Genomic DNA, 72,089 nt, shown 5'->3' with positions numbered 1-72,089 from the left:
AATCACGTTTCCAAGAGGACAGTGTGCGCTAAGCTAATCACAACACAGGAACCGCTGGCCCAATCAAAACTCGTTACGTATTTCTGAAGGAGGGACTTCATAGAACAAGGAAGTCATCAGCCCGTTTTTATGACAGTGAAAACAGCGGTATACAGATAAGTAAATTGTGTGAAAAATACTGTTTTTTTTACACGCGAAACATGAACACATGTTGTATTGCACACTGTAAACACAATCAAAGCTTAAAAAAAAAAAACACGAAAAACCTGACCTTTAAGTCTTTGGTTCTTTTAATTGTAATGATTTTGGCTCACATTTAACAAAAACCTAAAAATTCACAAATTCAACCTACATCTCAAAAAAGACTGCTGATCTGACAGTTGTCCAGAAGACAATCATTGACACCCTTCACAAGGAGGGTAAGCCACAAACATTCATTGCCATAGAAGATGGCTGTTCACAGAGTGCTGTACCCAAGCATGTTAACAGGAAGTTGAGTGGAAGGAAGAAGTGTGGAAGAAAAAGATGCACAACCAACTGAGAGAACTGCACCTTTATGAGGATTACAGTCACCTTATTAGGACCCCAGCCTCAGTCCATTCCTTGTGAAGTTCACTCAAATTCTTGAATTGATTTTGCTTGACAATCCTCATCCTTTATTTTTTGTCTTATGAAATATTCTAATTTGTTGAGATAGTGAAAAGGTGGGTTTTTGTTAAATGTGAGCCAAATTTACCACAATTAAAAAAACCAAAGACAAAATCATCACAATTAAAAAAAACAAAGACTTAAACTACTTCAGACTGTGTGCGCTGAATTCATTATATACAAATAAATCTTAAATTAAATATTTAAGTCTCACAATTTGAGTTGAATTACTGAAATAAATGAACTTTTCCATGACATTCAAATTTATTGAGATGCACCTATAACCTTCACTTCCCCCAGCATGATTCTCTCATGTCCCATGGACACATTACACCATTTGTATTTATATTTTTTATTAAAAGCCTACTTTTTGTCCTCTTCATAAAAGCCTCTCTGAGGGGTGTTACCCCAATCCCACTGAGTCTGTTTTCCCTTCTGTTCATGCTATTGTGTGTAAACCGCCTGTGGAAACAGGGCCACCGAAGCATTATTTATGTGTCTGTTGAAATATTCAATACCTCAGAGGCTGCGGTCTGTACAAACATACTGAAATCAAATAATGATTTTACATCTGAGGAACAGCAACATTAAATTCACTGCTTCTGACTGTCGTCTTACAAAGAAATCTATAAGTACAATAATCATGTCATGATTTTATAGTTATACTCGGCAAATAGTTTCTTGTTTAACCAGCTTGTATTTGCATACACAAAGCAAAAATCAACATGGGACGGCCTGCAGATTTTAGAATTGAACAATAAAACTATGATCCATGTTGTTACCTTTAAATGGTTCTTTCACGGTGTTCAATTACAATATAATATAATATAATATAATATAATATAATATAATATAATATAAATATCTATAATTTAATATATATATATATATATGTATAATGTACAGATTTATGCATTTTTTGCATTTTGTAGTCTATTTTATATTATTGTAAAATACAGTACATTTTATTCAAAAGTATTTTAATGTTTTTGTATTTCTTTTTTTGCAATTTGTTTGCTTCTCCAAGCCAATATAAGTCAAAAGATCATAAATTGTTGAAAAATGAAAAATCTAAAACAGGCGGTGGAGAGAGAAAAAGAGAGAGTAGAGTCATTCTGAGAAATCTGGCTCAGGAAGTCCAGTTTTCCCTTACAAAAAGGCAGCTGGCACATTGAGCCTGTCTACAAAAAGCAGCAGTATGTAAAGGGAGTGACCACATGTTTAAGGGAAAGTGGAAGGATATGAGCTGTGGACCATAAGGGTCAGTGTGCTTTCGTGAACCCCGTCTTCTTGGAACTTCCTGTTTGGTGAAGAACGCAGGGCTAAAGGAAAAGCCTGTTAGGATGGCTTCAGAAATACCGTGCAAGACTTTGCAAAACATTAGTTTATATAAAATATGTATGTTTACACATACACCGCATTAGGGAGGATGCGCACTCACAAGAAAAGGGTGCAGGGATCTAACGCGGAGGTCTCAAATCAACACTTTTAAATACTCATCCTGCACAAATAAGACATCTGTTGCAACTCAATCCCTGTGACTGATATATAATATCTTTTAAAATAAATAAAATGGAATGTCAAAATGGAAATTTCCAATCTAACTTCTAAAGATCTCTCCTACAGTCAGACCACTGCCATGTGATCCAGTGAATTAAAATGCAGCTACAGAATTTTCAGAAAGATTCCATGTAAAAATCATAAATGTTCTGTTAGAATGTATTCTAAGAAAATGAGAAGTCCTGTTGTGTTTGAATGCAGCTCTGCACAATCATCACTTTTGTAAACTCTCTCTCTCTCTCTCTCTCTCTCACACACACACACTTGCTCTCTAGCTTTAACTAAAACTGAAAGGAAAGGGAAAAAAAATAAAATTTACATATCATAATTAAATATATATACAGTATATATATATATATATAGAGAGAGAGAGAGAGAGAGAGAGAGAGAGCGTGAACGAGAGAGTAAAATTCTTAAATATAAAAATATAAATAATATATAATAAAAAAATTATAATATACTGGCTGCAAAACTGGTAAATATATATATATATAGCAATATGTTTAATTAATCTGTTTTATATATATATATATATTTTTTTTTTTTTTTTTTCTTCTATAATATTGATTGTACTGGATTTTGGGGAAAAAAACATTAATAAATCAATAAATAACTATATAAACATTTTCCATTAAACAACAAAAACAACCCCAAAATTTCAAACACAGATTTAAACATTATTAAAAATAGTATATTTATGAATTACAATTCAAATTTAGAACAGTCAAACAATTGCTACAGGTTTACAATAGCAGTAACATTCTATATTCATAAGAATCTACAGGAAAAGTCTTTGACTGATAACTTAAGTGCTAATCAGATGACAGATGTTCTGTGTGTAAAACTGAAATGATTTAGTGTCAGTGTGCAGCAGGACTGATCGGAAGGGGGGAACCTGGATGGAGGACAAGTGGTATGATGACAGATGCATGACAACATGTCTAGCCCCTCATCTTCCACCCCCACACACACACACATGCCCAGAAAGGTGCCAAGGTTTGCACCTCATCTCATCTCCTTTTTTTTTTCAGAGCACTTTGGCACGTCTTTGCTACAGCCTCTGATAGCGGATTGCTCGCTGTTCTCATCACTTTATTCTCACAGGAAGGTGTCAAGGTTCCCACTGACGCTTTGACAGGCTTTGCCATTAGATGGGAGTGTGATCAGGGTGAGATCCAGTCAGAGGTGGTAATTAATGTACCAGTGCAGTTATTTATACTGTAATGTGCGGAGCTGTTCCATCAGTCATTTGCAGGAGTCAGTTGACTCCAGACATGTACAAGAGGAAGAATCAGCACGCTTCAGCTTTGGAAATGGATTCAGATGGTAGAGAGAATTTTTTTGTTAATTGCCCACAGAATATATTCCGTTAGCTAGTGTGCATTAGCAAGTAGCATGCTTTAACTCAATTTGAAGTTTCATCATTATAAAGAAAAGTTCAAACAGAGAAGTCAAACTGAGAAGAGTGTCAAACTGAGAAGTCCGTAACACCTGAGAAATATCCTTTAGCTGTTATTAGCATATAGTTGTTCAATTATTGCAAGACCCCACGGAAATACACAACTGGCTTATGGCAATTTGGGCACTCAATTCTGGGCACAGTTCGTAAACCAATCATATCGGCCGTAATTTTCATGTGACTATACAAACTGGTGCATTGTGAATAACAAAAAAGATAAGATAAATATTGTTGACAAGATTATAAATTCAAAAATTGCATAATATAATATAATATAAGTAATTAAATGAAACAAATTCTAAAATTAACTGCCCAATAAATGTTGTTTCTTATGCACAAACTGTGCTTTCATCACAGTAAATGACTACTTTTAAATGACCATCAATGGAAAAAGATGCAATGTGCCCCCAAATGCTGTAATTATATCTTCTGCCAGCCAAAACCCTGAGCTGTTAAAAAACAGATAGCAAGTTATCAAGCCCTGCACCGAGGCCTCATTGCTGAAGTGCGTTCAAACGAAACAAGGTAAAACTGGAATGTGGAAATTCTCGCTTCTTTGAAATCTCACCTCGCTGGCTTCTGTGGAGTGTCTACATGACTTATCAGATGTCTCAGAGCGAGTCTTTGAGGCTGGACGCTACACAGTGCTGCTTCCCTGTCACGCTGAATTACAGTCCAAAAAAACTGTAGTAAAGCAGTTTTATAGGGCTCTTCCCTCTTAAGCATGTCAAGATTAAAGCCATATTAGCCTAAGCCTAACTTTTGGTTTAACCTCAAATGGCATCAGTAATCCACAGAGTTAATGAGGACACATCAAACAAACCAACAGCGGAACGGTGGTTTGTTATTCTCAATGCATTCAAATAAAAGATTTTACTATTTTAGTGATTTTCTTTTACTCCATTAACTGAAAGCATGTGGTCAAAAACCTCACCACAGACTTCTATTGACATATCAGGAAATTTCATAACAGTGAAATTACCCAAGTCAATATTATTTTTAGTAGACTCCCTTAAGAATAGGGTCAGATCTTAAAAAGAGTGTGGGGCAAAAAAGGCAAAAAAAAAAAAGAAAAAAAAGAAAGAAAGACAAAAATTTCCCAAATTATTTTTTTCTATTATATAATAATATAATATATAATTATATTGTAATATTAGAATCGTAAGACATTTTTATTTATATAACATTTATTTTTCAGCAAAAACTATTTCATACCATTTCATACCAGCATTTCATACAAACTATTTTCACATCAAATTAAATTATTTAACTGAATTTGTATTGACATGGATTGATGTGCTGTTTTAATTCCGTTAGAAAAAAAGCATTAAAGGTGAAAAGAAAAAAAATACTTGTAAATTCAATCCTTGGTGAACAAATATTGTCCCCTGGAGAAACAAAATGTAATTTCTCCCACTGCTTGACAAAGATTTTCCAACCATCTTTGGACTAATTCTATTACACTGTAATGTTCTCTGGGAATATTGCGATATCTATTGTGATATGCTGTTGTTTAGTAAACAGGCTGTGCTTCGCTTTTTCTCCCCAGTGATCTGCATTAACTTTAAGGCTCGTACCCTGTGCTGCCAGCCTGCCACTGATGGCATTTATTACAAGAGTAGCCAGGGGACCTGTGTGAAGCACATAAAGACTGGCAATCTGCAGAAGTAATGTGCGGCTGAAACTCCAGGCTCCAGACGTCCTGACACGCCGTCCTCCTCTCTCACAGTCATCATCGCTGCTGGATTCAGATGGCAGCTGAGATAGAAAGTGAAAAGTCTCTGCTAGACGTCAGACTGTATTTTCCACTATAGTTTTAATGTCTTCTTGCTGAAAATGAGCTTGGTTTTAATTGCTCCTGAAATAATTTGGGGCTCTGCAGTTAGGCTAAATCAATCCAGGCAGCAGAAGGGGGAAACACATGATGGATTTGTTGTGTCTCCAGCATTTCCTCCAAGCTCCTCTCTGATGTGTCTCGTTTTTCTAGATGATTCACTCTCAATGAATCATATGAGTTGATCTCAAGAGATACATGGTGTGAAGTGTGTCAGGAACATTCAGAAAACAATTTGTTATCAACTCATAGTCATTAAATGATTGAGGTGTAAAGAATTAGTTCACCCAAAAATTAAAATTCGGTCATCATTAAGTTGTTCCAAACTTGTATGACTTTATTCTGTGGACCATGATATGATATATGATATAAAACCAGAATATTATTTAAAATAATGTTGAGGAAAAGAAAAATTTTTTATCTTATTTTTAGTTTTATCATGATATTGATTTCATAATGGAATAGAATTGAATAGGATAGATATGCATACGATGTAAGTAACTTTGGATAACATTTCATTTTTTAAAAACAATATAAATAACAAATAATTAGACATATTAAAAAAAAAAAAAAAAAATCTCTTTTGACAAAAGTGCCTGACAAATGTATACATGGTGTCCTTTGTGTTCTATAGAACAGAGTAAATCAACCAGGTTTGAAATGACATGAGAGTATAGTCATATTTTTCATTTTTGGGTGAACTATCCCTTTAAAAACCTGTTCATAAATGAACTGAGGCTGACAGCATCTGGAAAGCTGGTACTGCTGATGGATCCTTCACATGGCTGAGGTAATCCATGAAAACCTGTTCGCTGTAATTGGCAGTATAGTGAGCCTCTCTCAGAGTTGATCTGTGGGCCCCGGGTTTATTTATCTTCGTGCGATTATTTTTATGATCCTGAGCTATTCTGAGACAAGTGGCTCATCCAACATTAAGTACAGTGTGAGTCACCAGAGCGTACTAATTTAAAACACAAGCTCAAGTCTCTCAAACGACCTGAGCATGCAGGTGACATCCTCTGAACTTTTATAAGGTGAGGTCATGAAGAGGTCGGAGCATCTTTACTGTTTACGCCCTGTAGGTCTGTGTCATGCATAGTTAGTCATACTTTAGTTGAAGTCTAACACATCCTTTCCCCAAAAAATGGCCCAGTGCTCTCATTCCTTATGATGAAAACCATCTGCCTTTTGTGGTTTGATGGGGTCACGATGGTTTTGTGTGCTAATAGTGCTGACTTATTTGGCAATAAGCATTTATGGTGGGGTGGGGAGTGTGTCTTCTGTAAGAACATGTCCTTATTTGGAAATGCAGGCAATTCCTCTTCCTGCTGCCCGGTCTGGGTCTGAGATTACACTGTGTGATCTGAGCTCGACTCACACGCTCCAAGCTCTAGATCAGAATACACTCAGGATCATTAAAATGAACTTCATTAAAAGTGTGACTTCATCTCTCACATGACGGTGGACCACAGGATGGGTCTCTAAAGCTCACTCGTAGGACTTATTTTGAATGCCAGCACACAAATGTGTGCAATGCCTGTGAAAGAAACCCTACTTTTGTCTCTCACTTTTTTACAAATACATAATTAAATAGATAAATAATCACATTATTACACATAATATATAATATAATAAATACACACTCATAAGTTATTTTTTTTTTTATAAAATATATAATATATCCTTTATGAAGCTGTAAAGTATCTTCATTCATTGTAGCTGGTAGAAAAGATCAACCAGCATATTAAATATGTTCATATAAAAATAGAAATATCATATAACTATTGTACAGAAATGTATACTTTCCACATTTCTTTTTAAATGTAAAAAAATAATTGTCATTCTTTTTGTGACAATATTGCATGTTCAGACATAATAAAGAAAGGGCATATTATGAAAGTTACAAATCCGACCAAACTAGGGGAAAAGCTCCAGAGTGAGCTCATATCAATGTTAAAGCAGACTCACCTGCATGACACTGTGACTTTCCACTTCATGATGGATGGCATAAGAGCACACAGGCTTGGAAACTCCCTTCGTAAGACAAAGACAGAAAGAGAGAGTGAGAGACAGTGTTGTTGCCCTGCTTTGGACACCAATTAGGGGCTAAAATAATTAGGAGGAGACTGTCTGTCGACTGGTTCCTCGCCACCAGCAATCTGTGTTTGAAGCACAGATGAGCCTTTCTGCAAGCTCTCACAAAGACCCATTGTTTGGGAGATTCTGGACAAATGTGCCCTGGCTAATTTGAAACATACTCTTTTAGGAATAAAAAGCACTGGCTTTGAGTCTACAACAATAGAATCTGACCACAAGAAATCACTTCGGTGTCAGAGATGATGTTTGTTATCAACACCGATACATTCTGACAGATTCATTTAGGAGTCTAATTTCCTCAAAGCCTGAGGATGGCTGATGGTTTGTAAGGTCATGCAGAGCGGGTTCACTCTCACAATAACTCATCTCACAGAAGGGGACATGCATACCATTAACAGTGGATGTGTTTTCTAGAATAAGCTAAATTATATATCATCTTGGCTCTGTTACATTCGACAAGAGGACTGCAATCTCTGCAGGCAGGACAGGAGCATCCCTGTCTGTCATCGATGTAAAGAGGATGCCTCCGAACCTAGGAGGGCGCTAGGTGAATTGAATCATAAAGCCTGAGTCAAATCATCCATAGAGGCAGAGGAGAAATTCTTAACAGACTCCCAGAAATGTAAAAGGTAACAAAAAATACCAAAATCTTGTTTTAGCCTTTTTTTAAACGTTTAATTATTAAAATTATTAAATTCTTTGAAATCACATCTTATAAAACGTGTTGTAATTTTTATGTAAAACATCATTGTGTTTTTTGTGTTTATCCAACAGCGAACAGAAAAAAGTATAATGACAAAGGGAATGAAGTGATTTACTGTTACGAAAAAAGGAAAATAAATAAAATAAAATAGGTTGTGTTTATTTTATGCAAATTATATATATATATATATATATATATATATATATATATATATATATATATATATATATAATGTATTTATTATTATTATTTTGAATTTGGGGCAAAACATGACTAAAAGCAAGTACAAAAATTTAATGAAAAATGGGAATTAAGTGATTTACTGTTACAAAAAAAAAAAAATCCTAAAAATAGGTTGTTTATTTTTTGCTAATTATTTAATTTTATAATTGATATAATTGATCTGCAACAGCTAGTACAACAATATAATAAATAAAATGATTTACTGTTATGTTATTCACTGTTATTTATTTTATGCAAATTATTATTATCATTATTATTAATTTATTTATTTTGAATGGGGGGCCCAAATGTGACCTGAACACATTCTTGATGGATTTTGTAAGATGCACCCATTTTCTTTTTGCTAGAATAAAAGTGTCAGAAATAGACATTTTTATTTTAGTCGAGACCTTCAGTGATGGTATGGACAGCAGGGAACATTTTGTCAAGAATCTGAAGAAGCGTTTCTAATAGTTGCGCTGATGGTTTTCTCCTGGCATGTTTCCTGCAGATAGAGAAAGGGGATCGCAGGCACTTCTTAAAGTCGACAGGTTAACAGTGCAGTAATCCCAGCAGCAGCTGCGATCTGTGGAAGCATCTAGTGTTGGTGTGTGACTGCTAAAACTGCCATTACAATAACCTCCCAGAGGAGCTACTTAGCGAGCTATCCCAGCATCATCATGAAGACAAAGGCTCTCCAATTTGTGGGCCAGAAGCCTCATGCATGTGGAATCAGTGCCATCTGTTGGCTATGACAGCTTTACACTTGAAGCTCACACTATCACCCAGGGGAAGATGGAACAAACGCATTAGGAGACTTAAGACTCATAGCACTTCTTTTTTTTAAGATATAAGGAATTTGGTAAAGAGGTCTAGATTTCCAGTCCAAAATATGTTTTATATAGTTGCACCATAAAGACAAACCCAGAAATATGTACACATGTACCAAGCAATCTTCATGTGAACATAATCATGATTTAAATATTTATATAACTACACAATTACCCTAACCCAAACTCTTAATAATAATTTTCTTTTTAGGATGTCCTCAGGAGGAGGTTTACTCAGATTCTAGCTACATTTTAAACAATTTTAATAAAAAAAACACCAACCATCCCTCAGCCTCTTTGCGATTAGCTGTCTCAAAACACACGGCTGGTCTAAATATTATGATTCTGGAACATACTGGTTCGAGTGGGAGAGTTTCACACCTCTCAGTGCCTAAAATCAGAAGACTTGTTAATGAAAGAATGTGATGAGATCTAATTGGGGTCTACAGGGATTGTATTTCATCTCAAACTGCTTGAAATGCTTCTGTCTTGTATAAAAATTAAGTGAAGAGTGTAACTGATGGAATGCAAAACTTTTAATTTGTTAATGCAAATTAAAATAAATAAATAAATAAATAAAACGCACTGTACTGACTTGTGTACAATAACACACACACACACACACACACACACACACACACACACACACAGAGAGAGAGAGAGAGAGAGAGAGAGAGAGAGAGAGAGAGAGAGAGAGAGAGAGCGAGAGAGAGAGAGAGAGAGAGAGAGAGAGAGAGAGAGAGAGAAGAACTAAGAACTAGCTTTGTTGAACTATGCATATTAAAAATATATAGTTCACCAAAAACCTTTTATAACTCACTATTGGGAATGTTGTCAGATTATATTGAGTAACTGCCACTTGATTTATTTATTTATTTATTTATGTTTTAACGCCATGACAGCAGCAGTGTCTATATTCATGTAAAGAGGAAACATTTCAATTTCACAATTCAGTCATACATACATACATACATACATACATATATATATATATATATATATATATATATATATATATATATATATATATATATATATATATTTATTTATTTATATAATTTTCAAACAAAATTGTTATATAATTGTTTTGACATATATATATGTATGTATACATACATATATAAAATTATATGTATACATATATATACATATGTATACATATAATTTTGTTTGAAAATTATATAAATAAATAAATATGTGACTGCCACTTTAAAAACTTACAAATTTATATAACAAAATGTTAAAAACAAAGGTTTTCAACACTTATAATAATAACAGTTTTTAATAATCAGCATATTAGAATGATTTCTGAAGGATCATGTCATCTGGAGTAACAGCTGGCAAAAATTCAGCATTCCATCACAGGAATAAATTACATTTTAAAATATATTCAATATTGCTATTTCTTTTAATCAAATAAATGCAGCCTTGGAGAGCATAAAAGATTTATTTAAAAAGCATTAAAAACTTACAGACTCTGAACTTTTGAGTTTATGTTTGAAACATCATAACACAGACAAATGAAAAACACTATTTGACTTTTGGCTCAAACGTTGCATTTGTGTTAGGAAAAATGACATTTAATATCACTAGCACTCTGAGCTTCTCCCCCCATTTGTTTAATGAAAAATCAACAAACCAAACCTGATTAACACGCACTCGCATACAGCCTAATATTGTCACACTTACAGCACTCAAGACCTGTCTGCTATACAAACTCTGTGTGGTTTGGAGGAGGCAAACACGCAGCTCCTTGAAAAACAAAAGAGGAGGCTGGGTCGTCTCAGCTGGCGGGACCCCGTCAGAGGGCCTCTATTGTCAGCCAGGATGAGGGCATTTAGCAGCACCCATACTAATCCACAGCTCACTTCATCTCAATTAAACCTTTGTGTTCTCTTCTTGTAACGGCACTATCACCGCGGCTGGTGTTCACAGGCCTACAACACACTTGAACTCACTGCCTGAACGCTTCCACCCCTTCCTTTGTCTCACAACACGGCCAAAGAGGGGTTAATAGGCAGAACACTGCTTATGAGACGGTAATGATAGCTTAAGAAAATCAGCTTAAAGGATGTTAACCCTAGCCTACTTATAAAAACCGCTTCTGCTCTGATTCTGATAGGACAAGCCATATCATAAAACGCATATGCGACTGAACATTAATATATTAAGGCGCTATGTAGCTTGTAACAAACTATGTTAGTGAAAGAGCTGATTACTGCTTATAGTAAAAATATATATCTTTAATAATAAACAAAAAGAAATAAAATAATAATAATAATACAACTTGGTTAACTAATATTAGTCAGGAATAAATTAATTATAAATAATAAACTATAAATAAATTATTGTTTTACATATTTCAGTAAAATTATATTTGTTAATGCATTAAAAATTAACTTAAATTAGCATTACATTTTTTTTCCATTAATTTATTAATCTTTGTTTATGTTTTTACATTTTGTGTGTTTACATTTTTAAAAGCTACATAGTTTGTTCAGCTATGAACTATATTGGTGGAAGAGCTGCTTATTGTGATGATGATTTATTAATAACAATAATAAACTAATTCAAATAATATAGTTCATTAATTATAATAATAATATAGTAACAATAAACAATTATTTAAAATATTATTATTTATGATTATTATACTAATGCTGTAAAAAGTTGTTCATTGTTCATTTATGATAACAAATGCATTAATGTTAGGGTTGCCAATGAATGTTAAGGTTTTTTCTTTTGTTTTTCTTGCGGTTTCTGTTGGTATATAAACTCACTATGCCACTGGTGAATGTCTGTTACAGTGATTTTAACAAGACAGTTTTGTGAGGGTTATTGCTTTAGTAAACTTGATTAAACTCCAGGATATACATCTGAGCACCAGGAGCAGAAAATAGATCTATGTGCAAAGCATCCCACATAACATCAATAATTCCACACAGAAACAGTCATGTAAGAAAACGCACTTAAGGAAAGCCTCATCCATAAGACCTCAAAGCCAGTGGGTGTCTAAAGTGAGGTGAATGCGAGATCTCATTTTTACTCCTCATGATGAAGGGTCTGTCTTTTCATTGACTGAATTTGATTCTCTTTATGACACTGGGCAGTGGGCACTTCATCAGTATTTCACCCCTCTCCTCACTCATGAACTTTCCTTACGTCGTGATTTCTCATTTGACCTGCCTCAGCTCATTTAATGAGACGGCTTCCTGGTGGGATCAATGAAGGGAATAAACAATCAAAGGCACATTTCTCAACAAAGCAGGCAGTGAGAGGACGGGATGTTATGGTTTGTCTCCCTCGTGTGGCCATGAGATGAAGTTCGTCTCCAACAGGTCTTTAAAACATTTTGCTTTAACAACTGGAATTTGTCAAAAGCCTGGACACACCTACTCATTGTTAGAATTTTTCATTTTTAGAAACAATTGTGAAGTCATCAAAACTATTATCCAATCCAATCTCATATATTAATAAAAATAAGAATGAAATGTACATAAAGAAAAAAAAAAAGAAATGAAAAAAAAAACAATAATAAACCGTAAATAACAATAAATTTAAACAGAATTTTTAATTTTTCCATATATGGCTTATATTTGCCTACACATCTAATTTCAAAAGTTTTAGATTAAAAGGTATCACAAAAATGCAGTGTAAATGCAAATGTTTGACTGGTGGTGGACATATGTTGCTAAGTGTGCTGATAAAGCTATGTTTATAAGCTAAGTATGTGTGTGTGTGTGTGCATATATATGTGTGTATATAAATATATATACACATATATACATACACACACACACACTCATTAATGTTGAAAACATTTGTGCTGAATAATTACTGACATAATATTAATACTTTGTCGAAAATAATATTTTACAATACAATTGGAACATGAACTCAAAATGAGCAATATATGTTCTACAGCAGTTATTAAACTTTGACAGTGTTAGTTAAAAAAATGTGCTAATTCACATGCATTAACTAATGTTAACAAATATAACTTGATTTTAATAATGCATTAGTATGTCGAGAATAACATTTAAATAATAATAAATAAGATTAAAAAATACTTTAGAAGTATTTTCCAATGTTAGTTCATATTAACTAATGTAGTTAACTAATGCCAGCACTTTACTGCAAGGATTCACTGGTATTCCTAATATTAATATTTTAAAATAGTAATATGTGGAAACCATGATTTATTTTTCCCCTGGAACCTTGTTGAACAGAAAGTTTTAAAAAGCAGTGATGTTAAAAAAAATACATATGCATTTTTATTAAATAGACTAAAATAATGATAAATCATATGCATAAACTTTTTTTAGATATCAGTGGGAAAAGAAAAACATCACATCATAAAATGGATGAGCAACTGACAATAAATCAATAAAATAATCAACCCTACACAACACCGGCTTGATCTCCATCATCCTCCCGTCTAAGTGTGATTAAGAAAGGTGCCACCAGGGGGCTGCAAAGATTCAAGTTGGGTCAGACAGCAGTTCACATACTCCTGGCCTCATGGGTGTAAATCTGACACTATCAACACAGGTCAGAATGAATCTCACTTCAACTACAGCGAGTCCAGACCACTGACCGATGCTCTTTTGGGAGTGACCCTAAAAAAATCCAGTCTCACTCTGACAATAGAAACATCCTGAAGGTTGAGCCAATGTGCCAAAATGTAACAGGAATAGGAATTTTAATATTGACCCTTGAGGTACAACAACAAAAGACAAAGGTGTATAAGCTCAATTTATTTCAATCTTTCAATACATAAAACACATACTATATAGATATATACACACTAGGAAGAGAGATTAATAACGTCTACATACGTGTTCCATGATGACGCTAGAGATCACAGATGATTAAGTACAAATGAGCATATTAAGCAAGTAGCACTAATGCTATAAAAACCAGTGGTAAAAATATGGCGCCCTCTAGGGGGAAGTGAAGTCCCAAGGTCACAGTTGCTGGTAAACACACCCTTAATAATTCTACACTCTTGTACAAATCACATCACACACACACACACACACACACACACACACACACACACACACACACGCATAATCACTTTCATGAAAACAAGGGTTAAATAACCATAATGTGACAAAAAAATACACAGCATCTCACAGCAAACTGCTGCCACGTAAAAAAACGCTGTTTACGCGAGACATACCCTTTCAACATATTCACTGTTCAGGAAAGTATAGCGAGCAGCCAGACCTTATAACCTAACCATTGTCTGCCTAATAAAACCCCCCATTTCTATAAAAGAATGAATTAACAGCCCAGCAACCACTCACAGCCAGTCCACAGTTCAAAATCACAGTACAAGGGAATCGCCGCCGTCTCTGTCTCATCGTTACTTAAGACGATGCAGGGCATCTCGCGCCTCCCGTCGACAGCGTTCCTCCACGGATGGTAACCGTGGAAACTCCACCCGGAACTGCGAGGAGGGGAAAGTGGATCAGTCAACTCTTCACAACAATATCGCGGGGTAAAGCCCACTGGTTCGTAAAACAGTCGCAAAACTACTTCCCTTTAATACGAGGAATAGAGTGCGTTGGGATGATTCTTTCGCCGTCTTCACTGCATCCACGCAGATCGTGGTCAGCTCGCGGCTATCTGGGGAATCAGAGGCGGAGTAATACTGGCATTTCCGCTCTCGTGGGTTGCGGTGCGTGAAGTCGTGTCAGACAGGCAGCAGCTAGTGAGGCTGGGAAAATACACATCCAGCACCCGAACAATCAGCACCGGAGCTCCCCAGGGCTATGTTCTCTCCCCACTGCTCTTCTCCCTGTACATCAACCATTGCACATCTAAGGACCCTTCTGTCAAGCTCCTGAAGTTTGCAGATGACACCACACTCATCGGCCTCATTCAGGACGGTGACGAGGCAGCTTACAGACAGGAGGTTAAAGAGCTGGCTGTCTGGTGCACTCTCAACAACCTGGAGCTTAACACGCTCAAAACAGTGGAGATGATCGTGGACTTCAGGAGAAACCCCCCTGCACTCCCCCCACACACCATCATGAACAGCACTGCGACTGCAGTGGAGTCATTCAGGTTCCTGGGCACCACTATCTCTCAGGACCTGAAGTGGGACATTCGCATTGACTCCATTGTGAAAAAGGCCCAGCAGAGGTTGTACTTCATTCACCAGCTGAGGAAGTTTAACCTGCCACAGGAGCTGCGGAAACAGTTCTACTCCACCATCATCGAATCCATCCTCTGCACTTCAGTAACTGTCTGGTTCAGCTCAGCTTCTAAATCTGACCTCAGAAGACTACAGAGGGTAGTCCGGACTGCTGAGAGAATCATCGGTACAACCCTCCCTTCTATTCAAGAACTGTACTTATCCAGAGTGAGCAAAAGGGCTGGCAAAATCACTCTGGACCCCTCACATCCAGCACACTCCCTCTTTCAACTGTTGCCATCTGGTCGACGCTACAGAGCACTGAGCACCAGAAAGACCAGACACAGGAACAGTTTCTTCCCTCAGGCAATCCATCTAATGAACAATTGATAATAACTGTGGAACACACTACACTTGATATTTATATACACATACACTTATTTATCTAACACCATACTTAGCGTGCACATAATATACCTGTACATACATAATGCTCATTGTAATATACCTGCCATACATTGTCAATTTGTATATTTTCGTTCCTTACCTACCTATTTGTATTTTTTAATTTTTTTATTCCATTTTGTGTTTTTGTTCTGTCACTGTCATTATATTGCACTGCGGAGCTTCTGTCACGAAAACAAATTCCTTGTATGTGTGAACATACCTGGCAATAAAGCTCATTCTGATTCTGATTCTGAATGTGAGATGTACACAAGAGACCAAGTGACCTCTCATGGATGCCAAAAATGACATAACAGTGCTAATGAATGTAATACCCTTGTGTTTTGTGGAGTTAGTGAGTCCAAAATGACCCTAATCAATAGGAAGTATTCTTTAACAGGCAGATTTTGATGGACAGCTGCTCGTATCGGTCAATCATGTTACTTTTGGCTAGATCATTATGCTTCTAAGCCTTTTCTCCTTTGTTGGCCATTTAAAAAGAGCTGCATATCCTGATAAAAATGTTTTGCAAGCAACATGCAAGTATTTCATTATGTTACAGTAGATATTTTGCCAGTGCCATGATTTTTTTTTAAGTTTTTTTTTAAAGTTTTTTAAATATTGTTTGTATTATTATTTTTATTATTATTATTATTTAAGCATGACCACAAATGAGAGCCCAACATACTTCCAGGCCATAGCCATATGTTATAAATAAATCTTCCATATTTTAGAAAAATAATGAAGTCATTAAAAATACAAAACTTAAAGATACAACTAATAATAAATAATTATAATAAAATAAATGTAAGCAGAAGATCTTATTTCTTCATATATAGCTTCTATTTTTCTACAAAACCACAAGTTAAGAGTAAATGTGCAATGTTCCTGTAGGAGAATCAACATCTTAACAGTTAATTTGTGCTTTACATATACATATACATATACATATACATATACATATACATATACATATACATATACATATACATATACATTTATACAGTACAGACCAAAAGTTTGGACACACCTTCTCATTCAAAGAGTTTTCTTTATTTTCATGACTATGAAAATTGTAGAGTCACACTGAAGGCATCAAGGGCTATTTGACCAAGGAGGAGAATGTCAAGAGTGTGCAAAGCAGTAATCAAAGCAAAAGGTGGCTACTTTGAAGAACCTAGAATATGACATATTTTCAGTTGTTTCACACTTTTTTGTTATGTATATAATTCCATATATAATTCCACATGTTTTAATTCATAGTTTTGATGCCTTCAGTGTGAATCTACAATTTTCATAGTCACGAAAATAAAGAAAACTCTTTGAATGAGAAGGTGTGTCCAAACTTTTGGTCTGTACTGTATATATATGTATATATATATATGTATATATATATATATATATATATATATATATATATATATATATATATATATATATATATATATATATATATAAATAATCACATTAATATTTTAATAAATATTAATAATATTAATATCATTTATAATTTATAGTGATTGAATTGTCATTAAAAAAATAGTTTTTGTTTTTAATTGTGATGACTGTGGAATAACAAGGACATATAATTACAGAAAACAATGTTTTTTGTTAAATGGAAATATTTTTTTATAATGCTATTACTTAAAAAAAGCCAGATTAATAAATTATCAAAATAATCATTAGTTGCCAGCCAAACAACCAGGCTCAAAAATTAACCCCGAAAATTTCACTGAACACAATAGAAAATACCTTATATTTATCACAAAAAAAAAAAAAAAAAAAACACTGGTTATTTAATGTAACCCTTGCAAAAATCAAGCATATGTAGCTGTGGTTTTCAAAAGGGGTTAAAATAAATAATAAAAAAATAAGAACCTAAAATTAATTAATAAATATTAGGGGGAGAAAAGTAAAAAGAGTGAAAATAAAGCTCTTTAAAAACATATTTAAAATAAAATAATTAACATCTCTCAAGATAATAAAAGCCTGCTTACACTAACATTCAGAGGTTTGGGGTCTGTAAGAGTTTAGTATTTTTTTTTATAAATTACTTATTACCAGTGTTGAAAACAGTTGCAGTTTATTTTGTAGAAAACCATGATCATTTTTTTTTCAAGATTCTTTGATGAACACAAAGTTCATGAGAACTCTTCTTTAAAATCAAAATCTTTTGTAGCATTTTAAAAGTCTTTACTGTCACCTTTGACTCATTTATTGCATCCGTTCCTTGCTGAATAAAATGTTATTTTTTTAGCACAGTCCATCATCTGTGAGCTGATTGGATCTTAATGTAGGTGTAAAGAGTGCAGCAGACATGAGAAACAGCACACAGCAACACCTGACCCGGTGGACAGTTTTCTTTTTTTATTGTGTTCGTGGGGATGTTACAGTGGTCGCTCATTTCAGCCGAGCTACAAAACTTTCAATGAGATCGCTTTTAATTACAAACTGACAAAGGTATAACAGATTCACAACAGCATGTACCACAGAACTGGAAATGAGTGTGGGTCTCATATAAATGACATTTCTAATAATCTACAGCTTGTTTTTTTTTTATCTTTTTTCGTCGTTTTCTTTGACTTCATACGGATAATGAATTAGGCTAAAATGCACCATAATATTTGGTTGACTTTAGGAACATTTTCCTTATTACATCACAAAATACATTTTTTTTTTTTTTATATCCCAAAGAAGCAAGACTTGCAAGTAGGCTTTTAAACAGAACTAAATCTACAGCTACAAAATTCTACTCCGGCAGCCTTTACACCTTGGCGGGTCCTGTCTGCGCTCCCAGTCCGTATCGGGTAAAAACACGGGGTAGAATCAGTATGACATATACACAGAAGTCCGTATTGTAAAGGCTATAAAGATTTGTTGCACGTTGTAAAGTTGCCTCTCCTGGATCTTTACACTCCTGCGGGTGATGGGAACTGGGGCGGCGCTGGAGAAGAGTGCAGGAAGGACGGGTGGACAAAGGGAAGCTGGGAAGAAAGGGGGCGGTGGATGGGAGGGTGAGCGAGTGAGCGGGCGCCGTCTATGTGGCGTATCTCTTGGTCCACTGTCGAGCTATCCTGTCATGCTCTGCTCTGTTGGTCAGGTACTGAGTAGCTATGCTTCCCACCAGAGGATCCGCTGAGAGACGAGGGGGAGAAAAAGAAGAACGGAAAGGAAAAAAGTGAGACATTCTTATACCCAGGAGTCAGCGAGAACACAGTCTTCTGAAAGACGCAGACAGGCGCTGGGAAGGACACAGAGAGAGAGAGAGAGGGCAGTGGGAAGCGAGACACCGTGGAGAGTAAATGAAAGAGCTGTGTGGGATTCAACAGACACATCTGTCATGTGCTGACTCAGCTGACACAACAATGTCAGAGATGTTTTGGAGACAAACACCGTGATGGCTTTACAGGATTCCAAACTGTAGGCTTCCTCCGATAGGTCTGCTTTTGCTTGCTCATGACAAATCCTTCACAACAATGAAGACCTAATGTGAACCTGACTAGAAATCTGCAACATGAAGGCTCAAGTTCAGTCATCAGCTTCAACATCAATCAATCTTTCTGTATTCAGTGAATTCATTTTAGAAAATGTATCGGCTGTGTTATTTTAGCATTTACTCGTATTTTGATTTAGCCATTATTTTTTTGATTTTCAGCTTCGACTTTAATTCATTCAAGTTTTAATTTAATGTTTGTTTGTTTTATGTAGCTTTATTTCATTTTTGTTGTAGTTTTAGTCATTTTGGTCCTTCAGTTTATACTTATTGTAATTAAGTTAGCTGCCATTGCATCATCTAAATTTCATTCTTTTGGAGTATTTTGATGAAAGCTTTCATCTAATATTTATATTTTATTTCATTTTTTTCTATTAATGAAAATTATTTTAATAGTTTCAGTTAAAATTAACAAGGCTGAATATAGTACATGTTTTTGGGATGATTTCCCATGTTTTTGATTCATTAAATCAAAATTATTTTCCTTTAATTTTAGGGTTAGGCAACAGTAAACTCTGCTGGCATAACAGGTATCAAATTAAATCTATTTTTAAGTTTGTATTTATATATATACTTCTATTTCCCCATTCATTTTCTATAACTTTATTGTTCTGGTTTTGCCCATTTGAGGCTTATAATGCCACGCCAGCTTCCTTGGCTATTTCCATAGTGAGTAACAGACTGAAATAGTATTAAAAAGTGATTTAAAAACCTTTATCAGGTTTTTAAACTTTGCATTAGATAAAAACTTGAAAATGGAAGCTGTTTGCGGAGCAATATAATTTCATAAAACAGCACAACTTAAAATACTGTACGTAAAAAGAGATTCGTTCTTTAAAAGCATATCAGTGGACCTTCTTTTAATATTAAGACCTGTTGTGTGATCCTGAAATGTCCCATTTATTATTTGACCCAACTGAATACTGCTAAAAGTTCTATGAAATCTGAAATTATTTTTCTTTGTTTTCTCAGTCTGAGTTTCATGAGTGTCCAAATCCGCTCCTGGAGGCCCACCTTCCTGCGGACTTGAACCCTACCCATAATCCAACACACCTGAACTGGCTAATCAAGATCTTTGGAAATATCCAGGTAGGTGTGTTGGAGCTGAACTCTGGGTGTCTCTCCAGCAGCAGGATTGGACACCCATGCCTTAGGGCCTTCAGTCAAATAAATAAAGTGGTCATCATCTAACCAAATCAATTTATTTTTATCTGGTGGGTGTAGTCTTTCAGATGTGTCATGGCTGAGACCTTCTAGTGAACCTGAGTTATGCAATCAAGCATTAGGTGCGGTACAGAATTAGATAGTGAACATTATAGAAGTTCTGTGATTATCGAATTGTAGATAAACAAGAAAAATTATTATTATTACTTTCAAGTTTGCTAATTCCTTACTATGTCAGCAGCTTCTTTGGTACTACAAGTTGGCTGTGACATAAAGAATATAGTCTACAATGTTCATAGGTTGTCCTATTCTGCATTGAAGAACCAGACTTCACCCCAGGGATAGTTCACCCAAAATGACAATTATGTCATCATTCCCTCATACTCATGATATTCCAAACCTGTCTGGAATCTGTGGAGCCTAAAAGATTATGTTTTTAAAGTCATTTGGTTCCAAACAACAATGGAGCCATTTTTTTCTCCATTGTATTAAAAAAAAAACATTGGATTGTATTTGTAAACACAGGAGAAATTTGGGGCAAAAATTCAACCTAATTCATCCGTGTACATAGACGAATTTCACTAACAAATCATTTTTCACCTTTAACTTTTGTACTAAAATGCATGCTAAATTAACGAATAAATGTAAGGACTAATGTATGGAAGTCAACTTTCACTAAGTGAATGAGGTCCACTGAGTTTAACAGAAGAAAGTTCATTTTTGGAATGACATTAGGGTGAGTACATGGTGATACAATTCTCATTTTTGGATGAACCATCACTTTAAAATGCACATCGAATTAATTTCTTCTGATTTTACTAATAAAGCTAGTCTTAGGACTTGGGCCTGAGTTGCTGTACTCACCTGGATTGCAGTCTGTCAGCAGAGAACAGATGGAAAGCAGGACTTTCGAGATGGTCAGAGCTGGGCTCCAGTTATCCTTCAGGATGTCCAGGCAGATCACACCCTGACTGTTGATGTTGCAGTGATAGATCCTCGTACGGAACGTGACCTGCACAAGAGGAGGAAAGCAAAAGCATCACAAAACAAGTCTATCTAAAACGGGATAATGTTATCTCATCAATCCAGAACCAGCCTTTAATACTCTGGATGTGTTATAACGGGGCTTTTATTATAGACAGGGCTTTTGAGAGCTGGATCACTCTCATTAACAGCAGGGCTGAACTCTGAAAGCTATCGATCCAGTGAGAAGAGAAAGTCAAGCAAGCTTAACTTGACCCAGCTTCCCAACTGACGACTTATGGCCCCGGCTTACAGGACTGGCGGGACACTGCTGACTGCAGTATTGTGGGAGGGCCGAATCTGCCAGATAAGGGTCAAGGGACAGTCTGGGTCATGCATTAGTCTGCTCCCTTAGCACATAAAGAGCACTTCTTATTTGTTGACTACGTCTCACTCTGCCCCCTGCAGAAGCTACTAAGACATCCGTCACATGATGCAGCGTAAACAGAGAGACCAAAATAACCCTGCCTGCCTGGCACAATCCGGGTATTGTATGAACACGGTGGTCTTGGAGTTCAGAAACACAGCCAGCATGACACGGGCAACCTGTATGAGGCCTTACGGCCAACAATGGGAAACAAATCAAGAAAGAGGTCATGAAATATGCCCCATGGAGAGAAAGTGAGAGGAAAAACCTATTGAGCTGCCTATATAGCATTTTAAGGCATCATAATGACACTAGCCATGCAAAGACTGTTCCTAAAGTTGGGAAGTTGTTCTTTAAGATGGCTTTTTTTAGTCAAATGTAGGCAAACAATAAACAGAAATACATTGCACATCTGAAAATTAAAATAATGATAGGATTTTTTTTTTTATCCTAAATTAATATAATAAACAGGCACTTAAAAAAAAATCTCACACACTACCATAGCTCCCACACACTATAAAATATAATATTTACTGTTTTGGCCATCCCTTTCTCAAGCATTCCTGAGCCACATTTACACAGAAATATTAATCCAAGAAGAGAGCAAGTGGACAGGAATGTTGAATGTAAAAAAAATATTGAGAAATATTGAGAAATGTTCCTACTTTTATGTATCATGTTTAACATAAAATGTGTTGTAAATTTAATGGAACACAGACATACACTTAATAAACATAAAATATGTAATATAAATATATTTTAATGCATAAAATATATTTACAATAGTAAAAAATATTTATTTGGAAAATGTTATTTTATTTCTATTTTTTGCCTTAAAATTTTTTTATTTAAGATTTGTAAACAGACAACAACATATCCATAATGATCCACATTTACATGGATCTGCAAAAATGACAAAAGCATTGTTTTATGCATGACAGGCCAGTCGTTGGAGATGCCACCTTCTAAAGAAACACTACATGTAATTTGCATAAGCATGACTTCACCGTTTTGTCTTCAAAGTTGTGTTTCTGTAATTTACACAGATTATAACTGTATCGTTTTCAAAAGTTTTCAAAATCCCCAAAACACAGCTGTCGTGTATCCACAACTATGTCAGGTAAAGTAAAAACTCCCCAAGTTCAGAGATAAATTACTGCAAATTAACTTGTTGATAGTTGAACCTATTTGAATGTTAATCAAAACATAATCAGATCTTTATTAAATGATCATCATTTTATTAGGGAATGGCATTATTAGCTTAGCAACACTGAAGGCAGCCAGGTAGGCTTTTAGAGTTTCTAAACAGATAGAGACATACAAAAAAAACAGACACAAGAGAAAAAATAAAACACAAATAGCTCTTTTAAAGGCAGATAATGACCCAACCAAACTGCTCTGTAAACAAGCCAATGCTTTAGAGCCTTTTACAGCTCGAGTTAATCAATACCCTTATTTCTAGATATACTTTTAGGATGAAATGCAAGTCGCTCTCTTTGCTCCCAAACACAGACAGACTTACTCACAAAAGCACAGATTAGCGGACCACAAACCAAGCTGCACCGCTTAGTGAGCAAGAGCGGGCAACAACTTCACAGAGCACCAACCCAAACAAATGTAGGCGAGATCGGCACCCAAGTTTCCTTGCGTTTCATCTGGTGACAAAAGAATGAGGGGGTGCGGGCCACCAGCTCTGCCCGCCATCCACCGCAGAGGATGGATCCTGTTTATAATTAGTGGATTACAGCTTTACAGTGGCTTGATCTGAACAAAGAGCCCCCTCCAGCCCATGAGCTTTATATAAACTTGTTGTTTACAGATGCCACTGACAGTCGAGATGAGGGCCAGACTGAGGCGGAGAGCCACTCAGAGCGGGGCAAATTCCCAAACATGCTAAGGAAGGAGATTTGGATGCTAATTAATCCGAAATGCTGTGGCTGACTCTTTCACCTTTATAACTGGAGCTGTAGTAAACCAGCTTCCCTAAACCACATCCCTGCCTGTCGGTATCTCGCTTATTGCTTTGCACTGGAAATAGCCGGTGCTCGGAAGGAGTACGTTTAGTCATCCAGCACACTAATGAGAAAAACATAATCGTTCAGCTTCACATTATCCTTGAGATATTTTCCAGAGGTCAATACCTGTTCTGAATGATCTGTTACAGAGTGTCCTTGGTAGAGCTAATACATCTTAATTAAAGGCCACTGCTCTATACACTAATAATAGCAAACTACACATCCACAGACGCGTTCAAGAGTCCACTTGTGAAAATGCTTCTATTGTGTATTTTATTATAACAGCTTATTAGCTTTTTCCATTACAAATCATATAAGCAGCAATGATTCCAGTGAAAAGCCGAATTGAAACACTCGTTCTCCACCTTGAACTTTAATGGAATAATAATTATAAAAGACTAGTAAGATTAGTGAACAAGAAACAGTGCAGAATCTTAAATATTTTACCTCAAAACATTTTTTACATTGTTAAAAATGAGAACTTTTAAACCCACTGTGAGATGTATTGTAGTACTATGAATATTTGTCTCTTAAATACTTATTATAATCTTATTTTTAATTAAGCTATTTACAACACATGATCGTGCAATGTAAATTAAACAGATTAATGGAGTATGTTTTAATGAAAATAGTATTTCAGTCTGTCTGCTTTAAAATTTCAGTGTGTTATGTGTAATTATTTGTGAAATCTAATAGCAGTGTTTCAAAGCCAGCCTTGTTTTTTTCAGTGCAGTTGGGAAAACCTTTTACCATCATGATATGATGATATGTCATGTCATATCATCATGATATGACATGATATTTACCACCATATGAACACACAACAATAAACCATTTAAATATTCAACAATGGCTGTAAATGTTTTCCACCATGCTGATGTGTGATAAGGCTGTAGAATTCAAAACAATGGAATACATAGTCAATAAATGTACATGAGGTACCACTTTACAATAACTTTTAAATTATATAACGCTTAAATGATCATGTACTTTCATATGGCTTAGAAATGTCATGGGACTTTGATTCATGAGCTTTGGTTCTCAAGAACAGCATCAAATAGCTGATACAGCTGTTTTAAGTTCTGCCCCACATTCAAGAACAGCTTTAATGTATTCAGTCTGAAATGCGTCCAAATACATTCCAGTGCATTTGAGTTTGCATTTAGATTGAGATCCTGTTGTGAAACATAATGAGCTGCCAATGCAGATTCTAAAAGCATGATGATGCTGCCTTCTGAGACACCTGCTTCTGACCAAGTTCTAAGGCATTCGTAAGCATTTCATGTATCATTCACTTATAAAGTGCTATGTCAGTCAGGCAGCAGCCTATATAAGCAGTAGATAGCATGACCATCCTGGTACACTTGCCTGTAATTTTCAAGACTTTGATTAGAGTTGTAAGCAATGCATGAAGGCAGATCACCTGAAGCAGGATTAAGCATCCTCTGTTTTAATACCTCAAAAATAGTGAATAGAAAGGGAAGATGATTTTCCACACTCTATACCTTTGGTGGCTTGAAGGGGTAATCGGAAGAGAAGGTGATATCCAGAAAGAAAACGCCTCCCTCATAGACTGAACCCGGAGGGCCCAGGATGGTGGATCTCCACTCATAGATATTGTCACCTTTGGGTCCCGCACTGAAAAACACACACATAAGACAAGGTGATTGAGCGTCTTACACCCAGACTAAAATACTGGCCAATATCAGTCTATTTTCAGAATAGTGGCATTGGCCGATTAACAGAAGCATTGCAAACCAACATCCAAATATATCACAAACAATTTGTGTTTTTAAACTGTTTTCATTGAATTTAGAAAACTTTACTTTATAAATACTATACTTTAGTAAATAAATAAAATGCTTGATTTGGTTTGATTTCAGCTTACATTTCTGCACAAAATTATGATGAATAAAATAAAATAAAATCAGATTTTTATATTAATTGTTATTAATTCTGTGCATCACAATGCATATAGTATACAGGACAAACGTGTTATTAACAGACTTCTCTTCCATGCATGACACCACTACACACTTTTTAAAGCAGCCCTGAGGTGGCATGAACATATTTACACATGATCACAATCACAAGACACAATGTAACACTTTCAAGTTGACCATTATTGCTCACAGACAAGAAAACGTGACATGCACTAATTAACAATGACATAAAGGTTGACTTTGATGTGGCACTGAACAATATTAATAAAATTTAATTAAATGATATGAAATATCTATGATATGATATGAGATATATATATATATATATATATGAGATATATATATATATATATATATGAGATATATATATATATATATGAGATATATATATATATATATGAGATATATATATATATATATATGAGATATATATATATATATATGAGATATATATATATATATATATGAGATATATATATATATATATATATGATATATATATATATATATATATGAGATATATATATATATATATATATGAGATATATATATATATATATGAGATATATATATGTATGAGATATATATATATATGTATGAGATATATATATATATATATATATATATATATATATATATATATATATATATATATATGGCCTAAATAATAAAAAAAGGTTACAAAACCTTATACAATTTTTATTGACAGGTCAGAACCTACACTACTGGTCAAAAATGTGGAATAATTAAGATTTATAATATTTTTGAACTAATAACTTTTCTATATTTTCAAATGTAATCTTTTACTGTAATGCAAAGCTGAATTTTCAGCAGCCATTACTCTAGTCTTTAGTATCACATGATCCTTCAGAAATCATTCTGGTTTGCTATTTTAGACTTCAATAATATTTCACAATATTACTGTTTTACTTTTTTGATAAAATAAATGCAGCCTTTGTATATATATATATATATATATATATATATATATACTTAATAGTGAATATATACAATCATTTCAAACTTTTGACTGGTATTGTATGTTAGTAAAACAGAATCTTCACACTGAAAATGCATCTGAACTAAACTGAAATAGGATCTAATTATGTAGTACCTAAAGAGCATGCTAAATATCTGCAACACAGGTTGAGTCAGAGGACAGATTGAGATAACAGGGACAAGCACACAAACATAGCTAATGGAGGAAAATAAGGGCAACGAAGGAAATATAAAGGTCCACTCCTGTGATTCTGTGCTGCAGTAGAAGCGCGAGAGACCAGCCTCTAATGGAGGAGCCAGGTGAATGTAGCAGACGCAGCCGTAAGCAGGCACTTATCATCGACATCTATTGCTCAATTAGCATGTGATGAAACACTCGTCTCTGCCAGCAAGTCACCAGCCTACACACTGGATATCCACTCGTGCTTTACAGCAATAGAGCACAACTGTCAAGCTCAACTTGGCATAAAGTGGAGGGCCAAGAATAGGCAGAATTACAGCAAAGCGGGAAGATATTAGAAGCGGACGGCGTGAAAAGTAACAGAAGAATTCATCGCTGCCACATAGCTTACTTAATTCTTGGAGCCTGATAAATTATCCGGGACTATTGGACTGCCTCTCGCCCAGCAGAAAGGGTGAAAAAATGCTTTGAAAATAGTAGAGAGCAATAAATGGCAGATTTAGCAACAGCAACCTGCTACATAGATCATTTAATAGCACAGCAACACGCAGGGTAGTCTTTGGCCATTGCTTATCGCCATAAAATCAACACATGACATTTAGAGAGGCTTTAGCTCACGTCAAAGTAAATCAAATAACTGTAGCTTACAAGGAGAGAAATGAGAAAGAAATAGAAAAATATTTTTAATGCCTCTGAACATAATTCTGATAGGGCTTCGGTAGGGTGTTTTTAGTAAAGCGAGGTGACTTTGCCCCGGCTCTGTCAGGGGTTCTCAGCATTACAGCACAGCAACTAAACTCATACAAAAGGAAGTGTGCAACCTCATCATAAGGATGTGAAAAACTACTTCATTTCATAATCGACTAGTCAACCAAATGTCTTCGAGAGACCTTGTTTAATCAGGCTGAGTTCAAGTTCATCTAACCCCAAACAGATGCTGAAGGAATTTTTTTAGAAACTGTAATAATTTTAACATACTGTAAAATCACTCTTAAAAACACAATCATAAAAAACAAAGAAATATATAGTAATATTAATATATTAATTAGTAAATTGTATATACTATAATATTAGGGGTGGGCAATATACGCTACACGATTAACCAGATGAAATTTGTCAGCCGGGAAATATTTTGGACTATCGTCTCTATTGCTGTTACACACTCACGTGTCGTTGCTGTGCTACAAGGTCATGAATAAGTACCGTTTGCATGTGTTTTAAAGCATTGCAGTTTAAAACAAGTGATTTTAAGCCATTGAAATGCAATCAGCAGCGAAAGAGAACTCATTTTGCTATACGTGCACGCTGTCAGAGAGGCACGTGCATGTGTAGATGGTGACAGAGTGCAGAAGTATTGAACATTATTTTTGCCGCTTTATAGGCCTTGAATTGTTAAATTCCACATCAGTAGCATTCTACACCATTTTCGGGAGAACTATCCCTTCAACTGAAAGCAAACATCTGAGAAAGAAAAAGTGTAACAGAACATTGCATCCAGCAGTTCTTAAAGTGCCAGCAGTCTAATATTCCTGCTGTATTAATCATTCATATTAATCAAACAACAAAACAGAGTAAATCTTTCACTGCTCTTGAATACATCACTTTTGTAACTTTAATAGGAAGAAATATATAATTTACACAGTGAAGAATATTCTTAGAATAGTCTTCATGGAAGATGCCAGCAAGTGCAGAGTATGTATGTATGCTATTGTATGCTAGCTATTTAAGATACAGTTAGCATACTATTCGACCACTAGCAACATGAGGTCACATCTCAAAAATGTGCACCCAAATGAGCATGGCATAATGTGTGGAACTCCAGCTAAACAGTCACATCTTGACACTTAACATTACTTTGCATCGCTCGCCGCAAGCACTTTGCAACACGACAAGAGGCCATAACGGATAAAATAATTTCGTTCATTTGTAAGGACATGAGACCGATCAGTATCGCGATGGGGCACGCTTCGGGGAGTTCTGTCAAGCAATGCATCCGAGGTTTGATTATTTATCGTTTCATGGCAAGGAAAAGTTCCATGTTTACCACAGCAGAGCTCGCTCTGAGCATTCAATGTCAGTTCTATATGCTGTAAAACTTCAATTAATATTAATAATATTTGTTTCAATCACTGAATGAAGCCTGCTATATTTGGGACAACAGTCGCGACCTTAAATTGCTTGCACAAAAATTTGTTTGTTCATTTAAACCAGTCATTCCCAAAGGCGGGGTCCCCCACAAGTGGGTCGCGGGAGATTTTGTATGGGTCGCCAAGTCGAGCACTATTTTTCAGTGTGCTATGTACTCTTGATTAAAAATGTATGTGAAGTTCACCAATTAGCCGCACGAGGGAGCTCGTCGTTTTCTTCCGTTTTTTTTTTTTGAAACTTGTTCATATTATTCTGGTAGATGTGCAAAGCATTGAATGTTATATGAAAGGCATGCATTGATTCTGTCTGGTTTTATTGATGATAGGAAGAAAAATAAATGATTAACTGCCCTATTTTGCACTTTGTCTCATTAAGTATAAATTGTGTACACTGTAATGATGAGAATATGAAAACAATGAGATGCCCTGTCAACTCTTCCTTTCTCATTTCACCTCTGCATTTTACTTATTGTCAACAACAGGTTAATAAAAAATAATTGTCCTGTCAAATATCTGTATCGCTTTTAAATAGTTAAGTGGAAGCTTAACTGACCTTAAAAATGGTCATACATATTTTGTTAATGCATAAATTCTCTTTGTGATATATGAACTATATGGGCCTAATGTTTATTGGGTCACAAGGATTTATCGACTTTAAAATGTGGGTCCCCAGAAAAAAAGTTTGGGAAACACTGATTTAAACCATTATGCGCAGAGAACATGAGAGTGAGAGAGCGTGAGGTCTGCAGTCTTGGCCATTAGTTGATTTCCTTGTTTTTGTGTAGGTAATACGTTGTCATATATGTTTAAACTTAAATAGACTATCTATACAAGTAGTTATGTCTCTTTGTATTATTTTTGCCTGTTATTGACGTAATGCGTGTCATTGACAACATGCGCAACCAGATGTTCGAATATTTGTGTATTTTTTAGAGGGAATATTCGAACGTCAATTTTGAGCAATTTTGACAGCCCTATTGCATTGTCCTAATTTGTAAGTCACTTTAGACAAAGGCTTCTGCTAAATGACAATGTAAATAGTTTCTAGTTTCTGCAGCCTTGGTAACCAGAAGAGACTTCTTTAAAAAACATAAAAAAATTAAAGCTGCAAGCAGCGATGAACGGGCCCTCGCACCCAGGCTCACCGGCAGCGAGTGGCTTTAGTAAATAGGTGAACTGTGAGAAAAATGCGTTTAAACTCATAAATATAAGTAGAATATATCAATGTTTATTCCATATATGTGCCAATCTTCCTGTTGCCAGCAGGTGGCGCTATCATTATAATGGAATATTGGCCTTCAGATGTGTTCAGGGCAGGACTCTTATCGAACGTGTGAAGTTTGGGGAAGATTGAACATTTTATGCCTGAGTTACAACAACTTCTCTTGCTTTGGCGAGACATCAGATTTTGTCATGGCGTTATGGACACGCCCTTTAACAAAAACTCAAGATCTCCACAATTTAACATTACACAGGCCTTTAGATTAGACTGACGAAAATAAAATGTTGATGTCATTAAATTTCTAGGAGTAGTTTGTTACAACATAAAACATGACACTTCCTGTTGCCAGCAGGTGGCGCTATGGCTATAAGTGAATATTGGCATTTAGATCTGTTCAGGTCTTATAAACCATGTGAAGTTTGGGGCAGATTGGACATTGTATGTCTGAGTTATAGCAACTTAATTTTTCATGGCAAATCATCGAAATTCACCAGGCCGCCACGGACACGCCTTTTGATGAAAACTCAAGATCTTCGCAATTTAACATCACAAAGGCCTTTAGATCAGGCATACCAAATTTGGTGTTGATCTGAATAAATCTCTAGGAGGAGTTCGTTAAAATACAATACATGGAAATGGCAAAAATGACACAAAATTTGCTAATTATATTAAAAATAACCAACTTCCTGCTGGGATTAGAATTTTGCTCCAAGAGTCTTTTTTGTAGGTATTGATGTTTTACATGTGTGTACCGATTTTCATACATGTACGTGAAATGTAGCTCGAGGCGCACACCGCTGAACGTGTATAGGTGGTGCTGTCGAGCCATTTTGCCACGCCCACTTCTGAAACCCATATCAGACTTAAATTTCGCCTTTTAAAAAAAAAATTGTGACTTTTTGAGTATGTTTAGGCCTTCAAAAATGCGATTCATTGGGTACCGGAATAATAATAATAAACGGAGCAGATACAATACGGTCCTCGCACCTCGGTGCTCGGGCCCTAATAAAAAGACTACCAATGTTTTAAACAACATTACATTTTCTATTGTTGTTCAAATGGTGAATCAACTAAATGAAGCATTAAAACAAACTTCTTAATGCGTTATAAGGTATCAGTGTTCATTTTAAGTCACTCTACAACACAGCCTCATACACAAGTGTAAAACCCATAAATACTAATAAATTTTGCATTTGGCTAATCTGCATGCAATATGCAAATAGTCTGTCATGCATGACAAACCAAATCTTGTAAAAAGACTGCTATTGCCACATCTGTAAATTCACTTGCATGTGTTTACATCTGATCATAACCTCTTCAATATGGTTGATGAACAGATGCATCACAGTAATGAGCAGCCACTGTGAATGTGCTCTATGTATTACCATCCATGCTAAAGTGTCTGCCTGCCCTCTTGTTGCTGGACTGTGAAGATTTGAAGCAATTATGTTGACATTGAAGAGCCACTCATAAACAGATTTAGCAAACTCTTAACAAAAACATAACAGTTGCAAATGATTGAAAAAGGCCACTGTTAATAGCCGAACAAGTCCTCTAGACTAATGAATTCTTGGCAATCAAGTGGACAACTGCATTTGTTGAGACCAAGGCCGACACATGCCTCTCGGAAACACACAATCACCTCCACATGGTTTCCAGCAAATACAAGAGATTCACACAAGCACAGGATCAGATCTACTTCAGAAATAATACAGAGTAAAATAAAATCAGAGGCTAATTTCACAATTCAGTAGAATATATGGTCAGTCCTATTTTAGCTAAAATATGCTAAATATGGTTATGTTTAGTTATTATTGAGCAAGACAAATGCATTGTGAAAATTAATGGAATTGAACTTAAGTAAACCTGTGCAGCAATGAAAACATTTTTGTTTCCTGAAATAAACCAGTGTAAATGGGGGTAAAAACAAAAAATTAATAAAGCAACAAATATTGATACATACTATATATAAAAAAATATAAGATAAATAACCTGAAACAAGATTTTTAAAAAATATAAAAAGTAAACAAAGGCAATATATAAAATAAACTGAAACTAACAATGACAAAAAAATGCAAAAGCATAACTTTTTTTTGTGTGTGTGTGTGTGTTCACCACATAGAACTGCACCCAGACAAGATTTTTTTTTTTTTTTTTTTTTTAATGACCATGTCCCCTTCTGTACAATTAAAAAAAATTCCTCTGGAAATTTCCCACTTCAACAGATTTTCACTCATATTTTTGTAGTGGTTTTGGGGAAGCCTAAAGCAGGTACGGGGAGGACCGCCAACAATAACAACCACATTTATGATGCAATTACAACTGTGTCAATGTTATATAATCCGGAAAGTATGTTAGGGGTGAATTTCAGGCAGTAATCCACCTGAAAAACAGGGGTGACCTGAATAATCTAGCGGCTGGTTGGCAGCTCTGCCACTGCAGCGATGGACTCTGGGTTTGGGGATTGTGTAATCCAGCGCTCCCTTGAGGTGCACACACACTATAATCACCTAAAATGTGTTTGCAGTTCGCCCACTTCCTGTAGTACACATTTCTCTCTGCAGAGACTGCTTTAATGACCAAGCAAGGACTTGTTATCCTTTAACGCTTCAGAGCAAACTCCAACCATTTAACAAAACAAGCTTCCATTCAGATTCTTACACGCTCTCTTGAAAGGAACAAGCCTTTATGATATTAAGCTACCACTGTGTCTGGAGAATCGAAGCCTGCCGGCTCACCAATCTGTCTGCCTGTCTGTGAAGAGCTCCGGGTGTAACAGATTACACAGAAGATAGTGCTGAGAAAATAATTAATTTAACCTAAGCTCAAACATATACAATTTATCAATCTCCATCTGTCACTGGAGAACACATGGTGGTTTCATATGATATTGCATAAAAAAAAATCTACCTGAGAAACTCCTGCCTCTTTACAATCAAAGAAACCACAGTAAAATGGTTCTTGTATTTATAAAAAATCTGTACTGTATATATATAATATATATATATATTATATATATATATATATAATATATATATATATTATATATATATATATATATTATATATATATATTTATATATATATATATATATATATATATATATATCCCTTATAAGCCCCTTATAATCTTTTACCAATATACTACTGCTTTACAATATTAAAGGTTATCTTTTTCTTTTTTTTTAATTACACAAAACTTAATTATCTTCAGAAAATACACAGATTTAGCCTAACATAAAAGAATGTTGTAAACAGTAATTCATTCAGGCTTTGAAAAACAGATCTGTTATGAAATAAGAACCAGTTCTAGCTTTCTAACTCCATCTCTGTACAGTTACAGGAAGAAGAAAAAAACACTACATAGGAATTTAATATTGAGCTTAAATATTTGAAAGTGTATTTGATGCAAAATGAGTGGTAAGAGTCAGAAACGGTATGAACGCACATCCTCCCAATCCACCTGTCACAGTGCTAGTATACAACAAAACCCATTTTAAGAGCTTACCGGAAATATATTTAATAGTGGGAACAGTGATATTAGCAATTTGGTAAATATGCAAACAGGGCTTGAACTCAAACTGTCCACATCAGCACCACCGTCTAACATGTTCGTGCATTTGTGAACTGCTAAGCCACAGCACCAATCAATAAATCAATTTCACAGCAGCAACAAAGATCTTCTTTATAAGACGCATTGCTATTTGGAAACAGCCATTCAGATATATGCTCTCACACTTTATAGCAGGCCACAGTGGAATTATATCAGCAATTAAAACATTATTAATAAAACTACACTCGCTTTACATGCTGTAATAAATCCCCTGTCACTCAACATTAAATTTCCCAGCGAATACACACAGAAATGTCAGATAATATTCAGCAGCGGAGTCAATGACCTGATGCTTATTTTGAAATTGGCCACAATTAATGCGTTAACCTCAGGGGCTGGGCTTTACACGGTCTCTTTCAGCGATCAACCCCCCGTTCCTCTTCTCCTGCTGGCATACACAACTATAATCAACTGCCTGCCAGTGTCCCATGCTGTTATTTATCTGACAATTGGAATAAAGTCATGCGCAGCCCTTTAATTATGATGACATTATATGAATTACTATAATTTCAGCTCTTAAAATGTCAAATTCAGGGCAATTTATTACCATACAAAGAGCAAAAGAGAACTGTTCTTTTAAATCTCCTATTCATCAGAGGATCCTGATAAAAAGTATGAAATATCAAGCAACACAAGGTTTTCAACGTTGCACTAAATCAGTAGATATTTTAGTTTTTCTACTTCAAAATTTCATGTTTATTTCAATGCGCTACTTGCCACTTCTTTGTAACCGTGTGTAAAAAAAAAAAATTCTAGCGATTTCTGATTTAAAATGGTTTCTACTAGGGGTGCACCGAAATTTCGGCCGCCGAAAATTTTCGGCCGAAATGGCGTTATCGGTTTCGGGCCGAAATAAAAAAAACAGCCGAAAACGTAAACCGAAAATGAATGTCACCCGCCCCTCCCATCCGTGAGCAAGCGCTTAGGTTTCACTCACGGTCGAGCTGTTATCACGTGTCTGCCTATCAAAGATTAAGCATGTCAAAGGGCTGTCACAATCAAAAAAAGCTTGTCACAAAAGCTGCACAATCGATCGGACCTAACAACACAAGTTTCAAAAACGAAAACAGGGAATCGATTTTAACGGCCTTCTCTCGGAGCGCGTCCAGCTCGCCACTATACGCTCGCAGCGAACGCGCGTCACACAGCAACTGCAGGTTCTGACACACACACACACACACACACACAGAGCCTATTAGTGCATAATATCAATGTAGCCTTCAGTAATGTTTTTCATTGATGTTATGGCAGTCCACATTGCTGACTTGTGCGCGTCTCAAGTGCCCTCTTTACGTTCGCCCTAATGCCTGTTTAGTTGTCGGTGGATTTGCCTATATTTGGCGTTGAAAAACGGATCAACGCCAAATATAGGCAATTTACTAACGATTCAATGAACACTTTGCCTATGTCTCAAAAATCGAACAGGATTTTTTTTTTCACAAAAGTGACAGCCCTATACGAGAGGACACCAAAGTTGCAATATGTAACATTTGTTCTGCAAAAATCTCCAAAATTGTTGATTTTTTTGCACAATTTTTAAAAAACTATTTTATTTGATGGAACATAAAACTTGAAGAATAATTATTATTTATATTTATTGTAAAAAATATTTTATGTTTTGTTATGTAACTGTTAATAAAAGTTTAATTATTATATTGTGATTTTTCAATTCAGATCCATTAAATCCAAGCAATATATATATACTTTTTTAAAAGAAGCCATTTTCAGCTTCAGTTTCGGTTTTCGGCCAAGTGCATCCTAAATTTTCGGTTTCGGCGCAGAATTTTCATTTCGGTGCATCACTAGTTTCTACACCACTTTTTTTTTCACTGAAGACTGGAGTAATATTCAGCTTTGCAACAACAGAAGTAAATTAACGTATCTACTTTAATATATTTAAAAATGTATTTGAAATTGTAATATTCCACAATATTACTGTTTTTATTGTACTTTTGAACAAATAAATGCAGCCCTGCTGAGCATAAAAGTCTTCAAGAACATTTCAATGCCACAAAATGCTAATTTTGATTTCATGAGACCAAATTATCAATAACAAGCACAAAAATATTGAGGCCTTGTCCCAAATGCACTTGAAATGGACTTGCGGTCTTTGCTTACAAAGTGTACGAAACCACAGTGTTTATCATTTGTCATGATATGACTCAAAAGACTTCTAACGAGTGTCTTTGTGGTCGTGATCTTTCTTTCTCTTATGACCTCCTTTGCGACCCGATGATCTATGGGGCATTACGTTACCAAAGTGTGCACAATGGACACACAACAGTCTGATGAACACAAGAGCAGCAATTGACAGAGCTTGACTGCAAGTCTAACGTCCCTGCAAGTCTAAAGAATCCAAGAAAATATAATAGGAAGAGCATAGACATTGCTATCAGACAAATAACATTTTCACCAACACCTTCATCAGTTTCATCTCACATCCTGTTCTTATTCATGATGTTATAAACACATACCTCTTTGGAGCATAAGTGCTTGTTCATATGCCAATTCACTGCTGAGGAATTGTCTGGGATGTTTGTTAAAGCTTTTGCTTTCCTCTAGAGCTATATGAAAGGATAATAATCTCAATGCACCACGATGGACATCAGTGAAGCCAAACCTTATTGGTTCTTGTGTGGCAAATCTGAACATGCATGAATGCAAATGAGATTTGTATGGAAGCCAGTTTCTGCCATGGAATAATAATTAAAAAAAAAAAAAAAAAAAACACACAGTTCGAACTTTATTGCATATAACCTCAGAATTCCAAGATGTAAACACAGAATTGCAAGATATTAACTTGCAATTTTAGTAAATAAATAAATACATAAATAAATCAAAACTGTGAAAACTGTCATAATTACCTTTTTTACTTTTTAATTTGTGGCGGAAACAAAAAGTCAGAATTGTGAGATGTAAACTCAGAATTACAAGAAAGTATACATCTCAAAATCCAATTTTCTTGCAATTGTATTTATTTATTTATTTATTTACCAGTGAGATGTAAACTTGTCAGAATTCTGAGTTTATATCTTGCCATTCAGATTTTTCTTAGAAATGTGAGAATTTTCTTTTTAATTGCAAGATAAAAAGTCGCCACTGCCTTTTTCACTTTTTTTATTTCATGGCAGAAATGTGCTTTTATACGAGTGCTATTCCGGAGGGCAAGATTTTCAGTTAATATTGGTTTATGAATTTAAAAGAACAATGCTAACCTGTTTTACTCCCCCCCCCCATCCCCCATCCCCCCATCTTTTTCGCCTCATTTCAACACTGCATGAAACTGACAACATTAAAAATGTAACACCAGATCATTCAGACACACTGCACTGGAAAAACACCTTCAAGTTACAATTGTTCTCTTATAGTAGAATGACAAATATGACAACAGCAACTCAAAAATAAAAGACTGCGCTTATCTGAGAGATCCTTCCCAAAAGAGGCATAACACAATCACATAAACATCCTTCTTCAGCATCAAATATTATGAGTAACCACTCTCACACCACACCATTTATCAAGCAGAAAGCATGAGATCTTACTCTCGTTCAACAGTATTCCTGCAGAAACTGATTTAGAGCAGGTTATTGAAATGCAGGAATTAATGAGATACCCTCAGTGTTTCACTAAGACAGAACACACACTAATGGTTGTGCTGTAATCAGATCAGCTGTGAATGTAAGTAGCAATGCTTTTCAGATGCCGTAGCAATCTTTCATTCAGAGTCAGACGGTGACTTGAGTTTATATTCCCTCTTTATTGGTGTACATTATTTACCGGCAGATGCATTGTTTTACATCAACGAGCAAATGAAAAACTGCTCAGAGAAAATGAATGTAGTGAAAAGAACACTATGGACATAAATGGGGAAAAAAAAAATCAATACTTACTGATAGCTTTAATAATTTGTCAGCTTTAGTGAGAGCCATCCAAGTACGAAGGCAGAGGAATAAACTCATATATTCTGAATTTTATATAATATATATTCAGAATTTCTAAGCGGTATAAAAAAATAAAAAATAACTATTACATAAACACAAACTGTAAATATATACACATTTTATATGCGTGTATGTGTCTGTGTGACAAAAGCAACTTGTTTTTGTTTAACCTGATTTACTAAAATAACTGTAACTGATACAATAAAAAAGACCTATAGACATTTTATTTTATTAAAACAAAAATACTAAAAAATTACCAAACCTCACAACAAAACTACTTAAACTTAAAAAAAAAAAATATTCAAAATATTAATAAAAATTATAAAAGTACATCATTTATACTAAAATAAGACTGGAATATATTTTAGAAAATGTTAAATATAAAATAATTATAATAAAATGTATAATATACATATGTATACACACAAATACACTAAATTGCATCCTTTTTTATATATTTCATTTTTATATATCAGTAGGTTAATCTAAAACAAATACACACTGTGTACATAAAATAAAAATAAATATAAAATATAAGATTATAAATAATACAAAATATGATCAGTATTATATATATAAAACAAAATAAAGTCATCAGAAATAATCAGGTATCCAGGTTGTTTCGGTTGACACTAGGGCTGAAACGATTCCTCGAGTAACTTGAGTAACTCGATTACAAAAAATGATCGAGGCAAATTCCTCTGCCTTGAAGCCTTTTTTAATTTATTTTAAATCTCACGTCAGGTTCTTTCGCAATGTTTTTTTCAATGTGACAACGCGTTTACGTCACCCACAAAGCGGAAGGAGACACAAGCGCAGCGTCAGAAGTCGCATACTGCAAGGAGTCAGCAGTGTTTTGATTTGAGGGCGCGGGCAAACGTAAAGAGAACGTCGTGGCGTGTGTCCATTGCAAGATAGAGCTGACATACCACAACTAGGGCCCTATGATTTCCGCGATGCAGAAAACGCGGAGGGAATCACGGAATCCAGTCATAAAAACGGAATTTACAGTTTAACGCGTAATGGCTTGGAATTTGCCAAATTTTGAATGAATAAATCAAAAATAGTTAATTGCACTTACATCAAATCACAATATGGACTAATATCTGTAAATATTAAGCCGGGACAGTCTATTTAAATATGGATCCTGCATGTTCTGTGTGTCTCTGTTAATGAATGGAGCAGAAGCGCGTCTTCATTCATTAAACACACTGAAGTGCGCGTAACGCCCGCGGTGATTTCAACGTCTACTGTCTCACTTATTTTTCAATAATTAAAAGATAAATTAATGTTTTATTTGTTTAATGTGCATCTCAGAAAATGCTTTATTTAAAACCCCAACTGAATGGCACTTAAATGCACTTAATTTATCTGTCAACTTTATTGTCATTGTTCACAGTACAAGTACAGACAGAGAAACAATGGGTAATAATTAAATGTTTCTCTTTATTTTTTTCTAAAAAAGGAAACTTAGTTGTTCATTTTAAGAGGCCCAGGAGTCTTATTTTCTCTTGCATAATATTGCACTCTAAGCAAAAACACATTTTATCCGATTACTCGATTAATCGATGGAATTTTTGTTAGAATACTCGATTACTAAAATATTCAATAGCTACAGCCCTAGTTAACACCAATACCAATGTTGTGTGCCCTGGAATCCTTGCTCTTGGTAGAGGAGGGCCTACTGATTTCAGTGGTCTGAAGTGCATTGATACAGGACCCCTGGACGAGCGCTGCCTCTCTCTGAGAAGCCAATATGGCAAAAATAAGCCCTGAGTCAATATGGCCTGTGTGTAAAAATAAACCTGTGCTGAGACATCAGTAGGGGGAGCGTCAGCCCACTGCATCTGCCTGTGATGATGATGATGATGATGTAGAGCAGATTGATGAAGGCTGACAGCTCAGATGAGCAGCGCACTGGCTGGGTTGCCCTCTGCTAGGTAGATGGACAGGAAATGGAAGGAGCCAAGCAATGGCAAAACCCACTCCACTCCTCGTACAGAGCAGGTGATTTTATATAGGAATGAGAAAGCGGATTAGAGAAAAGCTACAGTCCCATGCCTGTTTTACAAAGTGAGGTTAAACAACAGAAATCAGATGCTGGATTTATGCATATTGGGGGAGTAACAGTACACATATTCATACCAACTTGAAACAGGTCTTTCAGTTTGGAATGTGTACCATAAGAATGCAGAGCTGTTTTAACCACAAACTTATGTGCAAAAAAATTTTGAAACCGTTTGTGAGGTATACGAATATATTATGAAAAGAGATATAGGAGATATAGAAACATTCTTCAAAGTATTACCTTTTATGTCCCACACAAGAAAAAAACTCATAAAACTTGAGGATGAGTAAATAAAGACAGAATTTCAATTTTGGGGGTGAAGTTCACCCAGCCAGACCCAGTAAAGATTCCTCATGCTGGTTAAGAACTTGTGGATGATTTGATGAAGTTGTTCTGTCTGAGCTTAATGCTGACAGTGATTCATTACACTGAGCGTGAGTTTGCTTTGTGATGCTGATTGTGAGGTCTGGGAGCGCACGATGACAGGACTACAGGCAGCGCTTCAGAGACAATGGAGAATAAGAGAGTGAGCGGCATAACACACTCAACATCATCAAATCGTCTTTTGATATTTATGTATTTGCAAGAATGGTTGTTTTTTAGCTATTATATAACAGAATACAATCAAACTCTTTAATGCAAGGAGTAAAATCTAGTTAAAACATCATTTTATGGATATGTTGTCCATACCACAACTAACTAAATAAACACAAGGGATAATGATAATGAATAATTTATTTGTATGCATCAATATACCAATAAACAGCAACAAATTACATTTTACTTATTACTTGATTTATTTCTACTGAAAGTCTTGAAGCTCGACATGCACACTGCCATGTCTTTAATTCACCACAAAGATTTACGATTCGTTTTTGTTTTTTTTTTGAACAGAGCAGTTGTAAAGGTCGCTGTACTCAGATATACCTCACAATACAGAAGAAAAGGTGATTGCAATTTACATTTCACATCGACTTCATATTTAATGGCCAAACAGCAAGTGCATTAAAATAAATGCAATTTTGATCATGTCGAATAAGTTTATACTGGAAACAACAAATATTCAATATGTCCAACATGCGGAAGTAAATAGCAGTTATACATCACAGATCAGTTAGAATGCAAAAGGACTACACACTTTAAGCTGATGAATAACATGACCCCCCCCCCCAGAAAAAAAAATCAGTTAAATATGAGTTCATTAAAACAATAAAAGTAATCATAATCTGTTCTAAGAAATTAAACATTCCTCTGCCGTTCTATTAAGTACACAAAACCCAAATATAAGAGAATTACCACTTTATTTTTAATACTTATTTTTAAGCCCAAAAAGGAATAAAGACGTAAATCCATTGTTAAGCTACAATGAACGTAAAATGTAATTACTCAAATCGTTCTGTACTGAATGGAGAAGCAAAAAAAACACATCCCCCAGCGTGCAGGTTTGATTCTGGATCACATCTGTAATAAATACCCGAGACCCCTGAGCGAGAGGTGTATCACCTCTATTATGATGCACTTGCTACAGGAAGTGGTTTTCTACACCTTCCAATATCTACAGCAGCTTTGAAGCACTAACCACATACAGTCCATATCAGAGTCATGTTCAGAGCATGCTGCCACACAACTGAGAGAGAGAGAGCGCGCGTGTGTGTGTGTGTGTGTGTCATGGCTGCAAATGGCCCACACGTATTAGTGCTTATTGTAAAGTGATCTGAAAGCATGATCTCATAATGGGGTAGGCGGTATGACCACAGACTTATTATCATATTATCAATCACAGTAATCGTATAATCACAATATAATTCATTTTTATCCAATATATTATTATTATTATTAAATAACCATGTGTAAATGACCATAATTGGGTAAATAATGTAGTGAATTAAGCATCTAAACATTGCATGAAATGCTATGCAATAATGTAAAGCAGATGTAAAGCTGAAAATCCAGCTTTACCATTACATGAACTGATATTTGAAATCTTTTACAATACCATTCTTGTTGTATTTTTAATCAAATGGATGCAGCCTAAGGATAAGAGACTTCTTTCAAAAACACCTGCTGACAGATCTGGATACTGGTGTTAAGTGTTTTACTCTGGAGGAGAGAATCCAGACTTTTGATTACCAGAAGATTAAGAACATGTAAATCGCAGTTCCTTTTGTTTTTACCCATTATTTAAAAATGGGTATATCCAGCTTGGTCTCACAGCAATTAGTACATATTTTAAAGGCTAGCTAATTCGTATGAATTTGAACGACCTCATTCATACGATTTGTGCTAAATCGTACGTATTTAATTCATATGAATTTGTACGAATGACCTACACATAACCCTGCCCTTTAACGTCCCCAGGGTCTAGACAAATCGTAAGACTGAGGTCATATGAATTCATATGAATTAGTCACCTCGTAAAATATGTACAAATTGGTCGCGAGATAGCGTTGGTACATCTGAAATGATTGATACCATAACCACAGACTTCAATGACAGAAACGCCTCCAAACAATGACTCCGCAGTGTTACATGCTTGTCTTCACAGATAACAGACATAAAATCAAGAACACATAGTACTTCTCAGGAAATCTATATTAACTGCTTCCAAGTGTCAAAAATGTCATGCTACTAAGCTCACAACCTTTCAGAAACTGACCGAGTAACTCTTCCTCAAAAGCACTCATTGTATTATTTTGGATAAAAACAGCTTTGTTTTCAGGGAAAACGGAGGCAGTCTTATCTCTACTCCCCATAAGTTGCCAGTAAACCTTGGTTTTCCAAACTGTGGTTCACAACCTTCCAAAATGCAAGCAATCATTTTTTACATTTACTTAAAATGGTTGCACTTTATTTTACAGTACGTGTACTTACATGTACTTATAGTGTACTTAGTGTATTTATCTAAGAAATTTCTGGTAATACAAGGTAACTACACGGGGTAGGGGTAGGTTCAGGGTTAGTATCTAGTTATTACATAGTTATTGTAATTACTATAATAAGTACATAGTATGTACATGAGGAACAGGACTGTAAAATAAAGTGCTACCCTTAAAATTGTTTAAACTGTTTACCTGCATGCAATGTGACTATTAATTAACCTCAGAGAACCGTAAGCAAGAATGTTAGGTTAAATTACTGAAATACTAGTAAAAAATTTCAGTGGGTACTTCAAGTAAATATTTTACATTAATGGAGTTTGGCTGAAAAAAAGAAAAAAAAATAGTTTGGGAACACTTGCAAAGGACAACAGCAAAGTCAGCCAATCAGGTAAGAGCTTACCAAATCAAGAACATGCTTGCCACTTTTGCGAGAAATGTCCATTAGAAGGTCAGTAAAAGGACATTGGGCGGCACATGGACCTGACGTGCAAGACAGACAAGGTAAGAATTCACTTATACTAAAACAATGTACAAAGTAGACAATGCGCCATCAATTAGCCAGCCATTTTAAGATTATTGACATCAATAATGTTCATACTTGCTTGGAAAGTGCTATGAGCAAAATATGCGAAAAATATGAGCATTCTTCATTTTTAAATGTTCTTTTTACATTACTTTATTTTGTTGGTGGTTGTTTACAAATCGGTTTATTTACTTGCCTTTTGATGACTGGTATAGCGTTCAATATGCGAGAGCGTGCGCACAAGCTTGTCAGTGAACAATGGCTTGGTGTAGTAAATGCAGCTCCATGTGAAAGTGCGCAGGTGATAGTGATTTACCGCTGATTACAGAACTGGCATTACTGACAAGATCCGCATTAACTATTGCATGTGATTTATCTTGCAAGCGTGCACCTAATGTACAAGTCCTGTATATTACTGTAATATACTTTTTCTTGATTATTAGAGGCGATGCATGGCAAGTTACATAAGCATATAATTACGTGCCCAGCAACATAAAATATTTACATGTGCAGTTAGCAGTGAGTGGTGTGCAACAATATTTTACAAAAGTTTAAAAACAGTACTGTAGCACTCTTTATACAGAAGAAGTGGTTGTTCGACAAATCAAATGAAAGGGGCATTTTAGCGGCACCCACATGCACGAATGAAATATTGTAGCCATAAACCAATAATATTTACTAAAACTGAAAATATAAAAGCAAGCCAAAACGATTAATAAATACTATAATAGTATATAACAATTACTAAAATAACACCGATCTAAAAGAGCAGCTTGGACATTCTGCTAAACATCTCCATTTATGATGCACTGAGAAAAAAAAAAAAAAAAAAACAGAACATATGGGTGAGAAATGGATGACAGTTTTCATTTTTAGGTGTACTGTTCCTTTTAAATCAGCTTTGTACAAATGCACACATACAAATGCTTTAAAATAATGAAGTTAAAAAAGCCATGATCAGCTGACACTCCAGTAGGATGAACATGTGCTAATGGCTCACTGACAGAATATCGCAATTATAAAAACCTGTCTGAATACCAGTGACATTTTGAAGGAGATCTCCTTGACATGCCACTTTGGGACCTTTGTGCAGTTCAAAGGGGAGAACAGTGATAATGTTTAAGATAATGTTTAATCAATTTGAGCAGACATGTTTTGAAGGCGATCCTCCTTTTGTGTGCGTGTTGGAAAAAGACGGTGCTCGGCCTAAGGGCCTGCCTGCTTTTGTCCCAGCTGAGCAGAGCAGCGAGGCTATCCTTTGTCCTACACACACACACACACACACACACACACGCAAGCTCAGTGTAAATGGTGTGCTACTCTGTGTGACATTCAGTCAGGTGAGCAAAACTCGAGCCTGGAGATAAAAACATTTGCTTATTTGACAGGAGGATTTGTTTTTTAAAGCTGAAGTAACAGTCCTGACATGATATTCAAATCCATTTGAAAGCTCTCACTTAAAAGCCTCAAGACTAAAAAAAAAAACATTTAAATCTATTTGAACAGAATGGTTCACCCAACAAAACCAGCTTCTTCCATGATGAAACAAACAATTTTGACAATCTGTGAGATTAAAATGAGTGATAAAGCAAAGAACAGCCTCAAACTAAGTTGTTGTGATTTCGCATCAAGATATTTGATAAGGATTTGGCTAAATATTTGCTGCTTTTACATTCAGACGACTTGGCAGACTTAATGCAGCTATCTGAAACAGTTCTTACTAAACCTGAGACCATTTTAAGCCACAAGACAGCATTAGAGACACACAAACGTTAAAAATGTCAGAATTTGTTTCTGCAGCATAAGCAGGGGAAACCGAACACCACAGGAAGATGAAAGGAGCCTAATTTGAGAAATGAAGCGAAAGATGATTTCTGGCACATTAAACTTACCCTACAAGTTACAGTAATAACTCATACAATTTCTTTCTTGTTTCTTGTCTTATTGCTCATTAATGTTACTCTGAACGTTTATTAACAGCTTCTTAAGTTTCTCATACATTTAAATTACGTTCAGTCAAGCTTAAAGTAGTTAAACTACAAACCATTTAAAAAGAAATGAACAAAATTGGAGCTGAATAGCAGCACTTTGTAATAAATAAAAAAAAAATGACCCACACCACAGGGACTACAATTTATCACATTTATCGATGGTATATGAAGGGGAAAAGAAAAATATTAGAGTGAAATTAATTATTTTCTCAATGCCCTATGCTGTACAGCTGCATGTAGCAATGTGACAAAATACATACGCTAACATTTGAAAGTATGAGGACTTTAAAGAAATTAATACTTTTATTCAGCAAGAGGGAATGAAATTGGTCAAAAGTATTATCAAAAAATTTACATTTTAAATTAATAGTGTTCTTAAAGCTTTCTATTCATTAAAGAATCATAGATACTATATCAGTTCAATTCTGTTTATCTCGATCCTTACAGAAAACTCTTAACAAAAAAACTAAAAAAATCCCCAAAAAAGGTGTAGGCAGAAGCCTTGTTTATTAAGCCTACCCTTTGTAAATATTTAACCGATGTATGTCACTTTTTCACTAAATTCGATAATACAAGATAAACAAAGGATACGTAATACAATTCCAAAAGTATACATACTTAATTACAAACATATATAGATACTGATCTCCAATCAGCATATTAGAAAGATTTCAGAATAATCATGTGACATTGAAGACTGGTGTAATGATGCTAAAAAAGCACCCTTTACATCACAGGAATAAAGTACATTTAAAAAAGAAACTAGTTATTTTACATAGTAATGATATTTTCCCAATTTTTTTTTTATTCTATGGTTTGTAGCCTTTGGTGAGAATCAAAAACCCTAAAACCTCTGAACAGCACAAATTAAAACAGCAAATCTCGACTATTTACTACACTAGTTACTCCCCAAACGGCTCATTACTCATCAGCCTTCATCCAAAACACAAGCCATTAAGGAAAATGAACAGTGCAGCTCTCAAGAATGAAGAAATCACTGAGCTTTATTGAGCGTTTTAGGTCTACACTCAAGATAATTGTGAAATCAGCTGAATACGAGCTAATTTCATGTCACCACGGTGCAAATAACCCAGCAGCAGCCAGCGGCAGGCATCATAATACACGGCCCCAGAGAGCCCAAGCGTCATGGGGGCTATAGTGCAGCGGTAATGGCCTAACAAGGTTACGTCTCCATGGGAGACACAGCAAATGGGGGGCTGGTTTGAGAGCAAACAGCTCAGAGGGACCCTCTTGGATACCCACATATATGATTAAAGCAGCCTGATCAAGTATCTGTGCTGTTATAATTTATAAACAACTTTAATGAGCCTGAACAAAATGCATATTCAGTTTTCAAACAGGTTCACAAAATCCTCATGCTCAGATACAACATGTCTTTACACATCCCGACAAATTTGTGAAACACAGCATGTGTGAACCCAATCATATTAACAGACAAGTAGGGTATCGCAGTAATGTTGGGCGATGCGGTAATTTTTCAAATCGTCATATCGTCAGCCCGTGAGAACGACAATACACAATATTATCGTGCATGGGTGGAGCAAGAGAGAGACTGTTTGTTCTTGTCATATCATAACTATTTGGTGTTTTAAACTGCGCATGTGTGCGAGAGAGAGCCTTTTTGCATGCATCACATTATAGTGCGGTGTGCATGAAAATAATAAGGCGGCAGAGCGAACTTATCATCCATAGTGGTTCTCACATAGTCCTTCTACGTCATCACCACATAGTGTGCGTTATAAGTTAAGTGATCAGTATTTAATAGAAGGTCTACGTGATAAATTAGCTCTGCGGCCTTGTTTTTATTCTGTCTTTACTTTATTTGTAATGCCATGAAAGAGTAAATCTGTCATGTATGAGAAGAGCGTGTTGTCATGTAGCAGCCATTAAATGTGTGGGGCACCAACTCCTCGTTTTCCATCTCTTTCATTTCATGGATTTAACGAGTTATCAGAGTCAAAGCGTTACAATTTATTCATCAACTACAGGCTCTAATGCTCGTTTGCGCGCGAGCTGCGCACTAGGGCTGCACGATGTGTCGTTTAAGCATCAATATCGCGATGTACGAATCCACGATAGTCACATCGCAGGATGTGCGATGTAGGCTGTCGTAGTTGATCCGTTATTCATTAACTGTACGGGCCAGTTACTCCCCTGCCCTTGACGAATGTGATTCGCAGATTAATTGCACAGCTTAACCATCATAGAGTGAAAGTTTATAATTGACAGGACTGAAAACCACATGCAAGTTTAACAGGGCAGAGAGAGAGGGAGCGCGAGAGAGACAGAGAGAGAGAGAGAGCGCGCGCGAGAGACAGAGAGAGAGCGCGCGCGAGAGAGACAGAGAGAGAGAGAGAGAGAGAGAGAGAGAGAGAGAGAGAGAGAGAGAGAGAGAGAGAGAGAGAGAGAGAGAGAGAGAGAGAGAGAGAGAGAGAGCGCTCGCGCGAGAGAGAGAGAGACAGACAGAGAGTACATTAGAAGTACCATCAATGTTTATAGAAATGTATATGGATTTATTTTGCATGTAATTTTTTTTCTTATGAATATATATGTATTTTTGTTTTGTTTGTTTCTATTCTGCTATGTACAATGCTTTGGCAATATGTACCTTTGTATGTCATGCCAATAAAGCAATATGAATTGAATTGAGAGAGAGAGAGAGAGAGAGAGAGAGAGAGAGAGAGAGAGAGAGAGAGATAGAGAGACCGAGAGAGAGTGAGCCGTTTTCAAACAACACGAGCGCTGTCTTGCTCTCTCTCCCTCGCACATATTAATCAATTGACACAGTGGTGTCGATGTTTAAATCATTTAAAATGAGAATGTAAGTGTGCTCACCCCATTTTGTTTGTATTTAAGAAAAAATATCGCAATATATATCGCAGAAAAATAAAATATCGCAATGTCATTTTTTCCTAATATCGTGCAGCCCTACTGCGCACTGTGTGTGTGTGTGTGTGTGTGTATGCGGTGCTGAAGTGAAATAGCTTGGCAGTTTGATAGCTGAATTATAATAGGCCACCTTATAAAAATAAAAATAATAAGTTATTATTATTATTATTATACATTAATAGGAGAATGAGCCTAATACCATCTTGATTATCGACAGAGAAATCTGCGTATGTCGATATCTCTGACTATCGTCGATACACGATTCTATCATCTATCGGCACAACCCTACAGCACAGTGGATGTAATGGTGCTGGAGAACAAGGCTACTGTGTGTGTATGTGTGTGTTTGAAAGAAAAAGGCTCTGGTTATCACAGTCACAGTGTGAGGTGCTATGGGGTGGTTATCTAAAGACCAGGCCAAACAGTCGAGCCACAACATGACTCTCCTGTCTTATCAGCCGTGGGTGATGGAGCGATGGCTCTCAGTGGTGTGGGGGTTGGGGAGGATCATGCACCATTAATAGGCAGGGTGGACACAAGAATCCAAGAGACATGTCTGGTGTATGCACATGCTTTAGACCGGTAGAATGTGGCTACATTTGCATTTCCAAAAAAAAAAAAAAAAAAAAAAAAAGAGACGTCTGGCCAGTGCAAAACTAGGCCTATATCTTTTAAAAAACAGCTAGTTGATGGATTGCATTAGAGAATACTAAAGCAAATGGTTTTAAGGATACCTTGCACAACTAGCCTGGTTTAAAATTCAACAAACAGATCTGAGGTACTTCTTATAAGTCATTTAGATGTTCATCTAAAAATTTAGATGATTTAAAAATTCAAAATTTTTTGAATTTATTTAAAAAATCCATGAATAAAGCATTTTTAAAGGAACTTTTTTAACACCTGATAATTTAGTTTTTCATGAACATTTACAGTATTCTCACAATAATGTTAAAATACATTAAAGAAAATATATCATTGGAATCATATTCAGAGCATTTTTCCCAAGCTGTTGAACAATAAAACATTGACCAGTCAGAATCTTTAAAGAGCTCTAGCATTTAAAGCATCAGATGACAAAACTGCATTGCACACTTATAAACAAAGTTATCGTCTATTATTGTGGACACTAATAAAGCCATTGTGATTTAGTTATCATTCTTGGTGTGAACCGGCCTTAACAATAGAATGGTGCACACAAAAAAGGCACTATACAACATAAATCGTTGTACTTTGGGAAATCAAGCTAGCATTACAGAATTAGCAATCAACAATAAGCTTGTGGCATTAAACACAGGTTGATAATGCACATCAAAATACACCTTGATCAAGCAGTTTGAGGTGCCTCTATTATATTGCTAATGTCTATATGTTTAGAAAATGATAAGAATGGGCTCCAGAATCTGGCTTTAAGAACGTGTTATCTTTACCACTGCAATGCATGAGGACATTTCTCTACACCACTGAATTATAGGTTAAAAAAAATACTATTTTAATTCTACACTTTGGCAATGTTTGTGAAGAGCAGCTTAACATTGCTTGTGATATTTCTCATTTGTAAGTAACTTTGCATGAGATCGTCTGCTAAATGAATGAATGCAAATGCAAAAAAAAAAAACACCTTGAGAAGTGAAGCAAAGGCCAACTGAATGCGACTGGCTTTAAGAAGGGATGGATTTAAAAAGATGCATATTTTGCAAGAACCACGGCCTTCAAGCACTCTGATAAGTGATTATCACAGTGAGGGCAGAACATTTGTTAAAAAAAAAGGTTCATCAAAGAGCAGTCACAGCACTAATACCAATCTGCAGAAATAAACAGACCAGCTTCCTCAGGCAGTCTCAGAGACGGGGCACAGGATATGGCTGACTATGGATAGATGCGGCTCGGACCATTTCACCTCTTTGTGAGCGCTGACACAAAAGGAGTAATGGCTGCAGTTCCAGTCAAAGGAAATTACTGCCCTACCATCCCCTTTATCAAGCACAAAAGACACAGATTTTACAAAACTGCCATCCAAACTACTGCAACAAACAAATTGTACAAAATATGTAGAATTCTTCACTATTCCAGCCACATATATATATAATTTTTTATAAAACAGTGATGAATAAGACATGATTAGAAAGCGATATATTGTTAGAACTGTGGCCTATCCACATGCATAAAAGAAATCAGATTTTTTTCCCCAGCTTTTTATGCATTTTTGAGGAGGGGGGGGGCAAAAAATTTGCCAAAATATGTAAAATAAACATACAATGGACAAAAAAAAAAAAAGATTAAGGCAAAATAAAATAAAATAGCTTAATTGCTATTTGGCTATTAGTTTACATTATCAAGCAGCTTAGATGAGCTGAAAAGGGAAAACCCAGTATTTAATGGAAAAAAGATAAACAAAAAAAGACTTTTCATTATTAAAATAACACATACCTATGATTCATTCACAATAAGACCCGAAACGTGCATTAAAATTTTTATTGGATCAATTTTTATGTTGACTTCAATACAGCACCTCCTTAAGCATTACTGTTCTGTTTTGTGTGAAAGACGGGTATCTTGTGAAGGCTACGAGGCTGTCTGCAGGACATTCTCTGACACTACACCAATAAAAAGAAAAAAAGCCCCACAGTGAATCTGACAGCTGGACCAGAGCCAGGGCATGATAAACGCCGTCACTGTCACAAGCCTGTAATAAATGGGAGCTTCACCAAGGGAAAGAGAAGAAAGCGAGATGCAAGGAGAGAAAGAAAGTGGGTTAAGGAAAACCCCTGAGAAAATGAGGTGCTGCTGTAGGGCTACCTTTCAATTTAGACAAAGGGTTGCTGAGCATTGAATACATTTGCAAGAATTTTTATAGAGTACAAACTGCCTGCGGAGAGCCTGACCCGTGAGTAATAGAGCTGAGAGCCCCATCAGCACAAACTATATGAGAACCCAGGCCATGCTTTCTGTGATTCATGAGTATGCATGCATCAGATCTCAATTACACAATCTTGCCAAGAGTCCTCTTTAAATATTTACTCAGAGCGTCTCAGCACGCAGGGCATGGACTTGCATCTCGCACCGCTTTCCTTCATTGTCCTTGCACTTATTTATTCCGCCATAATGAAGGGGAGTTGCTGCAGCAGTCTAATATAATAACCACAATGAAGATGGTATGTTGTGCCGTACAGGCTGCAAGCTTCCTGAACCCTACATCTGTAATGAGTCCCTTCATTTGTCTAAACCCCGTAACTGTAGGACTCATTTAGTTTAAACAGCATTTCTTTGGTGTAGGGCACAGACGGACATAAAAATAAAATTGCTACGGTCTAGCTTTACAGTCTATAAATTTGATATTATTTAGGGCTGCAACTAACGATTATTTTGATAATCGATTAATCTGTCGATTATTTTTACGATTAATCGGTTTATGTACTTATATTTTAGTTTTTCCCATTTTTCCCCAAGTAAATTATTAATAAATGGTCTTTATCATTCAGCATAGATTTAAGAGATTTTAACCATTTTGCACTGTCATATCCTCATCAAAAATATACCTGGAGTTGTTTTATTGTGTTAGTAATTCTTTTGTTGAACTCTTCTGCAATCAGAACACTGACCCACACTCTAGCAAATTTCACAAGGAGATTTCAAATAATGTTTTCACCATGGCAGTCCTTAGAGCTCCTAAAGTAGTTTAACATCCTGAACAAAGCTTATTAAGGAATCTTTCAGAACATATTTTCACGAAGAATAAGGATAAAACAGAATAAAATTGCAGTGCATTGTATTTTATTATTTACTGGGAAACAGCTTTATAGCTTTTGCTGTGAAATTGTAAACAATCCTTCCAAAAAAGTGCCAATGGCATGAAACCTGAATGGAACTCACAATTTTAAGTAAAATCCATCAGAAGTTTGTCCAGAAAAAAAATAGGACACACACAAAAAACCTGCTGTGTGAAAAAGAGCAGTGAATACTTAGAAAAAAAAGTGCACATTTACCTCTCTCATTCAGTCATAATTAGGCTGCACGACTGAATTTTGAACTGGTAAACGACAAACTGATCACAGAACATGTTTGTAAAGCTTTAAATGTTAAGCAATGTTATCAGCTTTTACGACTAAACATTTGCAAACAACATTGTACTGGAGAATTTGCACAAATGAAAGTCTTAGGGGCCGTTCACATATCGCGCCTAAAACGCGTGGAAAACGCTAGGCGCACCGCTTTCTCCTTCTTTCCAAAGCGCTCGCGCAGAAGCGCCCCTGAGGCGTCTGCCTTTGCTAAGCAACCTCCTTGCTCTCTCCTTGAAGACGCGGAAATTTCAGCAAAGGATAAATGGATTTGTAGCTCAAAAAAATCGCTTGCAGTAGCTCTGCTACTAAATTTATTTCAAAATGGAAATCCATATACAACTATGATCAGCTGTTCCTTTCATCTTGACTGAGCTTTTAACGTTGTTACGGGAAAGGATGAAGCTGATTGGTTAGTTCTTGTCACATGACCCGCGGTGCGGTTGCGGCATTCTGAAAAGTTTAAATGTTTTTAACTCGATGCGGTGCGGTGTTGGAAATAACGAACTTGAGCGCTAGAGCTGAAACAACGAATCGATTTAATCGATAAAAATCGATTATTAAAATAGTTGTCAACTAATTTAGTCATCGATTCGTTGGTAAATAACTTTTATTTGCCTTAAACGGCTCATTTCGTGCATATTTCAAATCTGCGGTGACCAAAGTGTGGCAGTAATGAGCCACCGGAGGTTTTACTCAGCCAGTACAGCAGGAGAAGTTGCGAATAGCCAATAGCTGGCCTCGTTTATGTCACGTGCTTCCCGAACAGCGTCTCTGCAGCATTTAGCGGGATGTGGGAGAACTTTACTTTGAGCCTTCAAAAAAGAAGAGTAACCTGTAAACTCTGCACTACTGAACTGTTTAAGGGGACGTTCACATATCGCGTCTTTTGCGCGCTCAAGTTCGTTATTTCCAACACCGCACCGCATCGAGTTAAAAACATCTCAACTTTTCAGAATGCTGCAAGCGCATCGCGGGTCATGTGACAAGAACTAACCAATCAGCTTCATCCTTTCCCGTAACAACGTTAAAAGCTCAGTCAAGATGAAAGGAACAGCTGATCATAGTTGTATATGGATTTCCATTTTGAAATAAATTTAGTAGCAGAGCTACTGCAAGCGATTTTTTGAGCTGCAAATCCATTTATCCTTTGCTGAAATTTCCGCGTCTTCAAGGAGAGAGCACGTCATGGTTGCTTATCAAAGGCAGACGCCTCAGGGGCGCTTCTGCGCGAGCGCTTTGGAAAGAAGGAGAAAACGGCGCGCCTAGCGTTTTTAGGCGCGATTTGTGAACGGCCCCTAAGACTTTCATTTGTGCAGATTCTCCAGTACAATGTTGTTTGCAAATGTTTAGTCGTAAAAGCTGATAACATTGCTTTTTAACAGTTAACATTAAAAGCTTTACAAACATGTTCTGTGATCAGTTTGTAGTTTACCAGTTCAAAATTCAGTCGTGCAGCCTAATTATGACTGAATGACAGAGGTAAATGTTTAAAGATATTTGAAATGCACTTTTTTTCTAAGTATTCACTGCTCTTTTTCACACAGCAGGTTTTTTGTGTGTGACTGTCCAATTTTTTTTTCTGGACAACCTTCTGATGGATTTTACTTTAAATTGTGAGTTCCATTCAGGTTTCATGCCAACTGGCACTTTATTCGAAGGATTGTTTACAATTTCTCAGCAAAAGCTATAAAGCTGTTTCCCAGTAAATAATAAAATACAATGCACTGCAATTTTATTCTGTTTTATCCTTATTCTTAGTGAAAATATGTTCTAAAAGGTTCCTTAATAAGCTTCGTTCGGGATGTTAAACTACTTTAGGAGCTCTTAGGACTGCCATGGTGAAAACATTATTTTAAATCTCCTTGTGAAATTTGCTAGAGTATGGGTCAGTGTTCTGATTGCAGAAGAGTTCGACAAAGGATTACTAACACAATAACACAACTCCAGGTATATTTTTGATTAGGATATAACAGTGCCAAATGGTTAAAATCTCTTAAAAATCTATGCTGAAGGATAAAGACCATTTATTAATAATTTACTTGGGGAAAAAATGGAAAAAACTAAAATATAAGTACATAAACCGATTAATCGATTAATCGTAAAAATAATCGACAGATTAATCGATTATCAAAATAATCGTTAGTTGCAGCCCTATTGAGCGCGCAAAAGACGCGATATGTGAACGTCCCCTTAAACAGTGCAGTAGTGCAGAGTTTACAGGTTACTCTTCTTTTTTAAAGGCTCAATGTAAAGTACTCCCACATCACGCTGAATGCTGCAGACATAGACATCATATGATGTCTATGGCTGCAGAGACGCTGCTCGGGAAGCACGTGACATAAAACAAGGCCAGCTATTGGCTATTCGCTACTTCTCCTGTTGTACTGGCTGAGTAAAACCTCCGGTGGCTCATTACTGCCACACTTTGGTCACCGCAGATTTGAAATATGCACGAAATGAGCCGCTTACGGCAAATAAAAGTTATTTAGCAACGAATCGATGACTAAATTAGTTGACAACTATTTTAATAATCGATTTTAATCGATTAAATCGATTCGTTGTTTCAGCTCTAATATTATTGTTCCAATATTTGCAGAGCAGAACAAAAAGACATTGTGGGAAATCTATAGCAGTGGCCAGAATTTAAAATCAATAAAGAAAAGGAGCAAAACAGCCCTTCCAGGTCAACAGATGTATCTAAACAGACAGCTATAAACCCTTATAGCTATGATATGGCCAAAATCACCGTCATTTTGTATCACAGTAAAGACGTCAAGATAACTTTTTTTTGAATACATTCAAAATAAATGGTTTATATATCAAATAAATAAATATTATTTAACGCAGAAATCCCAGAGTGGATTGTCTACAGTCGGTGTTTCAAACTGTTGCATCATTCAGCACAGTGTAAAACACCTTCATCCACGGCTGTGACATGTTCAACAAGTCAAACACTTGGCACTGTAGCCGCAGGTCACATAAACTCGACATCTAGACTGAGAGACGGGGAAAAAAAGCCACAACAGAGGCATGAAAGCTCAATTCTCAAATGAGAGAGCTTTGATAATGTGGGTCAATATCGCAACTCTTTACTCTGAGGAATTCTATAATCAAGAAATAAAAATCTCTTTTAACACTTTTATCACTTGTAGCGCTTCTGAGATCAGAACAGCACAAACACACACACACACACTATGCTGGTCGAAACACAGTATTTACTGTATATGCAATACTATTTTATTTTTATTATACAGAAATCAACAAACACTGATTATTTTATTGCTTTAAACCTCAGCAGCAAAAATGCAATTATTTAGTTCTTGTAAAAGATGTCAAATTGAATATATGCCTTGATTATTTTTAATCACATTTACTCTGCAGAATTAAATTAAATAAAAATAATAATAATAAATAAAATCAGCTTTCAGGAAGGATAAGAGATTCAATTACTATCAACAAAAAGGCTAAAAAAATATATTTTCACAGCTATATCGCAAAGGCTTAACACACACACACACACACACACACAAGACAGGGATAAACACAGCTAAACAGACATACTGTAACACACCAAGCAAGCTCATGTCAAAGCCTCTTACTTCCTTAAACATACTCTGGTTATTAAGAACCTTAGGGGGATTATTTACAACCCTTACATGTTAGATTTTCACAAATGTGACGATTCAAACCATAAACCACAACTGAAGTTAAACAGCGGTTGTACAGAATATAAACAAATGCAATTTTATCTGCAAGTAGCTTCGCTGAGACTATAGATCGCAAGATCGTTTTTTCTTTCTTTTTGCAGTGCTTCCTCTTTCTGCCTGTTCAGCATGGATGAAAGGCTTCAACTAGTATCAATCATTCATCTTTAGAGGCCATTTGGGTTTTACTGTTTATTTTTATGAAGACATGCAAATTCATGCCAGGAAGCAACCGGCGTCTCGCTCAACGGCATGAATTTTAATAGATTGCTTAAACTCAGAGCGCTCTCCACATTGCTTTTAAAAATCTGATTCTTAGGAAGAATCTAGCTGTAAATCACAGTGACTGGCTGGACAGAGATTTGCAGGAAAAAAGTCAGGCAGCACCGGAACACAGAAGCATTTGAATGTGTCTATAAGTGAATCACCATAACCATTTCCCCTTTAGTCATGCTGGAACACATCATTTCAAACACGTTAGCGTAACTGTGCCTGCCTAAACAGTTATTACAACAGCAGCATGAAACCAGTGACAAAAGCACAGTTTACGCTATCAATCTCTGACGTAAAGCTGACAGCTGCCTGATTAAAAGAATATCTCACCCAAAACGTTTGTCTCGAGACCCCTACATACTGTGGAAATGAGTCGTGCTCAATCTAGCAGGCACCTCATATGATTTGGAATTCAGGAAACACAATCCCGTTCCAAAACAATTCTTGATGTACATTTTTTTTCTCATTAATAAATGAATACAACATGTATTTGTGCATTTGTGCTTTTTAAAATACTTTTAAAAAAAAATTACAAAAATTGTTAAGAAATATTAAATAAATACAGCTTCAACTTACAAGTAATATAACCAATTATAAGCAAAAAACAAAACCGTGATGGCTTTTTTTTTCTTTTCCCCAACATTATTATGGTTTAATTATTATGGATGATAGACGGCAGGCTTTAAAGGATTCATTCACACTAATGCACGGATCCCTTTTAACATATCAGATGTTTTGTCCTGTCCTTAAATCATTATACCTTCATAGAGCCTTAAGAAAAGTGTTTACTGAAACACTGGCGAGTAAAACAACATATTGTCAAGAAAAAGCACATTTCTCACTGTACATTTCTTACGTAATCGAAGTTTCCAGAATTGATTCAGAATCTTTAAAGAGAGAGTTGTGATCTCCCACCTCCAAAAATAAATACGTTGAGATATTTAGTGAAATGTAGCATTACATAACTTGCTCATCAATGGATCCATAGCGGTGAATGGGTGCCGTCAGATTGAGATTCCAAACCGCTGATGATAAAAAAATATATATATAATTTTAAAAATCCTGTCCATCAATTCCATCAAGAATTTTTTTTACTTCAAATTGTTGTTTCCAGCAAAAATACAAGTCCTCTAAACTACATTTAATCTTTATCAGCTGTGATGGCACCCATTCACTTCAGAGGTTCCACTGGTAAGCAAGTTATGTAAAGCTAAACTACTCCAAATTTCTTTTGATTAAGCTGATTGTTGCTGAAATTATGCTGTTCCAATAATGATCTACATCTTGGATGGCCTGAAAGTGAGCACACTTTCAACAAAATTGGGTGAACTATTCCTTTAATCTTTTTTGAAAGCACTGAAAAGCATTTGGTCAACGTATATGGCAAGAGCTGCTTAGAAAATACTTCAAAAATTCCAACTTTTTTCTCCCCAAAAAAAAAAGAACAGTATTCCTGTTTGGAATGACATGAATTTTCATTTCATTCAAGTAATGAAGCCCAGATCTACTGTAAGAAATAAACTGAGAGCCATATGAAAGCCCAGAGTGATCTGTGATATGTTCCCACAGATATTATGTGATGTGACACATTACCAACAAATCAGTATAATATGTCAGCCTCCAGGTAAACTTCGCTCAAGGGAAATGCTGTCTGAGAAAAGTGCCAGTAAGGGAGCTAATGATGAACGTTAAGGGATAAACATCTCAGTGTGCTGAACTGTGTGGCTGCACAGATCACAGACCATGAAAAGCCACCAAATCCCTGCATTGTCAATTACCATTATCAGCATCTCTGGCTTGCGGCTCCAAGCTGCTGAACTGATCTCGCGGCTGGCAGAGCGCACGCTGTGTTGCACCCTCTCAAAAAAGCATGGCATTGTTCGTTTTTTAACATTTGCTTTTAGGACCAGTTCACCCGAAAATTAAAAATTCTCCAGTTGTTTGAAACCTGTACATCTTACTTCTGTGAACACAAAAGGGTAGAAATTCTAAACCTGGCTGCTTTTTTTTATTTCAATCACAATAAATAGTTAAGAAGAAAACAAATCAGCATAAAAGGATCATAAAAGTGGCAAATAGGCCTGCACGATATTGGGAAAAAATGACATTGCGATATTTTATTTTTCGGCGATATATATTGCGATATTTTTTCTTACAAACAAAAATGGGGTGAGCACACTTACATTCTCATTTCTTGTTGTTTGAAAACGGCTCGCTCTCTCTCAGTCTCTCTCTCTCTCTCTCTCAATTCAATTCATATTGCTTTATTGGCATGACACACAAAGGTACATATTGCCAAAGCATTGTACATAGCAGAATAGAAACAAACAAAAGAAAAATACATATATATTCATAAGAAAAAAAAAATTACATGCAAAATAAATCCATATACATTTCTATAAACATTGATGGTACTTCTAATGTACTCTCTCTCTGTCTCTCGCGCGCGCTCTCTCTCTCTCTCTGTCTCTCGCGCGCGCTCTCTCTCTCTCTCTGTCTCTCTCGCGCTCCCTCTCTCTCTGCCCTGTTAAACTTGCATGTGGTTTTCAGTCCTGTCAATTATAAACTTTCACTCTATGATGGTTAAGCTGTGCAATTAATCCGCGAATCACACTGTCAAGGGCAGGGGAGTAACTGGCCCGTACAGTTAATGAATAACGGATCAACTACGACAGCCTACATCGCACATCCTGCGATGTGACTATCGTGGATTCGTACATCGCGATATCGATGCTTAAACGACACATCGTGCAGCCCTAGTGGCAAATATGACTGAAGGAATACAATAGTTTGTGTACTGCAAAAAAAATTCTTAGAAGATTATTGGAGTATGTTTTACAAAAGAAAATACTATTTTAGTCTTTCCACTTCGAAATTTTACATTTTAATTAAATGTGTTACTTGCTATTTTTGTAATTAATTATGAAATTTACTTGCAATTTCAGAGTGAAAACTATTTCTACACCAACTTTTTTTTTTTCAGTCTAATGAACACACCAAAATTTCAGCTGTTATATTTCATACTTGTTCAACTTCAATGGTTATAAAAATTTGCAATGCAAAAAATAATAATAAAATAAATTACAGAATGAAACAAATTTCAGTAAATATTTTAAAACATATGTAATAAATCTCGTGCATCAATGCATTGCTTTTACGCTTGATGTCACACCACCTAAACTGTGCTGAACAGTAGCGCACTGTCAACCGGGTCAGGTGCTAAAATATGTAAAAACACAATAACATACCATGGTACATTTATGGATCTGCTGGGCTTGATCAACCCGAGTGCGTAGAGTCAGTAGTGCATGACCTGTCAACCGAGCGGAGACCAGTAGCTGGAGGAGTTTCTGACATGACGTTGGATCAAATTAACTTGCTGTATTCAATGCCTGCTTTTGGACATTGGACTTGCACTCAGCTTTATCTGATGTTGGGTAACTGAGACACTCTAGCACTCTCCTTGAATGCTAACTTAACAATACTGTTCAAAAATCAGGGATCAGTACTTTTTTATAATTATTTATTTATTTTGAAAGACATCTCTTATAATTAATAATAAAATTTGTATATGGCATTTCGATCTTAATAAAAAAAAAATGAAATTTATTACTGTGATGGTAAAGCTGAAATTTCAGCAGCAAAATTCCAGTCATTACTCATATGACTCCTCAAATAATTATTTTAACATACCAATTTAGCACTCAAGAAATGTTTAATTAAATAGCTTGATCATTATCAATGTTGAAAACAGCCGTATTGTTTATTATTTTTGTAAAAACTAGTCTGGTCTCCAAACTGTTTGATGAATAGAACATTTAATAGCTTGTTACAATAATATTTTGTAATATTACGAACAATTACTGTAATACATCCTTTCTGAACAAAAACATCAATTTCTTACTTGACCTCAAAATGAACTGCAGACTGTTTTCTGCCAAACGCTCAGCAGACAACCCATACTGATAATTTTACAATGACCAGTCTAATAGACTGTGCATTTATTGGAATCATATTTTAGTGATCGACTAAAATATGATCCCAATCAACGCACACAATCAAAACTCCTCAGATAAAGCCAATACATGACATAACATCTATGAAAAAGCCATAAATCAATAAGCATAAATCTCTTCCAATATTACAGAAAGTCAAAACACATATCCAACACAGACTGTTATATTATATACACAGAATATAACAATACCATCCAAAGGGGAATCTTCCAATAAAAATCCTCCCAATGAAAGGATTGTAAAAATCACCAAGAAACAATCAGAAAACGGCCGTCCTTCAAAGCATAAAAAAGAGAGCTAAAGGGAATTTTAAAAGCTCCCTCGTCTTGTTCTGGCATCTCTAGGTCAGCTCATTAAAACAGATGGGGGTCCAGCAGTGAGTTCAGCATGAGGATGTGAAATCAAAGCCATATGTTTCAGAGCAGCATCTGCCATATTATTAAAAACACAACAACGCCAAGACCACAGAAACATCAGCAACAATAAATGCACAGAGGAAGAAAAAAAAACACTCCTTCCTAGCTCTTTGAAGCTGAGGAGCAAAATGCCACATCCGTCCTGAGTGAGTCCATCAGTTTAAAACGAGTCTAAAAACTCCAACAGTTGGTGCTAAAAGTCGACTCTTTTCCCACAGCAAACCTCTCTCAAACCAGCCCATAAAATGAATAACGCTTAAATAGCATACCTGCAGTTGGGTGGAGGATCCAGAGTGATTTCTGCAAGCTCTTTCTGGATTCTGCGAGGGAGAGAAGAGAGAAAGGGAGAGATGGAGAGAAAGCTGTGAGAATTGCAAGCAGCCAGGGAATTACACTGCCCTCTACCTCTGCTGCGTTTACTGCACGGCTGGCTCTCCCTTCAGCAAAGCTAACATGGCTGCTTCCTCTTTGTTCTCGGAGGCATAACCCGAATCCCATAACAGGAAAACTTTGCCGTGCTCGTTTCTGCCTTTCCTCCATCGCACACTGCTGATCTTCACCTCAGCTCAAAGCCCGCTCCCCTTAGCTCACACCCCGCCCCTCATCGGCGGGTTTAAGTCACTTTAAGCACAAAAGATTTTCTTTTCAAGCTTATATGTAAATGAGGCAGAGGGAGGGAGGGGGGTGTTCTCGGGCATATTTGACAAGAGCTTTAATGCACAGCTCTGGTGCTGTTACTAAAGCATTATCAACAGTGTGTAAAGGAGCCAGGGCAGAATTTTTTACCTTTCTAAGAAAAACAGTTAGTTTTTTAGCTGTCATTCCACCCACATTGAGAAAGTCTCTGGAGTTTTAATGAGCACTGATTGGTTACGGGTTTTTTGTTGTTGTTGTTTTTTCAGTACCAATGAAATTTGAGGGTAGAACTTCTGTATTTATTAGTATCCACAAAGCAGACGGATTTGATTCACATCTCTTGTTCCTCAAATAACTTGACTTAAAATTCTGGGATGCCTCAAAAGAACTTATGCCAAGTAAACATTGAAATTAAATAGAAGCTGATCACACGGCTTCTTTGCTCATGCAGATAAGCATTATCTAAGCTTAGTGCTTTTATTCTCAAGTATGGAGCACAGATGCTAAAGCTGTTAATTGGTACATTCTGAAAATGAACAATGCACAAAAAGTGTTAAATGTGTTGACAGAAGTTCCTGAATAACAAAAAAAGGACATTGAATGCTCAAAGGCAAAACCGATAGAGTATGTCATCGTTACCTCTTCGCACTGGAGGATAATTTGGCTGTTGTTTTGCTGGACAGTTTGGTGGACTTCTTCTGCTGTTGTGGAGGCGTGGGTTGTTTTCGCTCCTCTTGTTCTTCTGGTTCTGGCACCGGAGGATCTCTCTGATCCGCATCGGAACTGCCGCTGCTGGTGCTGGGACTTTCGTCATCTGACCGTTGTCTTTCACTGGACATTTTCCACCTTTGTAAATGACAACAAGAGGTTCTGAACCAGGGCTGACTGCGGAATCTCCTGGGGTTTAAGCCAATCTCAAATTAGCTCAGTGGAAACTTCAACCCTAACCCTTACATTTCTAAATTGGTAGGGTATGCAAACACAAAGTCACATTTCACAGACATTTCATTTAGACTTTTCTAAAAGCAATCAGGATATCATGGCAAGCTTATTTAACAATTATTTCTCTATCTATTTCTGTCCATTTCAGCTTTACTATGACTTATTTATTAGATAAACTAGTATCTATACCAATTTCTACTAGTAAATGTCGTAAGTGATCACTAGTAAGAATGGCTAATTTATAGTTCAATTAACAAACAAATAGGCTTTTAAGAAAAATGGAAATAGATAGGTGCAACTATTTAAATAGTTCAAAGAAACTAATAAACAGGTACTAGAAAAACTGGAATAGGTACCTGCAACAGCTGGAATGCTTACCAGTTGGAAATGAATAGCTAATATGTGAATCACCGATTCCCATTGAATTTCAGTGCAAAAATATGCTACTAGTTATCCCTGGACTAGTTTCTTGTCACTACAGGAATTAATGCAACTAATGAATAAACACTAGTAACTAATCAGTACTGGTAACTAATGAAGCCACTAGTCAGTGTTGGATTACATACACTGATAATTAAGAAGTACAAGTAAACATAAAAATAGCTATTTGTTAGTTGTAAATGATAAACACGTAAACGACTTGCCATGAGAGCAACAATCAAAATGAATCCACAGTATTTGGACTCCGAAAACACAAGCAAACGTGTAGATGATCCGATCCAATTACATCAAACTGTTGTCATTCTGAAGGACAAAACGTCCACGTTTTAACACGTTAAACCACACACACACCAACTTAATCCATTAGTGACTGAGCTGATAGTATTTGTAAATAGCGCAGCGGCAACACTGATGCAACCATTATGACGTTTCACATGGATCCGCGATACATTGTATCAGTTTTGCGCTTAATGTTACAAGCTGCAGCGACCATCGCGCCTTCGCGAAACCCTCCTCCGCGAAAAGAGCCTTGAGTTTTTCGCTTTCCATCAGCTGAATAGGTGCAAGCGGCTGAGCTTAGAGTAAACGAGAAAAACACACGGCGGTTCCAGCAGAATCTAGCGCTGAGAAGGAGGAGATTTCAAGGAGATTTCAAGAGCTGCAAAGGAAAGCAATAATTGCACCTATTCGCAGCATGTCCACCCCCTTCACTTTAGGAGAACGAGGCGATATCGCAAGCGGATTGCGAGGAAAAATCGAGTCGTTTAACGCTCGCCGGGGCGAAAAGATTCCGATTGGATCTTTTAAAATCCTTTGTAAGAGGTTTGTTATGGTAGGAGGCACTCCAGTATCAGCATGGTGTACCAACTGATGCGTGAAGTCAGTTTCGAGCTCCCCTCTCTTCAGACCTGAAAACACTGAGAAAGGACGATGTTACCCCGCCTAATGTGGACTCTACGAGACCCTTAGAGTTTCTTCTTTACCTTAGACGCGGTCCTGTCCTGATCTGGTGTGGTAAGGAGTGTTAAAAATCCAGTTGAAATGGAGCCGGGAAGACGACGGGCTCCGGCCGAGCTGTGAACATTGGAGAGTAGGAAGGAGAGGAGGCGCTGCAGTTTTACTCGGGGCCGACGGGCGGCGCTGTACAGCGCGTGGAAATAAGCGTCTAACCGCCTCGGAGGGTCCCACACAACCTTTAAACCAACGTGAAATTGTATCACCTCACGATATGCTCCACCTGAGTTGGATTTAAAAACGATCACCGTGCGTGTGAAGAAGACATCAGCGGCGTGTCCAGAACGAGGGGATGTTGTGGCGTCGCGAGGAAGTTTTGACATGTTGTTGTTGGGAGGGCTCCATGGTGAGAGCAATCAGCTCACGGAAACTTTTGAGCGTGAGTGAGAAGTTTGGCTGGAATTCCACTGCAGGTGGGTGTCCCTGTTCAGCACTGCATGACTTCTCTGTTGTTCATTCTGTGCCGCTGTATGCCTCCTCTCTTGTCAGTGGTGGGTACTCCTCTATTCTACATGCTGATTTACTACTTTATCTCTATAGTATATTCTGCATGAGGTCAGTGTAGTCTAAAATACATTCTGCTTTCTCTATAGTCAACTGTTTCACTTCTCAATTGCCATTAGTATACTGCTCTTTAGTGTGCTGTATGATTTCCTTCCATGGACAATGCAGTAGGCTCTGTAGTGTATACTTCTGCATGACTTCTATTCTAAAGTGCTTTTTGATAATGCATGACTTAGTAGTCTATTTTATGTACTGTACTGGTTTTCTATAGTCAGTAAAGTGTACTTCTCTGTTCTATGTGCTGTTTTCCTTTTCAATAGTACATTTTGTACAAATTCTATATAGGCCTAGTACATTCTCCTCTGTGATACAACGTGATTATTCTATGGTCTCCTGCTTCACTCCTTTATAAGTATATACTGTTCTATCTGTCGTCTTCTTTATATTATATTTTATGTTATTTCCATTGTCTATAGTGCTATATATATTATGACTACTATTGAATTGTATAGCTAGCCATTAATCTATACTTCTCCAGAGTTTTTGCTTACTATACAGTCGTGGCCAAAAGTTTTGAGAATTACATAAATATTAGTTTTCAAAAACTTTGCTGCTAAACTGCTTTTAGATCTTTGTTTCAGTTGTTTCTGTGATGTACTGAAATATAATTACAAGCACTTCATACGTTTCAAAGGCTTTTATCGACAATTACATGACATTTATACAAAGAGTCAGTATTTGCAGTGTTGGCCCTTCTTTTTCAAGACCTCTGCAATTCGACTGGGCATGCTCTCAATCAACTTCTGGGCCAAATCCTGACTGATAGCAACCCATTCTTTCATAATCACTTCTTGGAGTTTGTCAGAATTAGTGGGTTTTTGTTTGTCCACCCGCCTCTTGAGGATTGACCACAAGTTCTCAATGGGATTAAGATCTGGGGAGTTTCCAGGCCATGGACCCAAAATTTCAACATTCTGGTCCCGAGCCACTTAGTTATCCCTTTTGCCTTATGGCACGGTGCTCCATCGTGCTGGAAAATGCATTGTTCTTCACCAAACTGTTGTTGGATTGTTGGAAGAAGTTGCTGTTTTGGAGGGTGTTTTGGTACCATTCTTTATTCATGGCTGTGTTTTTGGGCAGAATTGTGAGTGAGCCCACTCCCTTGGATGAGAAGCAACCCCACACATGAATGGTGTCAGCCATCAGCCTTTTTCCAGATGCCCCAAACAATCGGAAAGGGGCTTCATCGGAGAATATGACTTTGCCCCAGTCCTCAGCAGTCCATCCACTATACTTTCTGCAGACGATCAATCTGTCCCTGATGTTTTTTTTGGAGAAAAGTGGCTTCTTTGCTGCCCTTCTTGACACCAGGCCATCTTCCAAAAGTCTTGGCCTCACTGTGCGTGCAGATGCGCTCACACCTGCCTGCTGCCATTCCTGAGCAAGCTCTGCACTGGTGGCACTCCGATCCCGCAGCTGAATCCTCTTTAGGAGACGATCCTGGCGCTTGCTGGACTTTCTTGGATGCCCTGAAGCCTTCTTTACAAGAATTGAACCTCTTTCCTTGAAGTTCTTGATGATCCTATAAATTGTTGATTTAGGTGCAATCTTAGTAGCCACAATATCCTTGCCTGTGAAGCCATTTTATGCAACGCAATGATGGCTGCACGCGTTTCTTTGCAGGTCACCATGGTTAACAATGGAAGAACAATGATTTCAAGCATCACCCTCCTTTTAACATGTCAAGTCTGCCATTCTAACCCAATCAGCCTGACATAATGATCTCCAGCCTTGTGCTCGTCAACACTCTCACCTGAGTTAACAAGACGATTACTGAAATGATCTCAGCAGGTCCTTTATGACAGCAATGAAATGCAGTGGAAAGGTTTTTTTGGGATTAAGTTAATTTTCATGGCAAAAAAGGACTATGCAATTCATCTGATCACTCTTCATAACATTCTGGAGTATAGGCAAATTGCTATTATAAAAACTTAAGCAGCAACTTTTCCAACTTCCAATACTTATGTAATTCTCAACTTTTGGCCACGACTGTATTACATCTGCTGTACAGAATTGACTAGAATGTCTTCTAGTCTTTAGTATTTTGATTTTAGAATACCTAACTCTATACAAGCATCTGTAGTTTGTATTAAGCCAACATATATAGACTTTTGTATATTGAACAGTTTAGTGCTTTATAATACAAAACATGTTGTAAGACCTCTATTTATAATGCATACTGCTCTGAACCATCTACAGTTTGAGTTCTCTATAACCTGTTGTAGGCCTCTATTTTGTGCTGCTGATTCTCAGCAAGCTGGAAAGAACATAACAAACATTTTTAGTAGTGCATAGTGCATAGATTATAATATAGTGTTATAGTACATTCTGTTTTCCCTAGACATAATGAATGCACTGTACAGTGCATGCTTAATGCAATTGTATTTCATTCATTATATTTAATCTCTATAGCTATCTTTTAGACACTCCACTGTAGACAGTAGTGTCTGTTTTTGTAATTGTAAGTGATTTGACATGTTAAGGAACATTGCCCAATTATTTCCCTCGGTGAAATGTTAGTCTTCCTTCCTCTGACAGCATTTAAAAATAGCTCTGATGTTGCATGCGTATTTCTGTACAGTAATGCCACTCAGGTATCTCCTAAATGCACAGATTATTCTACATTACTGGTTACCACCCAAAAGGCTTTAGCAAGCTTTAGTTTATTTAGTTTTGGTCCAAACTTAAAATGTGTACAGACTACGGAGAATCACTTTGCTTAATCTGAACAGAATCAACTCTGATCTGATTTGAACTGAATAATGACACTCTTGTCTTTTTAGAGCTCTTTACAGAAGAATTTGTTTCATGTTTGAAGAAGTTTGCATCATTTATTCTGTTATTTTCTTGTTTTGTTATAGTGAAACCTCTTTGAAACAAACTTTATTGTATGAATCGTCATATGAATAAAGGTGAGTTAACCTTAGATATCTAAATATTCTGTGAAATGTCTCTGATTTTAAATTCGGTCCATTTTATTACAATATTCAAACAATAAATAACTTTTCGGCATTGTTAGTGTAGAGGGACAGATCGCTGTAGAGCCTCAGTTCAAGAGAAGCGGCAGTGTGAGGTACATGCAAATTGATCATCTGCTCCGCTTTAATACTAGTAACAACACAAAATAAACATGAATGAATGAAACATTAACATATGAAGCTTTGTTTAAAGAAAGAGTACAACTTACCGAAATCCATATCCTGTCTCGTGTAATTGCTCAATCAGTGTTTCAGCTATCGAAAAATGTCAGTAAAGCAGCTTGTATACTTTCACAAAACATCAGATTTACCTCAGAAAAAAACATGTTTGAGACCATAAGCTTGTTAGTCAACTAGAAAAATACTGTTATTCAGTTTGAATAAATTTGTCAAGTTTTTACGACAGACACCATTTAAATGTTTATATTTAAAAAAAAAAAATTGGAGTAGAACTATAATTACGTAATTGTAAGGTTGGTATTATTGTTGTATTATTATAAAAAAACTTAATTTAGTGTAATTTTAAGTTTGTATAAAATTCTGTTTTAACCTTTTAATATTATAGTAATATAGTACTAACTGACTCTTATATATTTTACAGCATTAGTTGAAGGATTTGCCATGTACTGTACCTAATATATATCCAAAATAATCAGAATCAAATCAAATCCTAAGCTTGTGAATTGAAATTAAATCAAATCATGAAATTTGTGTCCGTACACAGACCTAGTCATTATTCAGCCTGAGTCAGTTCAGTGTTGATTCAATTCAGTTCAGTAACAATGTCCATCTTTCAAAATTTATAAACAATTCAGCTATAAAGCAGCTCTATTGAAGACAATTGTGTCATTATTTATCTCAATTCAGTTCATATTTTATTCTCATCCCATAGTTTAAAGGGGTCATATGATATGATTTCAAGTTTTCTTTTATCTTTGGAGTGTTACAAGCTGATTGTGCATACATAAGATCCCTGTAGTTGCAAAGACTAAAGTCTAAAAGCCAAAGATAATTATAAGTTAAGACTCTGCCACGCCCCCCTAAAGCAGCTCATTCAAACATGCCCCCACATGTCTACATCACAATAGCCCCTTTCACACTACACGTTGGACCCGTAAAATTGCCGGTACATTGCTGAATCGCCTTCTGTGTGAAAGCGAACATGTCCTGGGATTGATTCCAAGATCGATCCCGGGTTGGGGACCTAGTAACATTGCTGGGTTCAGTCCCAGAACAAGCTCTGTGTGAACAAAAGCCAGAACAAATGCCGTGTTTTAGTGATGACGCACGTTATCGTGCGACTCTTTTACCAGGTGTTTTGAAGGCAGATCACCTTTCGCGACGAAAAAATATGTGCAAACTGTAAAGAAGCAGAGATCAGGTAGTTCTTCACTGTCAGCACTGAAGCTGAGATCATTCGCCAGTTTAAAGGAACGTTAACGTGCCTAGTGTTTTCGATTCGTACATTATACGTCACATCCTGATGTCACGTGTCATTACGGAACCGTTACGGGTTGTGTGTGAATGCACGCACATATTCCGTGTAATCACTGGTTGTGTGAAGGGGGCAAAATCTAGTGACCCAGGAACATTTGCCGGGACACATTACCTGTGTATTTTCCAGAATCGCAGTGTGAAAGGGGCTTATGTGGAAATATTTGCATAATGCCGCCCAAATGTTCACGCAAAGAAAGAAGACGTGGTTTCTGTAACCGCAGTTAGTGTTGAAGCAGCCATGTCAGGGAGATGCTGTGTGCTTCTAGGCGAAAGTAAAAGCACTTCATTTGGCCTTCTGAAAGTATATGCATTTAAGACTCTTTAAGATTACTTACAAGTTACAACAGAACAGCAACGCATTTTATGGACGACCGTTTCGTGAACCTAGGAGAGGAGGTATTTCTGACTCAGCTACTGTATGTTTTGTTATTAGTTTAAGTATTTGCTATTGACTGTTCAAATGCAGAATTTCGCCTGTCATGTGTGCGCGTGAATGCGCTGGTGTGACAGAGAGATGGTCACAACACAGTGGAGTCAGCTGTCTTAACAGTCTGTGGCTTGTGAACTGCAAACACATACGAGCTTCATCACTGTGTCTGTCCTGTGACTCTGTTCCCCTTTTGGGCTTGAACTGATGGTAAAACTAGGGACATTATTAACTGTCTTTATATTTATTTTGATAGATGAAGCTCGCAATTATGGAAAGGGGCATTACATTTGACAATTGCTTGTGATGTTTGGCCAATCACAATGCACTGTTGGCCAGTCAGAGCAGACTGTGCTTGTCGGAAGGAGGGACTTTGTAGAAAAAGATGTGTTTGAGAGAGGCGGGCCATAGAGGACCTACAATAATGTACAGTATTTGAAAAATAATGTGATTTTTGAACATTAAAGCATGTCAGCATATTCTGTTACACCAAATACACAAAATAATGATCTTTAAAAAATCATCATATGACCCCTTTAAGTGTCGTAAAATTGATGATATTGCTGAATAGTAAGTGTCTTCAACATAGCAAGCCAATGGGTGACAGCAGCAATGAACCCAAACTCAGTCAAGTGTTTGATATTTAGTTATCAATGTCATTCAGACATTTTAAGTGTGACTTGAAGTGTCCAAATACTTTTTCAGAGCTCATATCTGTGAGACCTTTCAAACTCTATTGTTCTTTCTCAGTGGACTGAGATGCTAATCTCTTTATCATTTGCACATGCCAACTCCGTTTCAGTTTCGCCTGTGTTGAAATGTTAGATTAAAGAACACTTTTCATGCAAATGATGTCACACTCCACTAAACTAAAGTGCTGTGATATGTTTTCCTGTCTTCTACACGGCCGTCACTCTAAGCACATTCTAAGTGATAATCTCCAGGAGAGATGGGAGCAGAGCAGGTTTAGGTATTACTTTTTTTTTTCCAGCATCTCGGCAGCGTGATGTGTGCGGGTGCCTCTCTTCTTGTGCTTATCTTGTGTGACAGCACATTGACAGCAGGGGGAAAGAAAAGAAAACAGAACCGTGTGGGTTTGTGCTTGCCACTGGATGTCAAAAAATGACATACAGGAGCTCAGAGGGAAATATAAAAGCCACGATAAAAATCTAATATAAGTGGAGAGATAAAATGCTTTAGATGGCTTGTGAGGACAGGAATGTTGATATTAAGAAACAACAGAGTAGAATTGCCTTGTATCTAAATGGATCGACTTGTATCTAAATATAATGACCATAGATATTTTGTCGAAGTGAAAGTTCATCTAAAACTTACTTCCTTGTTTAGAACACAAAAACACTTAGCAGAGTGTCCAAGATGTTGTTTATCCTATGAAAATGGATTTGGAGTGTAACTGATGACAGAATTAACATAAAATCTCTGTAATGTGACAGTTGTCTTTAATGAAATTGTGACATGAAAAATCTAATTTAAACTTTTGACTTATAAGAGGTTTTTGTACCATTAAAACATCCTGTAAGTTTCATAATTAAAACATCCTCTTAAAGTGTCCAAAATGTATTTTCGATGCTTCAAAAAATCCTAACTGACCCTCTGATGTCACATGGACTACTTTTATGATGTTTTTCTTACCTTTCTGGACATGGACAGTAAACCGTACACACAGTTTCAATGGAGGGACTGAGAGCTCTCGGACTTAACCTAAAATATTCTTACGGGTTTGGAACAACATGAGGGTGAGTTTTTAATTACATAATTTTGATAATTGGGTGAACTAACCCTTTAAATGCAAAAAGAGCATTTATTTAACCAAGCGCCAAAAATGGCTGAAATGGATATTGAGAAGTCTGTGACATCACACAGGGAAAACACATTTGCATATGAGTACTTCTAGAGCAGGGGTGTCAACTCATTTTATTTCCAACTTGCTCCAACACACTTACCCATGTAGTTTTCAAATAAGCCTGAAGGACTTGATAAGTTGGATCAGGTGTGTTTAATTCAGGTTAAAGCTAAACTCTGCAGGGCTGCGGCACTCCATGAATTGCCAGGAATTGAGTTTGACACTCCTGTTCTAGAGCAAGTCATGGCTGCATCCGAAAACTTAGGCAGCTGACTTGCTGCCTCAATGCCCTATGAGGAAATGACTTTGCAGGCAGCGTTTTTGCACGAAGGCACCTCATGAAACTGATTTCGGACTGATATCAGAGCCAGCGTAACAGTTTAATGATCTACGACAAAATCTAACACGTTTTTGTGATAACTAAACAAGTATTGAATTACTGTAATACTGATTTCTCACTAGAACTCACATCGAAAGTGCAAAAAGTTAGTTAGAAATATACATTTACACACCGACTGACCACCAAACGCAACTTTCAGACGCCATCTATTTTTTTAACTAAACCATCACGGAATGGAACGCACAGGATTGTGGGATAATTTGATAAGAAGAAGGTAGCTCTGGAGACAAGAAGTAAAGCAGAATTTGTATTTGAACGTGCCTTTATGCCTTTCTGCCTTGGAATGCTGCCTCAGAAGGCAACATTTAAGAGTTTCCGGATTCAGCCATTGACAAATAATTTTGTCGTCACATCACAGGCCCACTCACTGGTGTTCAATCACTTAACGGCTGACCAGATGCGAGCATCACTTTAAAAGCAGATTGAACCCATTATAATG

The 72,089-nt window shown here is 36.3% G+C and overlaps 1 protein-coding gene across 1 annotated transcript; it reads right to left on the bottom strand.

The window, feature by feature from the left end:
* Positions 1–18,294: 18,294 nt before the first annotated feature.
* Positions 18,295–64,040, bottom strand: LOC132153153 (ubiquitin-conjugating enzyme E2 E3). Its single transcript, XM_059562457.1, has 6 exons — positions 63,890–64,040; positions 62,163–62,369; positions 61,157–61,207; positions 25,510–25,642; positions 21,464–21,611; positions 18,295–19,077 (listed from the first exon to the last, which is right to left on the bottom strand). Exons 2-6 carry the CDS (start codon positions 62,360–62,362, stop codon positions 18,980–18,982), a joined length of 630 nt encoding a protein of 209 aa, XP_059418440.1. The 5' UTR covers positions 62,363–62,369; positions 63,890–64,040; the 3' UTR covers positions 18,295–18,979.
* Between the last annotated feature and the right edge of the window lie 8,049 nt (positions 64,041–72,089).

Source organism: Carassius carassius, chromosome 11, assembly GCF_963082965.1.
Source record: "Carassius carassius chromosome 11, fCarCar2.1, whole genome shotgun sequence".
Classification (NCBI taxonomy): domain Eukaryota; kingdom Metazoa; phylum Chordata; class Actinopteri; order Cypriniformes; family Cyprinidae; genus Carassius; species Carassius carassius.
This window is presented reverse-complemented; position numbering and strand designations above follow the sequence as displayed.

What these genes read in the sequence shown, in the direction of transcription:
- LOC132153153 (XM_059562457.1), bottom strand. Translation starts at nt 62,362, where the DNA reads ATGTCCAGTGAAAGACAACGGTCAGATGACGAAAGTCCCAGCACCAGC. An exon ending in ACCCCTTCAAGCCACCAAAG is followed by an intron (nt 21,612 to 25,509) that starts GTATAGAGTGTG and finishes CCTCTTGTGCAG; the next exon opens with GTCACGTTCCGTACGAGGAT. An exon ending in GCTGACAGACTGCAATCCAG is followed by an intron (nt 19,078 to 21,463) that starts GTGAGTACAGCA and finishes CTCGTCTCTCAG; the next exon opens with CGGATCCTCTGGTGGGAAGC.